Source organism: Pygocentrus nattereri, chromosome 18 (assembly GCF_015220715.1).
Source record: "Pygocentrus nattereri isolate fPygNat1 chromosome 18, fPygNat1.pri, whole genome shotgun sequence".
In the NCBI taxonomy this organism is placed as follows: Eukaryota; Metazoa; Chordata; class Actinopteri; order Characiformes; family Serrasalmidae; genus Pygocentrus; species Pygocentrus nattereri.
The window spans coordinates 18,017,764-18,089,852 of record NC_051228.1 but is presented as its reverse complement, the minus strand read 5'-3'; the positions used below and the strand labels follow the sequence as shown (position 1 = coordinate 18,089,852).

The 72,089-nt window shown below is 38.4% G+C and overlaps 2 protein-coding genes across 3 annotated transcripts in view; both read right to left on the bottom strand.

The window, feature by feature from the left end:
- The window catches only part of LOC108440568 (zinc finger matrin-type protein 4-like), a 38,273-nt gene extending 26,720 nt beyond the window's left edge, over positions 1-11,553 (bottom strand). Inside the window, exon 1 of one of the 2 annotated variants that reach the window (XM_017719493.2) lies at positions 11,473-11,553. The gene's annotated coding sequence lies outside the window, so the exon portion shown is untranslated. Of the gene's footprint in view, positions 1-11,383; positions 11,438-11,472 lie in introns of those variants that run through there. The other variant, XM_017719494.1, reaches the window with a different exon arrangement.
- Positions 11,554-39,189: 27,636 nt separating this feature from the next.
- On the bottom strand, positions 39,190-67,243 carry sfrp1b (secreted frizzled-related protein 1b). The gene is made up of 3 exons (XM_017719476.2): positions 66,534-67,243; positions 53,283-53,363; positions 39,190-40,851 (listed from the first exon to the last, which is right to left on the bottom strand). Exons 1-3 carry the CDS (start codon positions 67,015-67,017, stop codon positions 40,526-40,528), a joined length of 891 nt encoding a protein of 296 aa, XP_017574965.1. The 5' UTR covers positions 67,018-67,243; the 3' UTR covers positions 39,190-40,525.
- Positions 67,244-72,089: the final 4,846 nt, after the last annotated feature.

Sequence of the window (72,089 nt, the reverse complement as noted above, 5' to 3'; positions counted from 1 at the left end):
TCTATCTATCTATCTATCTATCTATCTATCTATCTATCTATCTATCTATCTATCTATCTCTTTGTCTGCCTATCTATCTATCTATCTATCTATCTATCTATCTATCTATCTATCTATCTATCTCTCTATCTCTTTGTCTGCCCATCTATCTATCTATCTATCTATCTATCTATCTATCTATCTATCTATCTATCTATCTATCTATCTATCTCTCTCTCTATCTCTTTGTCTGCCTATCTATCTATCTATCTATCTATCTATCTATCTATCTATCTATCTCTTTGTCTGCCCATCTATCTATCTATCTATCTATCTATCTATCTATCTATCTATCTATCTATCTATCTATCTATCTATCTATCTATCTATCTCTTTGTCTGCCTATCTATCTATCTATCTATCTATCTATCTATCTATCTATCTATCTATCTATCTATCTATCTCTTTGTCTGCCCATCTATCTATCTATCTATCTGCCCATCTATCTATCTATCTATCTATCTATCTATCTATCTATCTATCTATCTATCTATCTATCTATCTATCTATCTATCTCTTTGTCTGCCCATCTATCTATCTATCTATCTATCTATCTATCTATCTATCTATCTATCTATCTATCTATCTCTTTGTCTGCCCATCTATCTATCTATCTATCTATCTATCTATCTATCTATCTATCTATCTATCTATCTATCTCTTTGTCTGCCCATCTATCTATCTATCTATCTATCTATCTGCCCATCTGCCCATCTATCTATCTATCTATCTATCTATCTATCTATCTATCTATCTATCTATCTATCTATCTATCTATCTATCTATCTATCTATCTGCCCATCTATCTATCTATCTATCTATCTATCTATCTATCTATCTATCTATCTATCTATCTATCTATCTATCTATCTATCTGCCCATCTATCTATCTGCCCATCTATCTATCTATCTATCTATCTATCTGCCCATCTATCTATCTATCTATCTATCTATCTATCTATCTATCTGCCCATCTATCTATCTATCTGCCCATCTATCTATCTATCTATCTATCTATCTATCTATCTGCCCATCTATCTATCTATCTATCTATCTATCTATCTATCTATCTGCCCATCTATCTATCTATCTCTTTGTCTGCCCATCTATCTATCTATCTATCTATCTATCTATCTATCTATCTATCTATCTATCTATCTATCTATCTATCTATCTATCTATCTATCTATCTATCTATCTATCTATCTATCTATCTATCTCTTTGTCTGCCCATCTATCTATCTATCTATCTATCTATCTATCTATCTCTTTGTCTGCCCATCTATCTATCTATCTATCTATCTATCTATCTATCTATCTATCTATCTATCTCTTTGTCTGCCCATCTATCTATCTATCTATCTATCTATCTATCTATCTATCTCTTTGTCTGCCCATCTATCTATCTATCTATCTATCTATCTATCTATCTATCTATCTATCTATCTATCTATCTGCCCATCTATCTATCTATCTATCTATCTATCTATCTATCTATCTATCTATCTATCTATCTATCTGCCCATCTATCTATCTATCTATCTATCTATCTATCTATCTATCTATCTATCTATCTGCCCATCTATCTATCTGCCCATCTATCTATCTATCTATCTATCTGCCCATCTATCTATCTGCCCATCTATCTATCTATCTATCTATCTATCTATCTATCTATCTATCTATCTATCTATCTATCTATCTATCTATCTGCCCATCTATCTATCTATCTATCTATCTATCTATCTATCTATCTATCTATCTATCTATCTATCTATCTATCTATCTATCTCTTTGTCTGCCCATCTATCTATCTATCTATCTATCTATCTATCTATCTATCTATCTATCTATCTATCTATCTCTTTGTCTGCCCATCTATCTATCTATCTATCTATCTATCTATCTATCTCTTTGTCTGCCCATCTATCTATCTATCTATCTATCTATCTATCTATCTATCTATCTATCTATCTATCTATCTATCTCTTTGTCTGCCCATCTATCTATCTATCTATCTATCTATCTATCTATCTATCTATCTGCCCATCTATCTATCTATCTGCCCATCTATCTATCTATCTATCTATCTATCTATCTATCTATCTATCTATCTATCTATCTATCTATCTATCTCTTTGTCTGCCCATCTATCTATCTATCTATCTATCTATCTATCTATCTATCTATATATCTATCTATCTATCTATCTATCTATCTACCCATCTATCTATCTATCTATCTATCTATCTATCTATCTATCTGACTATTTATCTATCTGTCTGTGTATCTATCTATCTATCTATCTATCTATCTATCTATCTATCTATCTATCTATCTATCTATCTGTCTGTCTGTCTGTCTGTCTGTGTATCTATCTCTTTGTCTATCTATCTATCTATCTATCTATCTATCTATCTATCTATCTGCCCATCTCTCTATCTATCTATCTATCTATCTATCTATCTATCTCTTTGTCTGCCCATCTATCTATCTATCTATCTATCTATCTATCTATCTATCTATCTATCTATCTATCTGCCCATCTATCTGCCCATCTATCTGCCCATCTATCTGCCCATCTATCTGCCCATCTATCTATCTATCTATCTATCTATCTATCTATCTATCTATCTATCTGCCCATCTATCTGCCCATCTATCTGCCCATCTATCTATCTATCTATCTATCTATCTATCTATCTATCTGCCCATCTATCTGCCCATCTATCTATCTATCTATCTATCTATCTATCTATCTATCTATCTATCTATCTATCTATCTATCTATCTCTTTGTCTGCCCATCTATCTATCTATCTATCTATCTATCTATCTATCTATCTATCTATCTCTTTGTCTGCCCATCTATCTATCTATCTATCTATCTATCTATCTATCTATCTATCTATCTATCTATCTATCTATCTATCTATCTATCTATCTCTTTGTCTGCCCATCTATCTATCTATCTATCTATCTATCTATCTATCTATCTATCTATCTATCTATCTATCTATCTATCTATCTCTTTGTCTGCCCATCTATCTATCTATCTATCTATCTATCTATCTATCTATCTATCTATCTATCTATCTATCTATCTATCTCTTTGTCTGCCCATCTATCTATCTATCTATCTATCTATCTATCTATCTATCTATCTATCTATCTATCTATCTATCTATCTATCTGCCCATCTATCTATCTATCTATCTATCTATCTATCTATCTATCTATCTATCTATCTATCTGCCCATCTATCTATCTATCTATCTATCTATCTATCTATCTATCTATCTATCTATCTATCTATCTATCTATCTATCTGCCCATCTATCTATCTGCCCATCTATCTATCTATCTATCTATCTATCTGCCCATCTATCTATCTGCCCATCTATCTATCTATCTATCTATCTATCTATCTATCTATCTATCTGCCCATCTATCTATCTATCTGCCCATCTATCTATCTATCTATCTATCTATCTATCTATCTATCTATCTATCTATCTATCTATCTCTTTGTCTGCCCATCTATCTATCTATCTATCTATCTATCTATCTATCTCTTTGTCTGCCCATCTATCTATCTATCTATCTATCTATCTATCTATCTATCTCTTTGTCTGCCCATCTATCTATCTATCTATCTATCTATCTATCTATCTATCTATCTATCTATCTATCTATCTATCTATCTATCTATCTATCTCTTTGTCTGCCCATCTATCTATCTATCTATCTATCTATCTATCTATCTATCTATCTATCTATCTATCTATCTATCTGCCCATCTATCTATCTGCCCATCTATCTATCTATCTATCTATCTATCTATCTATCTATCTATCTATCTATCTATCTATCTATCTATCTCTTTGTCTGCCCATCTATCTATCTATCTATCTATCTATCTATCTACCCATCTATCTATCTATCTATCTATCTATCTATCTATCTATCTATCTGTCTGTCTGTCTGTCTGTGTATCTATCTCTTTGTCTATCTATCTATCTACCTATCTATCTATCTATCTATCTATCTATCTATCTATCTATCTGACTATTTATCTATCTGTCTGTGTATCTATCTATCTATCTATCTATCTATCTATCTGTCTGTCTGTCTGTCTGTGTATCTATCTCTTTGTCTATCTATCTATCTATCTATCTATCTATCTATCTATCTATCTATCTATCTATCTATCTATCTGCCCATCTATCTATCTATCTATCTATCTATCTATCTATCTATCTATCTATCTATCTATCTATCTATCTCTTTGTCTGCCCATCTATCTATCTATCTATCTATCTATCTATCTATCTATCTATCTATCTCTTTGTCTGCCCATCTATCTATCTATCTATCTATCTATCTATCTATCTATCTATCTATCTATCTATCTATCTATCTGCCCATCTATCTATCTATCTATCTCTTTGTCTGCCCATCTATCTATCTATCTATCTATCTATCTATCTATCTATCTATCTATCTATCTATCTGCCCATCTATCTGCCCATCTATCTGCCCATCTATCTATCTATCTATCTATCTATCTATCTATCTATCTATCTATCTATCTATCTATCTATCTCTTTGTCTGCCCATCTATCTATCTATCTATCTATCTATCTATCTATCTATCTATCTATCTATCTATCTATCTATCTGCCCATCTATCTATCTATCTATCTATCTATCTATCTATCTATCTATCTATCTATCTATCTATCTATCTATCTATCTATCTATCTCTTTGTCTGCCCATCTATCTATCTATCTATCTATCTATCTATCTATCTATCTATCTATCTATCTATCTATCTATCTATCTGCCCATCTATCTGCCCATCTATCTATCTATCTATCTATCTATCTATCTATCTATCTATCTATCTATCTATCTATCTATCTATCTATCTCTTTGTCTGCCCATCTATCTATCTATCTATCTATCTATCTATCTATCTATCTATCTATCTCTTTGTCTGCCCATCTATCTATCTATCTATCTATCTATCTATCTGCCCATCTATCTATCTATCTATCTATCTATCTATCTATCTGCCCATCTATCTATCTATCTATCTATCTATCTATCTATCTATCTATCTATCTGCCCATCTATCTATCTGCCCATCTATCTATCTATCTATCTATCTGCCCATCTATCTATCTGCCCATCTATCTATCTATCTATCTATCTATCTATCTATCTATCTATCTATCTATCTATCTATCTATCTGCCCATCTATCTATCTATCTGCCCATCTATCTATCTATCTATCTATCTATCTATCTATCTATCTATCTATCTCTTTGTCTGCCCATCTATCTATCTATCTATCTATCTATCTATCTATCTATCTATCTATCTATCTATCTATCTCTTTGTCTGCCCATCTATCTATCTATCTATCTATCTATCTATCTATCTATCTATCTCTTTGTCTGCCCATCTATCTATCTATCTATCTATCTATCTATCTATCTATCTCTTTGTCTGCCCATCTATCTATCTATCTATCTATCTATCTATCTATCTATCTATCTATCTATCTATCTGCCCATCTATCTATCTATCTGCCCATCTATCTATCTATCTATCTATCTATCTATCTATCTATCTATCTATCTATCTATCTCTTTGTCTGCCCATCTATCTATCTATCTATCTATCTATCTATCTATCTATCTACCCATCTATCTATCTATCTATCTATCTATCTATCTATCTATCTATCTATCTATCTATCTATCTATCTATCTGTCTGTCTGTCTGTCTGTCTGTGTATCTATCTCTTTGTCTATCTATCTATCTATCTATCTATCTATCTATCTATCTATCTGACTATTTATCTATCTGTCTGTGTATCTATCTATCTATCTATCTATCTATCTATCTATCTATCTATCTGTCTGTCTGTCTGTCTGTCTGTGTATCTATCTCTTTGTCTATCTATCTATCTATCTATCTATCTATCTATCTATCTATCTATCTATCTATCTATCTATCTATCTGCCCATCTATCTATCTATCTATCTATCTATCTATCTATCTATCTATCTATCTATCTATCTATCTATCTCTTTGTCTGCCCATCTATCTATCTATCTATCTATCTATCTATCTATCTATCTATCTCTTTGTCTGCCCATCTATCTATCTATCTATCTATCTATCTATCTATCTATCTATCTATCTATCTATCTATCTATCTGCCCATCTATCTATCTATCTATCTATCTCTTTGTCTGCCCATCTATCTATCTATCTATCTATCTATCTATCTATCTATCTGCCCATCTATCTGCCCATCTATCTGCCCATCTATCTATCTATCTATCTATCTATCTATCTATCTATCTATCTATCTCTTTGTCTGCCCATCTATCTATCTATCTATCTATCTATCTATCTATCTATCTATCTATCTATCTATCTATCTATCTATCTATCTGCCCATCTATCTATCTATCTATCTATCTATCTATCTATCTATCTATCTATCTATCTATCTATCTATCTATCTATCTCTTTGTCTGCCCATCTATCTATCTATCTATCTATCTATCTATCTATCTATCTATCTATCTGCCCATCTATCTGCCCATCTATCTATCTATCTATCTATCTATCTATCTATCTGCCCATCTATCTATCTATCTCTTTGTCTGCCCATCTATCTATCTATCTATCTATCTATCTATCTATCTATCTATCTATCTCTTTGTCTGCCCATCTATCTATCTATCTATCTATCTATCTATCTATCTATCTATCTATCTATCTATCTGCCCATCTATCTATCTATCTATCTATCTATCTATCTATCTATCTATCTATCTATCTATCTATCTCTTTGTCTGCCCATCTATCTATCTATCTATCTATCTATCTATCTATCTATCTATCTATCTATCTATCTATCTATCTATCTATCTGCCCATCTATCTGCCCATCTATCTATCTATCTATCTGCCCATCTATCTATCTATCTATCTATCTGCCCATCTATCTATCTATCTATCTCTTTGTCTGCCCATCTATCTATCTATCTATCTATCTATCTATCTATCTATCTATCTATCTATCTATCTATCTATCTATCTATCTCTTTGTCTGCCCATCTATCTATCTATCTATCTATCTATCTATCTATCTATCTATCTATCTATCTATCTATCTATCTGCCCATCTATCTATCTATCTATCTATCTATCTATCTATCTATCTATCTATCTATCTCTTTGTCTGCCCATCTATCTATCTATCTATCTATCTATCTATCTATCTATCTATCTATCTATCTATCTATCTATCTATCTATCTATCTATCTAGCTGCCCATCTATCTGCCCATCTATCTATCTATCTATCTATCTATCTATCTATCTATCTATCTATCTATCTATCTATCTATCTATCTATCTCTTTGTCTGCCCATCTATCTATCTATCTATCTATCTATCTATCTATCTATCTATCTATCTATCTCTTTGTCTGCCCATCTATCTGTCTATCTATCTATCTATCTATCTATCTATCTATCTATCTATCTATCTGCCCATCTATCTATCTATCTATCTATCTATCTATCTATCTATCTATCTATCTATCTATCTATCTATCTATCTCTTTGTCTGCCCATCTATCTATCTATCTATCTATCTATCTATCTATCTATCTGCCCATCTATCTATCTATCTATCTATCTATCTATCTATCTATCTATCTATCTCTTTGTCTGCCCATCTATCTATCTATCTATCTATCTATCTATCTATCTATCTATCTATCTTTGTCTGCCCATCTATCTATCTATCTATCTATCTATCTATCTATCTATCTATCTATCTATCTATCTATCTATCTATCTATCTAGCTGCCCATCTATCTGCCCATCTATCTATCTATCTATCTATCTATCTATCTATCTATCTATCTATCTATCTATCTATCTATCTATCTCTTTGTCTGCCCATCTATCTATCTATCTATCTATCTATCTATCTATCTATCTCTTTGTCTGCCCATCTATCTGTCTATCTATCTATCTATCTATCTATCTATCTATCTATCTATCTATCTATCTATCTATCTATCTGCCCATCTATCTATCTATCTATCTATCTATCTATCTATCTATCTATCTATCTATCTATCTCTTTGTCTGCCCATCTATCTATCTATCTATCTATCTATCTATCTATCTATCTATCTATCTGCCCATCTATCTATCTATCTATCTATCTATCTATCTATCTATCTATCTATCTATCTATCTATCTCTTTGTCTGCCCATCTATCTATCTATCTATCTATCTATCTATCTATCTTTGTCTGCCCATCTATCTATCTATCTATCTATCTATCTATCTATCTATCTATCTATCTATCTATCTGCCCATCTATCTGCCCATCTATCTGCCCATCTATCTATCTATCTCTTTGTCTGCCCATCTATCTATCTATCTATCTATCTATCTATCTATCTATCTATCTATCTATCTATCTATCTATCTATCTATCTGCCCATCTATCTATCTATCTATCTATCTATCTATCTATCTATCTATCTATCTATCTATCTATCTATCTATCTCTTTGTCTGCCCATCTATCTATCTATCTATCTATCTATCTATCTATCTATCTATCTATCTATCTATCTATCTATCTCTTTGTCTGCCCATCTATCTATCTATCTATCTATCTATCTATCTATCTATCTATCTATCTCTTTGTCTGCCCATCTATCTATCTATCTATCTATCTATCTATCTATCTATCTATCTATCTATCTATCTATCTATCTGTCTATCTGTCTGTCTGTCTGTCTGTCTGTGTATCTATCTCTTTGTCTATCTATCTATCTATCTATCTATCTATCTATCTGTCTGTCTGTCTGTCTGTCTGTCTGTCTGTGTATCTATCTCTTTGTCTATCTATCTATCTATCTATCTATCTATCTATCTATCTGACTATTTATCTATCTGTCTGTGTATCTATCTATCTATCTATCTATCTATCTGTCTGTCTGTCTGTGTATCTATCTCTTTGTCTATCTATCTATCTATCTATCTATCTATCTATCTATCTATCTCTTTGTCTGCCCATCTATCTATCTATCTATCTATCTATCTATCTATCTATCTATCTATCTATCTATCTATCTGCCCATCTATCTATCTATCTATCTATCTATCTATCTATCTATCTATCTATCTATCTATCTGACTATTTATCTATCTGTCTGTGTATCTATCTATCTGTCTATCTGTCTGTCTGTCTGTCTGTCTGTGTATCTATCTCTTTGTCTATCTATCTATCTATCTATCTATCTATCTATCTATCTATCTATCTATCTATCTATCTATCTATCTATCTATCTGTCTGTCTGTCTGTCTGTCTGTCTGTGTATCTATCTCTTTGTCTATCTATCTATCTATCTATCTATCTATCTATCTATCTATCTATCTGACTATTTATCTATCTGTCTGTGTATCTATCTATCTATCTATCTATCTATCTGTCTGTCTGTCTGTGTATCTATCTCTTTGTCTATCTATCTATCTATCTATCTATCTATCTATCTATCTATCTATCTGACTATTTATCTATCTGTCTGTGTATCTATCTATCTATCTATCTGTCTGTCTGTCTGTCTGTCTGTGTATCTATCTCTTTGTCTATCTATCTATCTATCTATCTATCTATCTATCTATCTGTCTGTCTGTCTGTCTGTCTGTCTGTCTGTCTGTGTATCTATCTCTTTGTCTATCTATCTATCTATCTATCTGTCTGTCTGTCTGTCTGTGTATCTATCTCTTTGTCTATCTATCTATCTATCTATCTATCTATCTATCTATCTATCTATCTATCTATCTATCTATCTATCTGACTATTTATCTATCTGTCTGTGTATCTATCTATCTATCTATCTATCTGTCTGTCTGTCTGTCTGTCTGTGTATCTATCTCTTTGTCTATCTATCTATCTATCTATCTATCTATCTATCTATCTATCTATCTGACTATTTATCTATCTGTCTGTGTATCTATCTCCTTGTCTGTCCATTTATTTATCTATCTATCTGTCTACTCTTCCCTCTGTCTATCCACTTGTCTGTCTATCTATCTAGAATGAAAAGTGGAAAAGTAAACTGCAGTGTGTCATTATGATGAATGTGGGTGATGTGTGCATCCAAACAGAATCCATTCCTCTGTCTGTCCTGTCAGAGCTGATTGGGTCAGTAAGCCTCTGCTCTGCTGCCCATGAAGGTCTCATCTCATGTGGTGATGCCTCAGGCTTTGGCTCAGAAACAGCCTTCCAGTTCTTCTCTTTAGAGGAGACATGCTTTCTGTGAGTTGAGAGTTACAGTGGTAACTCAGTGGAAAAGCATGTTTTTACAGTTCCCCCCCCCAAACCCAGCTGCAGTTGATCAGCCAGGATGCGTTTGGTGTCTAAAGTTTGCTGCTTTTGTTTAGCACTGGAGCTATGAGGCTAATGCAGCTAACAAGTAATGAACACCACCAATACCCCACCAATAAGCACGGTGCTAACTGCAGCCCTAAATCATTACACAGGTCAAATCAGATAATCAGAGTTGGCCAAGCTTATCCTCCAGTAAAAGTGCTCCAACAGAAATAGAGCCCCCCTAAAGTACTTAGTTTGGATCAGATTACTCGTTGTTTGTATGTGAATGGAGGTTTTGAGTAGAGGGAGATATAAACACCTCAGTCCTTATCTCTAATGCAGTGCATTTAATAAGACTGGTAAAAATCTGTGCATGTAAACACAGCCAGTCACTTAGTGTTTTAGCCAAATATCCATAGACAATTAAACTTCTCAGAGCTGTTCTTTCTCCCTCTGAGAAGGCAGTTTAAAGACTTTGCTTTTCCTGATTTGAATGAATTTCTTTTCAAGTTGGCGCAACAACACTGATAAATAACCCACAGGACATTTATCATCACAACAAAATTACGTACCTACATGATTTTAACACACAACAATGTAAACTGTTCTACATGCATTTAAACTACAAACACTAAACAAGCATTAAAATGGTTGTTCAAAAACAATCCTCTACGGTCAGTGGCGCGGTATTTCATGCACAGTAGAGCTAAATAAATAAATGAAATAAAATTTTCTTGGCCTCGAAGTTGTGGGACACCGTTTCCTACCAATTTTTCCTCGTATTATAATGTTATTAATCTGACTATTAACACTAGAAGCAGGGTTAGCAGTACTTAGGATAAAAACACCGAGACAGTGAAACACACCGGAGAGAAAAAACAAAACTGTCTCAGGAACAGCCTGAACGAGACTCACAGAACAGCGTGCAGGCGAAATCACAGTGTTAGCCGAGCCAGGCGTTAATCCCAGTACAGACTGAGTGAACGGGAATAAGTCAGGCTTACCTGTAAAGCAGGTTCATGTGATCCGGACTGATTCGCCGCTCTGAGCGCGCTCACGCCGTCCTCTCCGCGCACGCGCTCTTCTCTGCGCTCACACGCGCTCCAGAGTAGTCCACTGTACGCACGTGACGACTGGGCGGGGCAAAAAAAACTACTTTAAACTGAATTTTAGGCATAAAAATACGAAAGAACGCAAAATGTAAACACATCCATACAGTTTATATATTATATTTTTATAAACATATATATTAGTATTACTTTTATTAGTAGTATTAGTGTTAGGTTAGCCACATTTTGTTGCCAGATAACAAGATTTTGTTGCTATATATTCATTTGATTTATACTACTTACAGCTACTAATTACAGCTATGGATCAGACACATCAGAGTGCTGTTCTTAAACACTGTGTCCACTCACTGTCCACTCTATTAGACACTCCTACCTTATCAGTCCACCTTGTAGCTGTAAAGTCAGAGACGAGAGCTGATCTGCTGCTGCACAGTTCGCGCTGGTCATCCTCTAGTCGTTCATCAGTGGTCACAGGACACTGCTCACAGGACGCTGTTGGCTGGATATTTGTGGTTGGTGGACTATTCTCAGTCCAGCAGTGACCCTGAGGTGTTTAAAAACTCCAGCAGCACTGCTGTGCCTGATCCACTCAGACCACAACACACACTAACACACCACCACCACATCAGTTACTGCAGTGCTGAGAATGATCCACCACCCAAATAACACCTGCTCTGTGAGGGTCCATGGGGGTCCTGACCACTGAAGAACAGGGTAAAAGGGGGCTAACAAAGTATGCAGAGAAACAGATGGACTACAGTCTGTAATTGTAGGACTACAAAGTGCACCTATATAGTAAGTGGAGTCTATTAGGTTTATGCAACTTACAGACCCGTGACCCTAATAGTTCTATCGCACAAACAGGTTTATTTAAATAAACTAATACAAATATTACCAACTTCTGAAAGAAAAAAAGGTCTAACATAAAATGATAAAAAGCTATTGCTGACCCCATGCTAAATTAAAATAACTTACTAAGCTAAGGTACAAAGTGTAACTAAAGGAAGGAAGGAAAAATAAGTACATTGAGCTGTAAATGGAAAATGTCTGATGATAAGTGGAATTTTATCTAATACTCTGCTTAACCACTAATGGGCCACCCAGAAAATACTGAGCAGAAAGCCAGTGGGCTACCAGCTTTACTATCAGCAGGCCAACATTGGCCCACTATCCTCTTGCTGTCAGGGCAGGTCTATGATGGTAACAAGTCTATGCCTCTAATAGGTTTATGGCGCTAACAGATTTATGCCTTTAACAGGTCTATATTGTTAACAAGGCTGCAATGTTAACAGCTCTGTGGCACTAACTGGCCTATAGTATTAACAGGTCTATGGCCCTAACAGGTCAATAGTGTTAAAATGTCTAGGATGCTAACAGGTCTAAAATGTTAACAAGGTCTGTGGTGCTAAAAGGTCTATAGTGTTCAAAGGTCTAGGATGCTAACAGATCTAAAATGTTAACAAGGTCTATGACACTAACAGATCTGTGGCGTTAACTAAGACTAAGTCTATACTTTTAAGAAGCCTATGCTGCTAATAGGCATATGGTGGAAACAGGTCTACAGTGCTAACAGGGCTGTAATAGTAACAGGTCTTTGGTATTAACAGGTCTATGGCGCTAACAGGTCTATGGCACTAACAGGTCTATAGTGTTAACAGATCTACAGGTCTACACTATTAACAGGTCTATGAGGCCTACAAACCTGTGACGCTAGTAGTTCTATGTCGCAAACGAGTCTATAGTGCTATCAGAGCTGTGATGTTAACAGACTTATGTTGCTAACAGGTATGTACAGAGCCAGTGTATGAGGAGCCTGGCCACTTGCTATTCGGCCAGTTACATCAAAATCAGGCCGGCTAAACAGCAGAGGGCGCACTGGAGTAATGCTTCAATGCACTGGAGTAAATGGTGCTCAACGGCTAAAAACGAAAAGTTAAAATAGTTTCTAATCACTCGCCCAGAACTTTCCTTTAATTTTAGAAAGAAGAAGGATGTTCACTCGCCGGCCACTTTATTAGGTGTTCAGTTGCTTGTTAACACAAATAGCTAATCAGCCAATCTCACGTGTCCGCAACTCAATGCATTTAGGCATGTAGAGGTGGTGAAGACAACTTGCTGAAGTGCAAACCGAGCATCCGAATGGGGAAGAAAGGGGATTTAAGTAACTTTGAACGTGGCGTGGTTGTTGGTGCCAGACGGGCTGGTCTGAGTATTTCAGAAACTGCTGATCTACTGGGATTTTCACGCAGAATCATCTCTAGGGTTTACAGAGAACGGTCCGAAAAAGAGAAAATATCCAGTGAGCGGCAGTTGTGTGGACGAAAATGCCTTGTCCAGATGATAGAAAGGCAACAGAAACTCAAATAACCAACCAAAATCTCCGAGGAATGTTTCCAACACCTTGTTGAAAGTGTGCCATGAAGAATTAAGGCAGTTCTGAAGGAAAAAGGGGGTCCAACCTTTTACTAGCAAGGTGTACCTAATAAAGTGGCCAGTGAGTGTATTTCACAAAAAAAAAAAAAAACCCTAAAGAAATCTTGCCTATATATTTACATTTTTCTACAGCAAACAGGTTTTGGGCAGCAGGAAGCGGGCTCTACTGCTAGAGCATGATGATTGATTGGCGAGCAGAGCAGCTCATTGGCTGTTCGCGCTCACTGACGTCATGAACAGACATGAGGCACCATTTTAAACTGCTATAGCTCGAGTTTCAAAGCCATTAAAAATGGCAGTGTTAAAATGTTTTATGCTGTTCTTTTTTTTCAGGAAATGATTGTATCCTTTTACATTACAAATGTTGAAGCATTTATAAACGTGTATCTTGCCTTCCGCCCGAAGACTGCTGGGATAGGCTCCAGCACCCCCCCGCGACCCTGACGGAGAAGCGGCTTAGAAAATGGATGGATGGATGGATGTTGTAGCATTTATAAACTATGATTTTGATCAAATGCTCCATATCAACCCATTCATTTTGGACTCGCTCAGGAGCGCCCTCTAGCGTTTGTCAAACGCTAGACATGGCAGAGAGTGGTAATTCTCCTCTCTACAAGTTCTCTGGTATGCACCTCTAACGGGTCTGTGACTAACAGGGCTGTGATGCTGGCAGAATGCTAGCTGTGGTACGCTGTGGTTCCAGCTGGTCTTCAGTGCTGACAGGTTTGTGGCACTGACTCTTGTTTTAATATGCCACAATGGCATATTGTGCAAAGTATTTTGATACAAAATTTATAAAGATCATTTCCAGCTGTAGGTGAAGTTCACCAAGTGAGTCCACACTCTTCTCCCATATCATACGGGACCAGCTTCACCACAGAAACTAAAAATATGAATTTTTAAGTCTATTTTGTGGAATTGTGTACATTAGCTGTTCTACTGAGTTGCATCATGCTTCCCCCTGCTGGTCATCAGGCCTCAATGCAGCTACTGCAGCTGCTGAATGTTGAGCTTGAAGTTACATTTTTGCCTGCCAAACTGTCTTTTCACAAAACAATGTTTTACATTGTCAGTAAACTAAATTAGATTTGCATATAACAGCTTTAGAAGGAGTGAATTTGAGTATAATATGTGCTGACTGCTCATGAATTTACATCAGCGTTCACTGTATACAAAGAAGTGGAAAATGTCATTGTTGCACTGCTGCATAAATTGACAACGTAAATACGGCTGAGATTCATTCAAAGTCAACAACATTTTGGCACAGACAAATAAAAACAACAACAAAAAAATCTTCTGAGTGGAGTGTTTCCACTCAGCCATCAGAGAACTGAATGTGCCAGAGCTGTAGAAGAGAAAAGAGAGTAAAATAAGTACAAAATGACTAAATCCCTCATCCTAGAATGTGCAGTAGATGTATATATATATATATATATATATATATATATATATATATATATATATACACTGCTCAAAAAAATAAAGGGAACACTTAAACAACACAATATAACTCCAAGTAAATCAAACTTCTGTGAAATCAAACTGTCCACTTAGGAAGCAACACTGATTGACAATCAATTTCACTGCTGTTGTGCAAACGGAATAAAAAACAGGTGGAAATTCTTGGCAATTAGCAAGACACACTCAATAAAGCAGTGGTTCTGCAGGTGGGGACCACAGACCACTTCTCAGTACCTTTCTGCTTTCTGGCTGATGTTTTGGTCACTTTTGAATGGTGGTGGTGCTTTCACACTCGTGGTAGCATGAGATGGACTCTACAACCCACACAAGTGGCTCAGGTAGTGCAGCTCATTCTCAGCACTGCAGTAACACTGATGTGGTGGTGGTGTGTTAGTGTGTGTTGTGCTGGTCTGAGTGGATCAGGCACAGCAGTGCTGCTGGAGTTTTTAAACACCTCAGGGTCACTGCTGGACTGAGAATAGTCCACCAACCACAAATATCCAGCCAACAGCGTCCTGTGACACTGATGAAGGACTACTGGATGACCAGCATGAACTGTGCAGCAGCAGATGAGCTCTCGTCACTGATTTTACATCGACAAGGTGGACTGATAAGGTAGGAGTGTCTAATAGAGTGGACAGTGAGTGGACACAGTGTTTAAAAACTGCAGCAGCTCTGCTGTGTCTGATCCACTTGTACCAGCACAACGCACACTAACACACCACCACCACGTCAGTGTTACTGCAGTGCTGAGAATGATCCACCACCCAAATAACACCTGCTCTGTGAGGGTCCATGGGGGTCCTGACCACTGAAGAACAGGGTAAAAGGGGGCTGACAAAGTATCAGAGAAACAGATGGACTACAGTCTGTAATTGTAGAACTACAAAGTGCACCTATATAGTAAGTGGAGCTGATAAAATGGGCAATGAGCATAGAAACAAGGAGAAACAAGGAGGCTTACATAGTAAAAGACAAAGGCAAGCTTATCCTCGAAGAGCGAAGTAAGCTGATAAGAACTGGCAAAAAAAAACGGGTCTTAAGACAAATGAATAAAGTAAGTGTCAAAATGATGGCCTTGGCCTGGTATCACCAAGCTGGGAAAGTTTAAAAAGAATAGATCCCAGGGATGGTTGGAGATAAAGGTTTCCAAGCAAAGTGTCAAATTACTAAATAACAGGAACCAAAAGTGATTCAAAGTCAGGGAAGTAAGGGATGGGTGGGGTGATGAGCTCTCCCCGAAAGAAAGATGGTTTGTGATGATGCTTTGCATTTGGTTATCCGGGAACCATCTTGCCACCTGAAGTTCAATTAAAGAAGAGGGCCTTTTCCTCCCTTCCACCAGAACTCAGCAGCTGAAGTCTTTTATTTCTATGCTTTCTTTTATTTTTGGTTGAATACGCTTTTTTTGTTTATTTTTTGAAAGTGATTAGACAATAATTAGAACAAAACCACAGTACAGAATAGTCTTAGTATTTAAACCTCATATGTTGTGGATTTGGGCAAGGAGAAAATAACTCTTGGTCATAATCTTATGCCTGATTAGGGTATAAATGTGTGTGTGTGTGTGTGTGTGTGTGTGTGTGTGTGTGTGTGTGTGTGTGTGTGTGTGTGTGTGTGTGTGTGAGTGTGTGTGTGTGTGTGTGTGTGTGTGTGTGTGTGTTTGTGTTTGTGTATGTGTCCAACTCTCTCCACTGGGCCACATCGGTAATGTGAGAACCATGTGTGCAGGGCCATTCTCATCAATCCTCATTACCAAGCCGAGGGAGTTCTGTGGTGCATACAGTAAATCCTCCAGTGCTGCATTAACTGAAATATTTAATTTATTGCTGGTCATTTTACTGATTGCAGAAGACACACACAGCTCAGACTGTATTTCTCCTTGGTGCTTTTAATTACAATCATTGTTTTTAATAATTGTTGGTGTGTCGTGCAGACCACAAGTCCAGCTGCACAATCACAGTAAACATAAAACATCTGGATCTATACTGTCCACTTTATTAAAAACACCTACCTTATATACCCACTTTCTGCTTCCTCTCACTGGCCACTTTATTAGAAACACCTACCTTGTACTTCCACTAACTGGCCACTTTAGTAGAAACCTGCACGTTCTGCTTCCGCTCAGGGCCCACTTTATAAGAAACATCTACTGTGTACTTCCACTAACTGGCCACTATACTAGAAACACCTACTTTGTGCTTCCTCTAACAGACCACTTTATAAGAAACACCTATCAGCTGCTGCAGTGAATTATGCTTCCATTTTTTCAGCTTCAAGCTCCAAACCACAAATAAACAGTGCAAATGTGAAGCACTGCAATAAATCAAAACGTTTTATATTAACATATCAACAAAATTCTGTTCTACGGAGAGTTTAACCCTCTAAACTATTTAAACTATGTGGGTCCATAGTCTCATAACTACATAAGCTTGTCGATATATCTGATAAAGACATATTACATACATTGAGTGGATTTAAAATGACCAATTACCACTTACCAATAAATCATATTCTGCAGCATGGACATTTTCTCTTCCTGCAAAAAAGTCCAACATTTGACCATGTATATTTCAATGGACAGGTTTGAAAACACAGTTTGTTTAGATGGACAAGTTCTTGTCTGGTTCGGTCTTACATGACAGACTGCTTCTTATTTGTCAGTGTAAATGGGGAGTTTTTCGGAGCATAAAAGACTGCAATATGGTGTTCCACAAGGCTCTGTTTTAAGGCCTCAGCATACTTCTTCCAAAGACAATATTTGCAAGGCTTTAGTAAACAATATGATGCAATTGCAGAAAAAATGAACAAGTGCAGACATTGTGCCGAGGCTTTGCTTGTTGTCTTGTGCACATGGCAGCTGGGTGAACAACGTGGACAAAACACTATGCACCACAGCTTGTGATTAGTTGATACAAAAAAGATATGCCATGAAACAAAGATGGAAGACTTTAAGGAGCTGCTCTCAGAGGAGGTATGAAGTTATCAATAGCTTTATGATTCTTCGCTGAGGGACTGCAAAAACAGTTATAAACTCATAGAGAGAAATCAGAAAAACTCTCAAGAGAGATTCAGATGTTTTTGTTCAGATTGTTCAGATTAAAGTATGCTGAGTGCTTTAGGGCCCTAACTGATCTGCTTTATTTACAGCTGCAAACACAATCACCCCATTTACACCAGGTCACTTCATGTGACTTAAGTATCAGGATTATATCCAGATAAGGCCAAGCCACTTAAAAAGTGTGAATGCACCCAACACACCTTGACAACCAAAACTCCTCCCAGCACAAAGGAAACTTCTCCCAGTACACCTGGAATTCCTCCCAATACAACCAAAAGCCTTTCCAGTACAACCAAAATCCTTCCGAGTATAAGCAAAACCCTCCTAGTACAACTGAAACTCTTGCCAGCACAACCCAAACTCCTCCCAATACAACTGAAACCCCTCCCAGTACAACCAAAACCCATCCCAGTACAACCAAAGAAACCCCTCCTAGTACAAACAATACCCTTCTCAGTGCAACTGAAATTCCTCCCAGTACAACAAAAACTCCTCCCAGTACGACCAAAATCCCTCCCAGCACAAGAAAAAGTCCTTCCAGTACAATCGAAATCCCTCCCAGTACAACGGAAACCCCTCCCAGTACAACCAAAACTCCTCCCAGCACAACTGAAACATTTCCCAATTCAACCAAAACCCATCCCAGTACAACCGAAGAAACCCCTCCTAGTGCAAACGAAACTCTTTCCAATACAACCAAAACTCCTCCCAGTACAACCAAAACTTCTCCTAGTTCAACCAAAACCCATCCCAGTACAACTAAAGAAACTCCTCCTAGTGCAAACGAAACTCTTTCCAATACAACCAAAACTCCTCCCAGTACAACCAAAACTTCTCCTAGTTCAACAGAAACACCTCTCAGCACAACCAAAACTCCTCCCAGTACAACCAAAACTTCTCCTAGTTCAACCAAAACCCATCCCAGTACAACTGAAGAAACTCCTCCTAGTGCAAACGAAACTCTTTCCAGTACAACCAAAACTTCTCCTAGTTCAACAGAAACACCTCTCAGCACAACCAAAACTCCTCCCAGTACAACCAAAACTTCTCCTAGTTCAACAGAAACACCTCTCAGCACAACCAAAACTCCTCCCAGTACAACCAAAACTTCTCCTAGTTCAACAGAAACACCTCAGCACAACCAAAACTCCTCCTAGTACAACCAAAACTTCTCCTAGTTCAACAGAAACACCTCTCAGCACAACCAAAACTCCTCCCAGTACAACCAAAACTCCTCCCAGTACAACCAAAACTTCTCCTAGTTCAACAGAAACACCTCTCAGCACAACCAAAACTCCTCCCAGTACAACCAAAACTTCTCCTAGTTCAACAGAAACACCTCAGCACAACCAAAACTCCTCCAAGTACAACCAAAACTTCTCCCAGTTCAACAGAAACACCTCTCAGCACAACCAAAACTCCTCCCCATGCAGTACATCACTGGGCGTGTGATCTGTGTCTGTGAGGAAGATAATCGTGGAAGGACACACATGACCAGACAACACAAAATGCTTAATAGCAACAGACAGACACTACTGTACAAAACACACTGCAGATGAAGAGGCTGAACAGAAAAACTGTTGGTAATTGGTAGCTGATTTGCATATTCCACAACACAGCAATCAAATTTTAGTGCGACTAACCGGAGGCACATTCAACTACCAAGTGTCAATGCATGTGGCTAAACTCTTATCAGGAGACAATCCAGATACTAAACACATGAAGTGTGTAAATGGGGTAACGTTGTCTTTCACTTCTATGCAGATAATTCTGGGTTATACGTGTCTCCTCAGACTTCTGTAGTGTTACTGGCTGGTTGATCTGCTGTCTCTCTAAATCGGCTCCAAATAGGTCAGAGTGCAGCAGCCAGCGTGCTCACCCAGAAAAGAAAGTTTGAACATATTACTCTTAAGTTGCGCACTGACCGAGCTCTGGCACGATCAGTTGAAGCTTTATAGCCAACAGACCGCTTCACTTAGCTGTGGCAGGCTTACTGCATGGAGCTCTTACAGCTCAGCTAGTGGAAGGTTATTGTCTTCTAGATCTCCTAAGCTCTGGAGCAGCACTTCAAAGGACATCAGAAATGCAAGCTCAATGTCCAGATAAAGTACATTTTGTTTACTTTCCTTAAAAAAAATCCTTCCAGGGTTCTTTAAAGGTATATATATAGGTTGTATATAGAACCATGAACACTCAAAAAAGCCTTTGCATGATTAAAGGGTTCTTTGCATCAAGAAAGGGTTTTTCAGACTGGTGGAGAATGTGCTATAGATGCAGACTCTCTCAAGAAGTCCATTTCCCAGAACTCCCTGGTGGCTCCACCATCATCCACCAATCATGTGATCATGCCTAGGAAGGATATAAGCCCAGGCTTTAGACTAGATCTGCATGAGGTATTACTTCTGTCTTTACTGAGCTGCCATTCCTGTTGTCGGTGCTTTACTCTGTATCATATTCCTATTCCTGTTATGTTTTTCCTTTTTTGTATTTTGATATTTTTGGGTTGGACCTCAGGGCAGCAGAGTGGCACAGTGGGTAGCGCTGTGGCCTCACAGCAAGAAGGGCCTGGGTTTGATTCCCCAGCTGGGAGACCAGGGTCCTTTCTGTGTACTTCTGTATATTGTACATCTGTCTGTTAATTATGTATGTTGTCCACGTACCTGCGATGGCCTGGCAACCTGTCCACCTTCTGCCCAGTGACTGCTGGGATAGGCTCCAGCGACACATAATGATAAGCAGCTTACATATTGCGTGTGTGTGGATTTGACCATTGCCTGTTGTGTGATGACAAATTTGCATTGTGCTCAAACTAGTAAAGCCTCGTGCTCTGATTTTAACTTCACACATCCAGCCAGTTCTGTGTCATTACACTTGTATACAGTAGAAGACCCCTTTTTGGTGCTATACAGAACCCTGAAGCACGTTCTCCACCTGCCTGAAGAACCTTTCATAATGCAATGAACCTTTTAATCATGCCCAATGTTTTTTGAGTGTTTGTGGTTCTATATAGAACCCATTTTCCTCACTAAAGAGCCTTTGAAGAACCATCTCTTTAAGAGTGAAAGGCTTTTCAAATCATGAAATACAAAAATAATTCAAATGAACTAATAATAATTCAAAGGAAAGGATGGAATTTACAAACATGATTAAAACAAGTGCTTTTAAATGAGAAGAAATTAAACATTACATTAGATAACAGAGCAATGTTGTTTAAACTGAGCTGAAAGCTGCTCAAATGGGAACGTGTCCAGGCCGGATTTAAATGTGTCTAGCATCTAGCTAGCATATGATGTTCTCTCATGGGTGATAAGATGGGTTCACACAACAATAGTTTTCATCATTTTTAGCTCAGCATAGGCACAATTAATCTATTTTATTGCTCAATGATGAACAGAACAGTCAAATGTATTACGAGAGGCCATTAGAGACTAATGATGAACAAAATAATTCCCCCATAACTTGTTTGTGTTGTCTTCTATGTGTGTGGTGGTGAGGAGGGAGTTCATACAGTGAATAAATCATCCAAAAGTATTTAAAGACCTTGTATTCTGTTTGTTTTCAGTAGGCTATGCCAGGGTTACTAACAGATTGATCCCCCTGAGTATTTTGGAACAAGCTTCAAATATAATCAAGGATCAGGGCAGAGATACATATTACTAAATAAATCAATGCTATAATATTACTGTACAAATAAATAATGTCATATTGTTGTAACGCTGTGCATAACTAGTGAAATTTAACATGTTGCAACCTTCTTTCATCTGTGCTACAGCTGTTTCCTGGATTATTGTCAGCTGCAATATTTGACTACTTCCATGCAAATTAATATTGTGAAATGATATGTCATATGTAATCAATCAATCATAAGTGGTATGTATAATAATAATATGCTTAATATGTAAAAATTAGGTTGGCCTAGTCCACAAAGCATCTGAGCAGCTGAGAGAAATGCAAAAAGTGTTGCAAGATTTCTTACTTAGAATCTTTTTCATTATTAGTACTAATATTATCATGTATTGTTGTTCTTGAAGGTGGTAGTGCTCAATCAAATGCTCTTTAGAGTGCTTAAGATTGTACTTTTGGGGTGTTGCATGCAGCGTTGTTTTTTTTTTCTTCTTTTTTTTTCTCTCTCCTTTTTCTCCCCAACCAGATCAGGTGCAGCTGATTTTATATTGGGGAATGACATAGCTGGAGGGAAGGTTTTGCCGGTTTTAGAAGTTTTGAGTGCTCCCAGTGCTGCTTTTGTGTCGTCTGACATTGGTAAAGATCAGTCCAATATTTTTCCCACCTGCACACTTACTCGTGCTCAGTCGCAAAATTTGGGAAGTGTGGTAGATCTGGCTGGTTCATTTCTTTGTGGTGATAATTCTGAAATTTTATGTCCAGCAGTTACTGTCAGCTCAGGGCAAAGAGCAGGAAAAGACCAGAGTTTCATTGATAAGCAGAGCCTTGAATGGGCTGTTGGTCACAGTCAGCTTGTTGAGGCACAAAAAGCAGACCCTAGCTTGAGTAAATATTTTTCCATGATAAGTAAACCAGAAGATGTAGCTGACAAACTGGTAACATATTTTGTTGACAACAGTGTACTAAGGTGCAAATGGAGTTCATGTACACATTCTGATTTTGACAGTGTTTATCAGATTGTACTTCCTGCAGTGTGTAGGCAGCAGGTGTTGTCTCTAGCTCATGACAATCCTTGGGGTAGGCAGGTTAGATTCGTTTCTTTGGCATCGTTGGCTGTGCTCCTCTCTCCACCAATCTGAATGGCTGATTTCTGCTGAGGGGTGGACCTTGGCAGATAAAAGGATTCACCTGTGGCCAGTTATGAAGAAGAGAGCATTTAATGTGTTTGAGACTCCTAGCATAAAACTGTCCTAGTTTAGTTGTGAAGAGGTAGCCAGTAATCTCTCTCTCTCTCTCTCTCTCTCTCTCTCTCTCTCTCTCTCTCTCTCTCTCTCTCTCTCTCTCTCTGTCTGTCTCTCTCTCTCTCTCTGTCTGTCTCTCTCTCTCTTTATGTCTCTCTGTCTGTCTGTCTGTCTGTCTGTCTCTCTCTCTCTCTCTCTCTCTCTCTCTCTCTCTCTCTCTCTCTCTCTCTCTCTCTCTCCCTCCTACTCTCCCTGTCTCTCAAGGGGTGAGTGCCACCCGCTGTATCTTGGAGAGGATTAGACTTACGACTAGGCAGGTTAGATTCGTTTCTTTGGCATCGCCCACCCTTGTGGTTGGTTGGGCTTCATTAGTTCATGCTTTGTATACTGAATGGTTAGTCTTTCTGTTCTTTTGAATTATATTTAGTTTTTAATATTTATTTATAATATTTAGTTAATTCCACCACCTCTGTGTCCTCATAAGTAATGCTCTTGTATTATACACTATTGCAAGCAAAGTAAAAGTCTTGAATGTAAACACCGCTACTGTATAATTGTGTCCTTCCCTTCCATCTCCCATTAGATGCCATGTAATTTCCCCTCTCCCCCTAGCTACATCTGAGGGGAACGTAACTGGGGTAAATTAGGTTTTTCCTCTGAACTATCGTTTCAACCTCTTACATGGCCAAAGTTTTATTACACACTTCTACAGTCTAAGAAATGCTCAGTTTGCATTTAGGTCTCTGTAGTTACTGAATTATATGGGATTTTAAGGGGTAATAACAGCTTGACCTGTTATTATTCATGATATATCTGGTCTCTGCTCTTCACCTGGTAACATCACATCAGTGGAGAGTCAGCACTGAGCACAGCAGAAGCTTCACCAAGTTCAAAGAAGCAGTGTTCAACAGGGAGAGAGCGCAATACTAAAGTTAACCAGCAGGAGGAGCAGACTGTGCTGTAGTCAGCCATATAAGGAAGTCCAAAAAAGCAAAGAAAAGAAAAATGAAATCATCAGCCTTGTAAAACTGCCCCCATCCATCCCTTTTGCATTCATGGATCTGAAGTATTATTGCTGTCGGTACAAAACCTTGCATCTCCATTTTTGTAGTTTTTTACTTCTTGGTGTCGTTTTGTAGTTTTTTACTTCCAACCGTCGTTTACACTGAGTGTGTTTACATGCACTCAATAATCCGATCATAATCAGATTTCTGCAGTTATCTGATTATTCTAATAGTCATGTAAACAGCACACTACTGATTTCTTAGATCAGAGTAAGGTCTAGAAATCCAATAAAGAGAGCTGGATTTTAACTCAGTAATCAGATTTTTCAGTGCATCTAAACTCTTACTCTGATTTCTTTCGGATTTCTGTCTGCACAAGTGTGAAAGCAGACTACTGTGCTGGAAATAAGCAAACAGCATTGGCGCCAGGCGCAGAAAAACACGTTTGGAGTGATGCTGAAACCAACTGCATGCTGATCGAAATGAAGGATTTAAACGTTTTTCATCTTCTAGATGATGTATGTTCATATTTTCAGATAACGTGGCATGATGTTTTTAAAAAAAAGCTGTGGCAAGAATTTTTATGTTATGTTTATGTCGCCTCTTATTCTGTGAATAGTATCTGATTACCCAAGTGCATGTAAATGGATTGGATTGCTGGCAAAATCTGATTTTCTGCAGTTATCAGATTATTGAGTGCATGTAAACACACTGAACCAGTTACTAACAAAATGACAACTGGACCAATAAAAACTATCCAAAATAACTCATAAAGTCTTCTTCCGCTAACTTACACTGAAAGTTAGCAATGTCTTTTCCTTCTCATTTAAAACTCGTTTTCTGGGTAGTCAAGGTTTTGTTCTCTAAGAGCAATGACATGCTGGGCACGTTGTTCTAGTCTGTCTGTTCTGTGATAAACAAGTGATGGACAAAGTTGGTGCAGGTCTAGTCTTTTTTATAATAAATTTAGAGAAAACAGAACAACTGACATGTCACAGTGTTCTTAACCCTTTGGGGTCTGAGTACATTCTCTCTCTTTATCACTACTTTCCAAAACCGGTGCAGCAGCTTCACCAGCTGTAAACTCTCTGCACACCATTTCACACGTGTCTCTGATGTGGACTGAATGAAGAATAAAGGGTTTCTGGCATGATGGTCAGTGCTTAGTGATGTCCTGAGTGTCCATTGGTCAGTTTCACACAGAAAGTTGACAGACACACAAATCGACCCGTTCCACACAGTGAGAAGCAGATGATGTGCATCTCAGCCCCTCTTCATATCCTCATAACTCCGGACGTGAGTCACGTATGATCTCGTGATAAGATGGAATGGAAAGGACGACTCTACAGATTCAGGAAATGTTTGAATTTAAATGCAGTGAGTGAGTTTACACTGAATAATCTGCAGAAAATCAGACTGTGTTAGTAACTGGTTCATTGTGTTTTCATGGTGATCATCTTGGGTGATCAGATCATGGGGAAACTCCAGGTCTCCATGAGTCAGGCAGTAATTAGATTTCTGCTTTACAACCAGCCAATACACTCACGGAATAAGACAGGTTGTAAACATAAACAGAGTTGCTTTAGCTGAAAATATGAAAAAACATCATCTAGAAAATGAAGAATATTTAAATCCTTTATTCTGTCAAGAATGTAGTTGTCACCACTCCAAAAGTGTTGTGTTGTGTCTCATGGGTGCTGTGTTAAATGCTGTTTGCAGTTTCTGCTCTGTTTTCACACATGTAAAAACAGAGCTGAGAGCTCTGTGTTTTCACAGACTGAGAGAAATGAAAGAAATTAGACTGAGGGTCTACATGCACTGAAAACCCCATTACTGAGCTGAAATCCAGCCTCTTTATCAGATTTCTAGGTCTTAATCTAATCTAAGAAATCAGAGTGAGCTGTTTACATGACCACTTAATAATCACATAACTGCAGAAATCTGATTATGATCAAATTATTAAGCGCATGTAAACACACTCACTGACTATCAGGGAGTCAGCGTCTGTATTGTTTTACTGTGTGGAATATAACCATGCGGAATGATGCCATCTCTGTTTCCTAATCATCTGCTCATGGGCTTGAGGAATTGGGTTGTTTGTCATGCAACATTCCTGAACTCCCACCCACTGAAGCCTCAAGCTGTGTGAGTGTAGGCTTGTGACAGAACACAGAGAGGAGCATGTAGGACAAACTGAGTCATTTCTGAACACAATAAAGAGAACTGCAGCAGATGGTGAGTGATTCACACCAGCGATGTAGAAGAGATTCAACATTAGATTACCTCCACATGCTGCTTCTACTGATTTAAATCAAAGATAATTTACTCTGGCCGTCAGCGGGACACCCAGATTTAAAGACGTTTTTAAAACAAATGATCATGTTTTCTTTGTCGGTTTGCAATAACTGACCTTATAAAACTCTAACCAGCTTCATTTAGAGAAAAAAAACAATGTCAATGTTTGTACCATGATTAGTGACAGCACTAGTCTGGCAGTGAAGCCAAAGGCCATGTCCAATTATCACTGTGTTGTGATGTCAGCAGTCATCAGCACTTTCTTCTTTCAGAACTTTTTGCTACATTCACATGTGTGTGGTAGATGGATGACGACAAACCGGTCTATTGTTTTCCATTGATTCACAAGTGGCAGCACTCCACAGACCGCAGTGGTAAATGGATTGCTCTGGCAAGAGTTCAATTTTCCCAACTTTTGCCATCAACCGCAGCAGTGGATTAAGCCGGATGTTGTTTTTTGTGAGCCACGGACGCCAAACTTGTCACTGTTGAATTCCAGATGAAGCCAGTTATTATATAACACAAAATAAAAGCATACAAAGCATCTTAAATAAACATTCTGCCAAAGATAATCAGCCATTTTCACCAGCACCGCGGTTATTATGACAATGTTTGCGTGGCTTCATGCAGCCGTGGGCCATATACATACAATAAGGTGCGAATTGACGCAAATGTGAGTGCAGAAATTAGACCAAAAAGCATTTCAATACATGCTTTTGATAACAGTTCAGAAAAGTAAACCGTCAAATCATTTAGACAATCTCGGTTCTTCATACCAAGATGATGCTTTGATGAGTATGAAGCTTGAAGCTTGAGTGTTGAAAATAAATACTATGGGTTGCATGAACCAGTTGACTAGTCAGCTTGTTGACATCACTGTCCAGCAATGACCCTTTAGGGTGCCTGCACATTAGACAATGCGAGGACGGAGTAGTAGACGCATGCACATGTAGTCTGTCTATAAGGCGTGTACACGGCTGGAGTGGGGTGAAGTTTGAAAATCCAGCAGGAAACAAAACATTTGGAGCAGAAACAAAGAAATATGGGCCATTGAAAGAAAATCATGGTGATGTCCACATACAGAACCAAGCAGACAACATCCACAAAGGCATAAAACAGGAATATAGAATAGGAAGAGAGTACATTGCATTGCTACTATCCTCCATCCTTCACTGCATACAGGTGTGTTTCTAGTCTGACCCAGTATCCTGACTGAAATACACCAGGGGACTGCATTTCTGACGCTGCATCAGAATCGAGTGTGTAGGCACCCTCAAGCTTGTTGACACTGTATCTGACTTGATCACTAATCACTAATCAAGTAATTATGATACTAACAACATGGACACCTCAAAGAAGACAGCAGGTGAGGAGCCTGGTGATTTTGGGTCCATTTCTCTGGTTACCTGACAGCTAGCAAAGCGATCCAGGGCCTCTTGGAAAGGGCGCTCTGCTGACCTGTGTAGTTGGCTTTGTTCTAAACTGATCTAAGAACTTCAAAGATCAGATACTGAACGTTATGTCCAGTTTCTCAAAGACTTACAGCGCTCTAAATTTTTCAGCTCACTAGACCTCTGCTGTGGGTGAGCGTCTCGGCAAGTCACATACAAATTGAGATTCCAGTGTCCATATCTCTGGTTTCATGAAGGCCAGCAATGTGATTCAGGGCTCACTGGAAATAACTCGTCATGCTCTGCTGATCTGTGGAATTTTTCAAAGTAAGTCAATTGTTGCAAAGCTTTCCCTTCTCTTGTGATTTTATTCATTACGTCATCAGAGATTAATCAATGCTGACTTGACTTTCATCACATAACGTAAATGTTTAACTGTAACTGTTAAGTGTAAAATTAGCTGTAAATGTTTTCCTTTTTAATGAGGATCTGTTATGCTCATTTTCAATGTCCATAATTTTATTTCTGCCCTACTAAAATAAATTTGCAGCTTCAATATTCCAATGCATTATTTTTCTCATACTGTTCATCTCTATTCACAATGTCTGAAACTCTCTGTTAGAGCTCCTGTGTCTTTAAGCCACACCTCCCCATGAGCCCAGCATAGGCAGGCAGTAAGAACTGTGTGATGAGATTGTGTCATCTTGGAACAAAGCAAAAAAAAAAAAAGCAAAGGGGTCTCCGTTGTCGTATTTTGCGCTTCACAATGTGTCACACATTTTCAAAGGGAGACAGGTCTGGACTGCAGGCAGGCCAGTCTAGTACCTGCACTCTTTTACTACGAAGCCACGCTGTTGTAACACGTGCAGAATGTGGCTTGGCATCATCTTGCTGAAAAAGACGTTGCTTGGATGGCAGCATATGTTGCTCCAAAACCTGTATGTACCTTTCAGCATTAATGGTGCCTTCACAGATATGCAAGTTACCCATACCATGGGCACTAACACACCCCCACACCATCAGAGATGCTGGCTTTTGAACTTTGCGCTGACAACAATCCAGACAGTCCTTTAGTCCTTTTCCTCTTTGGCCCGGAGGACAAGACGTCCATGATTTCCAAAAACAATCTGAAATGTGGACTCGTCAGACCACAGGACACTTTTCCACTTTGCGTCAGTCCATCTCAGATGAGCTCGGGCCCAAAGAAGCCGGCGGTGTTTCTGGGTGTTGTTGATATTTGGCTTTCGCTTTGCATGGCAGAGTTTTAACTTGCACTTGTAGATGGAGCGACGAACTGTGTTCACTGACAGTGGTTTTCTGAAGTGTTCCTGAGCCCATGTGGTAATATCCGTTACAGAATGATGTCGGTTTTTAATGCAGTGATCTTTTGATGATATTATGGACTGTAGATGATGAAATCCCTAAATTCCTTACAATTACACATTGAGAAACGTTCTTAAACTGTTGGACTATTTGCTTATGCAGTTGTTCACAAACTGGTGAACCTCGCCCTGCAGGCATCAAATTCAAAATGAGTGAATATTTGCAAAAAACAATAAAGTTTGTCCATTTGAACAGTTCAGTTTAATATAGGTTGAAAAGGATTTGCAAATCATCATATTCTGTTTTTATTTTTGTTTTACACAACGTCCCAACTTCATTGGAATAGGGGTTGTACACAAAAAATACATAGCACACTAAAGGAAAGAGGAAAAGCATGGAATAAGTCGAATAATTTGCTTATTAAGTCAAATAATTGCTCTCTACATACAAAAATTATGATCTTTCAAAGAAAGGCAGTAAAATTGTTCTTCAGATTGATGGAGAATATGGTTCTATCTAGCACCAAAAAAGGGTTCTTCTGTTGTCAAGTTTGTACACAATAGTAGAACCCTTTTGATTCTATATAGAACCATATAGAACACATTCTCCATCAGTCTGAACCATTTCACAATGCAGAGAAACATTTAAGCATTTTAGAGTTCACTCTTTATTAAAGAACCACTGAAGAATGCTCTTTTAAACAGTGCACATGTTCTAGTTTTAACAGAGGCCTTGAGGGTCTCGAGTAACAGTGAGAAGCCTATTAAAGGAGCGAAGACATCCTCAGACTTTTGAAGCAGCTGGTCTCTGGTCAGCCAGATGAACTCAGTAACTCTGCCGCAAAGCCATTGTGTCCCTCAGTGCAGTGAGTCCCTTCTGGAGAGGATCTTGGCAGAGTGAACGCTCTTCATCTGCAGACCCCCAAGTATAGGTGTGTTTACAGCAGGACTACCGTACCTCTCAGAGTGCTGCGTTATTTACAATCATTAGAGTGCTCTCTCTCTCTCTGTCTCTCTCTCTCTCTCTGTCTTTCCTCTCTCTCTTTGTCTTTCCTCTCTCTTTGTCTCTGTCTCTCTCTTTCTCTCTCTCTCTCTGTCTCTCTCTCTCTCTTTGTTTTTCCTCTCGCTCTTTGTCTTTCCTCTCTTTTCGTCTCTCTCTCTCTCTCTCTCTCTCTCTCTCTCTGTCTTTCCTCTCTCTGTCTTTCCTTTCTCTCTCCACTCTCCTCTTTCCTCTCTCTCTCTCTCTCTCTCTCTCTCTATCTCTCTCTCTTTGTTTTTCCTCTCTCTTTGTCTTTCCTCTCTCTTCGTCTGTCCTTTCTCTCTCCACTCTCCTCTTTCCTCTCTCTCTCTCTCTCTCTCTCTCTCTCTGTCTTTCCTCTCTCTCTCTCTCTCTCTCTCTCTCTGTATTTCCTCTCTCTCTCTCTGTTTTTTCTTTCTCCACTCTCTCCGTCCTTCCTCTCTATTTCTCCACTCTGTCTCTCTCGTTCCTCTCTCTCCACTATTTTTTTTTCTTCCTGCTGTCTTTTCTTTCTCTCTGCTGTCTTTCACTCTCCCTCTTGTCTTTCTTTCTCTCTGCTGTCTTTCGCTTTCTCTGCTGTTTCTCTTTCTCTTACCTGTCTTTCTCACTCTCTTTCTTGATCTTTGTCCCTGTTGTCTTTCTCTCTTTCTCCCTGCTGTCTTTCTATCTCCCTGCTGTTTTTCTATTTTCCCTGCTGTCTCTCTCTCCCTTTCTCCCTGTTGTTTCTTTCTCTCTGCTGTCTTTTTATTCCCTTGCTGTCTTTCTCTCTCTTTCTGTATGCTGTTTCTCTTTCTCTTTGCTGTTTCTTTCTCCCTGCTGTCTTTCTTTCTCTTACCTGTCTTTCTCACTCTCTCGATCTTTGTCCCTGTTTTCTTTCTCTCTTTCTCCCTGCTCTTTCTTTTTCCCTGCAGTTTCTCTCTCTCTCTCTCTCGCTCTCTCACTGGGGGCTGAAAACTTATGACTCTTGCGTTCAGCTCAGACGAAGCCAACAGCTGCAACTAATGATCATCCCATTCAGTCTGGTGCTCAGTGACCTCCCACCGAAACACCGCAGCTCAGCCGACCTGGACAAGCTATCAGCTCAGGAACCGCTTAGAGTTACTGTCTTACATAAATTTATGCTTTATTTTATTTTATTTTTTTTTATTTTGTGTCCAGAATGAAGAACAGCGCTGTGGATGGTCCCGCAATAACTGAGAAAGCCGTAAAAATGCATTCAAAAATGTTTATTTGTCCATTTATATATTTTATTTCATTTCATTCATGTCCAAAATGAACTTTTCTGTATATACATGTATAACATTACAATAAATATACAAAAATATATAATAACAGCATGTCATAACATTTTGTCCACAAAACTAAAATATTGACTAAGACTCCTAAAAATATATATTAGTATCTAGTTTAGTCAATTAATTTAAATCTAGTTATTTGATCCAGTTCAGGTTATTACTGAATGCAATAAAAGTTATGAATAAACCAAACCTTTGAACAGTGGATATCATCATTATGGTTACTGAATAATTAATTGCAGACACTGAATTATTCATAATAGATACTAAATAATTCATAATTGATACTAAATAATTCATAATAGATGCTGAATGATTTATAGTGAATACAGAATAATAGTAGATACTGAATAATTAATAGAAAATAGTGAATACTTTATAATAGAAACTGAAAAATTCATAGTGGATACTGAACATTTTTTAGAAGTTGCTGAAACATTTGTTGTACATACTAAATAATATTAAATAATCCATAGTAAATACTGAATAATTCAGTATAGTTTGTGCAGCCCTGGTCAAATTCCATGTTATTGTTGATGTTCTGAAATAAGTTACATATCCTCTACAGAGACACACTTCTTCACATTTTAAACAGAATGACTATTTATTTACTGAATATAATATATTGGAAACAAAATAAAATATAAAATGTGGCCTGCGCAAAAGTTATGGCACGTTTTCACATTCAACATTATGTCAAACTAAATAAACAGCACTTACACTACAACAATCAACAAAAGTTATTTTCACCAGGGGTGTGCATATTTCTGCATACAACTGTGACTTATGCTCACAAGGTATTTAAGGTTTGTTCCAATGTTTCTCTAAAATCTCTCTGAAAAAAAATGTAAAAGTGACTATAAGCACGTCAACAGAGGTTTTGATCCTTTACAGTCTGACACGTGTCCAGAGTGAATTCTCTGGAAATCAAGTTCATCCCACTGTGTTGTCTGCGCATTCTCTCAGTCTTATCAATCTTATCTGCAGGTTTCATGAATCAGAGAACACAAACAGGTAACAGAGCCAAGAGCAGTATGAGATCAAGTGTGTATACAGTGCCCACCCAGCTGCCTCAGTTAGACTGAGAGTAAAATAATGAATAAAATCTTTCATGGAAATGCTTTGAAACCAATACATCACTAATGCTAACCTTGCTAAGTGTTGATGCCAATAAGCTTCCATTACTTGTACAGTGTCTTACTAAAAAAAAAAAAACAACTTAAAAAAAAGCTGATTTTTACTTACACTCTTAAAAATGAAGGGTCCTTTAGAAAAGATAGCAGTCCTATATAGAACCATGAACATTCAAACAACCATTTGCATGCTTATATGGTTCTCTACATGGTGAAACGTTTCTACAGATTGATGGAGAATGTGATGTATATGGTTCAGCACCAAACGGGTTCTGCTGTTGTTACAGTGTCAAGCTTATACAACAGCAAAGCCATTTTTGCTTTTATGTACACCCACAAAAATGTTCTATTTAGTACCATGTTCACAATATTGTCCATCAATCAATTAAACATGCAAAGGGTTTTTTAAGTGTTTATTGTTCTATATAGAACTGTTGTCTTTACTAAAGAACCCTTGAAGAACCATCATTAAGAGTGTAGTTTCCAGTCATAATGAACATTAAGTACAAGCTTTTTCTGGAGATTTGATTTAACATAATCCACCTGCATAATGAAGGAGAAAGTCAAAGTGAAAAAACAGGATTTTCCCAAAACTGGAGTTCAAAAACATTAAAAGCTACAAAGAAAGAAAGCTAGAAATTGGCTCCTAACAACCACCTGGAAGACCTGGTAGACAACAAAACTGCCCCCATCAGATAAACAGCACTTCATCTTTGAGAGAGAGGAGAAAATCAAGCTGCTTCAGATCTGAAAACATCCACAGGTGTTTCTGTTTAATTCCACTGTGAGAAGACAATTCAGCACTATGGGTCTGAAAGGATGTGTCAAGAAGCCTCACTGAGAAGAGGAGATGGACACATCAAACAAAGCAGCTGAACAATGGACTGACCACCCCAGAATCTAGACCTTAACCTCACTGAATGTGTTGTGTTCAGAAAATGATTAACCAGCTTCTAATACTGAACTGTAGAGGTGTGTCTGCAGATTCTGTGAGGAACTGAAAGTGAGTCTCCTGGAAATGGAAGAATGGAATGTAATTTATTGTAATTTGTTTTCTTGGTGCTAAAAATGCTTGTACTTGATGGCCGTTTTGACTGGAAATTAAATAAATAGAGGATGGTGTAACTTCAGTACTGAAATTGAGTAATTAGTTATTATTATTATTATTATTATTACTACTATTATTATTATTATTAGTAGTAGTAGTAAAAAAATATTTAAAATGTGGGGGTTTACCATATAAAAAAGTTTATGTAACTTCAATTACTAAGTTAAATAAACAGAAACCTGTGTTTAATGCGCATTCAAGGTTTGAATAACTCAAACGCTAGCAGCTTTTTCTCCAGAATAGCAAAGCTAAATATTCCACATTCATGCCATTTACATTTGAAAGGCAAGCAAACGGTCAGAATGACGAACTGCTGCTCTGACAATTCATCATGCAGCTTTACAGCCTGAAGATTCACTATATCATCTCCAACTCTACACGTCTCAGGTAAAATAAATATGTGTGCAGAGGGGAGGGTGGGGGGTCAGACCCACATAGCCAGATTGCCGCCAGAAATGCCTGACTTTCAGCAGGTGAGGCGGGAGGGGAATTTCCACTATCCAAAACAAACATTCCCAGTGTCCGTATACAAGATAAACGCGCCGTCTGGACGCTCACTTACACACAGCCAGCACAGGCAGCTCTGACTCATTCCACCATGATTCAGCAGAGCTAGAACACAGCACACAATTCATATTGCAGATGAAAGCACATTTGCATGGCTCCTGCCTTGCTGTAGACCCCCTCTTCTTTAAAGCAACAGTTTGACAAACAGTTTTCTCTGTTAAAGAATCTCTAATAGACCTGATCATGTGGTTTGTGACACCCTTTTACACCAACCAGCTGCTTCATTGAGTCCAACTTCTTGCATATACACTCATATCAGTGTATATATCAGCTCCACTGACCATATAGGAGCATTTTGTAGTTCTACACTTACAGACTGTAGTCCATCCTTTTCTCTGTGTACTTTGTCACCCTGTTCTTCAATGGTCAGGACCCCCACAGGACCCTCACAGAGCAGGTATTATTTGGGCGGTGGGTCATTCTCAGCAATCTCAGTATCACTGACGTGGTGGTGGTGTGTTAATGTGTGTTGCTCTGGTGCAAGTAGATCAAACACAGCAGTGATTTGATCTGTGTCCACTCACTGTCCACTCTGTTAGACACTCCTACCTTGTTGGTCCACCTTGTAGATCAAAAAATCAGAGATGACGGCTTATCTGCTGCTGCACATGTGTGTTGGTTGAATCCAGAATACACTCTTCAAAATGTGTTCAGTAACGTATTCCATTACAATATGTAAAAGGTAATATGTTTAGAAAAAATCTTAGTGGTAATGCACATGGGAAAACTTAGGCTAAGACTAATAACTGATCAGCACATTGGTTTATCAGTCTACTCAGGCTTTAGCAGAGCTTAGTAACACTGAGGTTAATCACTGATCATCATATTGATTTATCAGTCTACTCGGGCTTTAGCAGAGCTCAGTAACACTGAGATTAATCACTGATCATCACATTGATTTATCAGTCTACTCAGGCTTTAGCAGAGCTCAGTAGCACTGAGATTAATCACTGATCATCACATTGATTTATCAGTCTACTCAGGCTTTAGCAGAGCTCAGTAACACTGAGATTAATCACTGATCATCACATTGATTTATCAGTCTACTCAGGCTTTAGCAGAGCTCAGTAACACTGAGATTAATCACTGATCATCATATTGATTTATCAGTCTACTCAGGCTTTAGCAGAACTCAGTAACACTGAGATTAATCACTGATCATCATATTGATTTATCAGTCTACTCCAGGGGTCACCAACATGGTGACAACCACAAGTCGCCCACGGGCCTGTTCTAAAAATAGCTCACTATAGCGCCACTTACCAGTGAGCTGCATCTAATTTTTTTGTTGCTATTCTTTTTTTAAATCACACTTGCATTTGAGTACATTTGAAAATGACAACATTTAAAAAAAAACATTAAAAAATGTTTCATATTAGATTAGAGCTAGCTGGTCTCCACAGCAACGGTTGATCGGCAATCACTGATCATCATATTGATTTATCAGTCTACTCAGTCTTTAGCAGAGCTCAGTAACACTGAGATTAATCACTGATCATCACATTGATTTATCAGTCTACTCAGGCTTTAGCAGAGCTCAGTAACACTGAGATTAATTACTGATCATCATATTGATTTATCAGTCTACTCAGGCTTTAGCAGAGCTCAGTAACACTGAGATTAATCACTGATCATCACATTGATTTATCAGTCTACTCAGGCTTTAGCAGAACTCAGTAACACTGAGATTAATCACTGATCATCACATTGATTTATCAGTCTACTCAGTCTTTAGCAGAGCTCAGTAACACTGAGATTAATCACTGATCATCACAATGATTTATCAGTCTACTCAGTCTTTAGCAGAGCTCAGTAACCCTGAGATTAATCACTGATCATCATATTGATTTATCAGTCTACTCAGGCTTTAGCAGAGCTTAGTAACACTCAGATTAATAACTGATCATCACATTCATTTATCAGTCTACTCAGTCTTTAGCAGAGCTCAGTAACACTGAGATTAATCAGTGATCATCATATTGATTTATCAGTCTACTCAGGCTTTAGCAGAGCTCAGTAACACTGAGATTAATCACTGATCATCATATTGATTTATCAGTCTACTCAGGCTTTAGCAGAACTCAGTAACACTGAGATTAATCACTGATCATCATATTGATTTATCAGTCTACTCCAGGGGTCACCAACATGGTGACAACCACAAGTCGCCCACGGGCCTGTTCTAAAAATAGCTCACTATAGCGCCACTTACCAGTGAGCTGCATCTAATTTTTTTGTTGCTATTCTTTTTTTAAATCACACTTGCATTGGAGTACATTTGAAAATGACAACATTTAAAAAAAAACATTAAAAAATGTTTCATATTAGATTAGAGCTAGCTGGTCTCCACAGCAACGGTTGATCGGCAATCACTGATCATCATATTGATTTATCAGTCTACTCAGTCTTTAGCAGAGCTCAGTAACACTGAGATTAATCACTGATCATCACATTGATTTATCAGTCTACTCAGGCTTTAGCAGAGCTCAGTAACACTGAGATTAATTACTGATCATCATATTGATTTATCAGTCTACTCAGGCTTTAGCAGAGCTCAGTAACACTGAGATTAATCACTGATCATCACATTGATTTATCAGTCTACTCAGGCTTTAGCAGAACTCAGTAACACTGAGATTAATCACTGATCATCACATTGATTTATCAGTCTACTCAGTCTTTAGCAGAGCTCAGTAACACTGAGATTAATCACTGATCATCACAATGATTTATCAGTCTACTCAGTCTTTAGCAGAGCTCAGTAACCCTGAGATTAATCACTGATCATCATATTGATTTATCAGTCTACTCAGGCTTTAGCAGAGCTTAGTAACACTCAGATTAATAACTGATCATCACATTCATTTATCAGTCTACTCAGTCTTTAGCAGAGCTCAGTAACACTGAGATTAATCAGTGATCATCATATTGATTTATCAGTCTACTCAGGCTTTAGCAGAGCTCAGTAACACTGAGGTTAATCACTGATCATCACATTGATTTATCAGTCTACTCAGTCTTTAGCAGAGCTCAGTAACACTGAGATTAATCACTGATCATCACAATGATTTATCAGTCTACTCAGTCTTTAGCAGAGCTCAGTAACCCTGAGATTAATCACTGATCATCATATTGATTTATCAGTCTACTCAGGCTTTAGCAGAGCTTAGTAACACTCAGATTAATAACTGATCATCACATTCATTTATCAGTCTACTCAGTCTTTAGCAGAGCTCAGTAACACTGAGATTAATCAGTGATCATCATATTGATTTATCAGTCTACTCAGGCTTTAGCAGAACTCAGTAACACTGAGGTTAATCACTGATCATCATATTGATTTATCAGTCTACTCAGGCTTTAGCAGAGCTCAGTAACACAGATTAATCACTGATCATCACATTGATTTATCAATCTACTCAGTCTTTAGCAGAGCTCAGTAACACTGAGATTAATCAGTGATCATCATATTGATTTATCAGTCTACTCAGTCTTTAGCAGAGCTCAGTAACACTGAGATTAATCACTGATCATCACATTGATTTATCAGTCTACTCAGGCTTTAGCAGAGCTTAGTAACACTGAGGTTAATCATTGATCATCATATTGATTTATCAGTCTACTCGGGCTTTAGCAGAGCTCAGTAACACTGAGATTAATCACTGATCATCACATTGACTTATCAGTCTACTCAGGCTTTAGCAGAGCTCAGTAACAGTGGCTATGTTTACATGCAAAGATTTACAGATTAGACTGAGGTGTTTATGCTCACTCTGTTCATGGAAATCTTTGTTTACATGCTCGCTACAAATAAGACGAGGCAAAATGACACGCATGCGTGGAGAAACACGTAGAGTAAATGTTACCATGACAGCTACATCAGGTGAGGACCAGTCTGCATGAGAGGAGTTTCCAGTTGGTATGTTTGTGGTTTTAATTGCTTTAAACTGATGTCAGACTCAGAAAAACGTCCCTCACATGTACTTATAAAGGAAGCGGCGAGAGGAAGACGTTGTGCTCAGAGACACATCAGCTGGACGTCCGTCCCACCGCCGTCTTTTAAAGCTCAGAGAATTAAACTTCGTCTCCTCTGCAGGCCAGTTTCTGCTCCGCCGTGTTGAACGGTATAAACTTTTGCCAGAGCCGTTTATGGGTTCTCCGCTTTTGCTTTGACATGAACGCACATGCACAGAACGTACTTACACGCTCCGATTAGAATGTAATTCTAGGCGTTCAGGCGTTTACACGGCTATTATTCTTATATTTAACAGATTATTTAGAGGTTTACCCACCTCGTTCAATCAGAAATTGTATTCCAAAAGGCCTCAATCAGACTAGACTATTCCGAATGCAACTTTTACATGGATTTCTTCTATTCCGATTGAGCTATTAGTTGGATTATTAGGTTGCATGTAAACGTGGCTACTGAGGTTAATATCACAGTGATTTATCAGTCTATTCAAGCAATGTGAATTTCCCCGCTGTGGGACTAATAAAGGATTATCTTATCTTATCTTATTAGTCAAGCTCAGTACACTGAGATTAATAAATGATGACATTAATTTATTTGCTTTAGCAGGATCTTCAGTGTTTATAGAGAAGCCGTTCATTGAGTTCTTCTTTAGAGTAAGTCTTTGCAGACTATGCACTGTTATGAAAATAATTAAAGAACACTCATTGACGGTGTGTCTTTTAAGGAAGGTTTAATTTTTTTTATTTAGTGGGTGAGTATTCTAAAAGTATTCTCCTAAAAATGTAAAAAGTAGCTGTACACTGAACACGGCCTTTAAAAAATGTAACTTGGATGAATACTTCATTTCTATATTCTGAATATGTATTCCCAGTACTTGTATACCATTAATTCCCAACCCTGACAGTGCTGCAATCAAAAAACAGAAGACAAAAAACAGAGCATAACTCATTTGATTTTGACAGAAGATTAAATCAAGGAAAACAAGAATGCAGTCTTTTAAAGGGCCCATATCATGGAATTTCCTCACGTTTTGAAATAAGAGAGTTTAATCTAGTAAATAATACTTGCTAAAATTTGAGTGCATACTTTTCTCTTGCCAGAACATACAGTTCATATCTGTGCACTAAACTGTTTTGAAATAAATTCTTCCATGATGTCACAAAAAGTGATTCATTTACATATATATCCATCTATCAGCAGCCTACAGTAGTTTAGCCCCACCCACTCACACTGAATCTTGGACTACTTTTTAACAGACTACTTAACTAACATTTTTCAGCCCTAAAGGGCAACTCCACCAATTTTAATGTTTACATTTCAACCACCTAATTATGCAGAAAAAATCAGTGGAGTTCCCGTTTAAAGGGACCAAAACGATCCTGTGTAATAACATTATAAGTGGTAATTATAAAATGCAACAAAAATGTATGATATGAGCCCTTTAAAATAAATGATATTATTTTTGGTATGACCTACTAATAAGGTCCATTTTGATTTCAGACTTTAAATATGATACGAATAGAAGTAAATTATTGATGTATTAATCTACTATATGACCAGGTCTTTTCTGAATTAGATGATAATACGGTCCCTTTACATGAAGAGTCATAGAAGATGCAAAGCAAATTATGAATGATGACTCAAGCATTATGACACCAAGTTCACAAATCATAAATCAGATATACAGCTGTGCAAAAATAACATCTTTAAAGCAGGCAACGTAGCTTTGAGATGTGGAATTATGAGTGTTTTTAATTGTTATGGGTGAACGTTTAAAAAGTGTAAGAGAGACAGAGTAATAATGTTATCTTGAAGGCTTTTGGCCCTTATGGTTAGATTCAGCTATTTGTTATTCAAATGCATTCTTGGCACACTTTGAGACTGTAATGTTTTTTTTTTCTCCATCGCTGGAGTGCAGACGAACCACCGCTGCCCCAGCGCTTCATCGTAAACTTCACTACAATGCAAAACGCGACACAAGGCTATATAGTGATGACAAAACAAGAGTACAACTCCAATCTGTATTATTATATTACATGTGTATGGCTATTGAGGGGTCAGTCATTTAAAAGACGTTTCATATATAGGACATTTTTGGCTTTGCAGCCTCTTCAGAGCCTTCTTGACCTCTTTGCTAGATTTGTCCCACTTGTGGATTCCAGTCAGTAGGTACCGCTTCCCCACTTTACGGCCCATGATTAGGTAGTTGCTGCGCAAATTTTCCAGTTGTTGGCAAGGACAGTTTGCTCCGTTCTTCAGATACAGCACCAGCTTCCTCAGCTCCTCTTTCTTTAGAGATCCAGGCTTCATTTGTTTCCTCTTCTTCTGCAGGATCAACTTCTTATCCACGTTCTCTATCTTTGCTTCCTTTATTTTGGTTCTGATAGCTGTAATGGAAAAAGACAGCAGTTAGTCTGATTTATTTGAACTTTGGGACATGACAGCTGTTTAGTTTTATAGATAGAAACTTCAATATTCAGATCATTTTGCCTTTAGTGTCACTTTTATGCACTTTGTTAGCTATTTGTTTACTTTCTTTCTTCATCTAGCAAATGTAAACTGTAACTGTGTAGTTTATTACCATTGTTTGCAAGCCATAAAATATTACTGAGAGGCATTTATCACAATAGTTTCCAGTGTAAGTATTTAGAATATGCAGAAAAACATAAATGTAATGACACTTAAAAACCACAACATCTATAAACAGGAAAATATTAAAATGCAAAAAGCTAATATTAAATTTTATGCCCTTTAAAACACTTCAATTTATGTAAAGACGTTTCTAAAGAATTTCACAATCCCTATTACTTTGCCATTAGTACACTGAAAGGCTGGCTGGTTTTGATAAATGTGCTTTATGTCTGAGCCAAAATCTCACTCTAGTTTATGGCTTTCAGATGCCGTTCCATGTTAATTGTGCGGCGCCGAGTTGTGAGATGCACCATATTTGGCCACCTCAAAGGATTTACGAGGGTAAAATCCTTGGTCGGGAGACAAATTGGGGAATATGCTGGACAAAAGTATTACTTCTTAGTTTAAATACTATGCAACAACAACAAAAAACAATAAACGAATGGAAAACAAATTCAGAGAGGGCTTAATATGGAGCCCTGAGGCATCCCTTGATGCTGTTTCAGGCCATTAAACTATGGTAATATTTCTGATATTTTAAATGATGCCCATAAATAACCAAACACGCAGAAGTAAACATAGTCTAGGAGTCGTCAAAATGATGATATCTTCATAATGAAACACACGGGTCGTGAGTATCGGTATTTTCTTTTAGAACAGTGAAACGAAAAAGGAATCAGAAGGATAGTATGTAAATGCTGCCAAAGTTTCAATATCTACTATTCACTTCCCAGCCATAAAGTCCATACATGGAGCTGCAAAAGAGCCTGGTTTGATTTCATTTATTCACTTCAACTCATTCATTTATGTCACAAAAACAACATATGTATATGTTATACATATACAACTGAAATTATAGGGTGTACATATACAACTGAAGTTATAAGGTGTGTTTGAGTCAAACTGCTTTTTGAATGAGGCACAATGCAGGGCAGCCAATCAGGACAGAGCTAATTTACATAAATCAGTCTTAAAAGCATAAAGGATAAAAGAAAGGATGTCACGGATTGTTTTTGAAACATAATATAACACAAATTAAATAAAAAAAAGAAAAAATGTGGTTTATGGCCCCTTTAACAATCATATGTTTTTTCCCTCAGTTTTTTTTAAAACTCTGAAATATAAGAGAAGTTTTTCAGCCTTTTAGAAATGTGACGTTAGTGTTTTGGTGGTGATTTTTTAGTAATGTTTTGTTCTGCGCTATGCTGCACACTATGCCAGTGTTTTTCTATGACTAATTTTTCATTTCTGTTTTATTTCTGAGTTCGTTATTTTATGTTCTATGAGTTGTGCAGCACTTTGGTTGCTTTTACATGTGCTTTTGAAGTAAATTCGACTTGACTTTGATGTCATGTTGTTGCCACATCGGCCACCCATAGCACAATACGCTAGGCGAGTGTACCAACATCAAGCATGACAGCCAGTTTTGATTTGTTACGGCCGCACAGCATGACACGCAGCTGCAACAAGACACATTCAAAAAAAGGCAGGCTGACAAAATGCTGGAGCTGATATGGAAATGTGTGCTGTGGGGAAACTTGAGGTCACCGAGTCTCAAACTGCAGGACATCGACCCATGTTTTTTTTAATTTTTCATGGATTTTTTCATTCCCCTGGGTTACATCTTAACATTAATGACTGTCATCTGGTATCTTGTCATCACCTTTATGATCCATTGTGATGGGAAAACCATGCACTGCTAAGATGGATGAGGGATAGTAAAAAAATAAAATCACAAAAAAAAAAAAATTACATTTTACCAATATATCTGTTATGCCAGCTCTGCCATTAGAGTATAATAACATTTCATGACTCATTGTTACAACAGATGATCTGGGAACAACACCATCAACAGTTCATTGATGAGACCAGTGCTAACGTTATTCTTGTGGTAACAGTCGTAACTGAGCCATAAAGCAGTTGTGATGGATGGGCATTAAAGGTGTCATATCTTGGAAAATATGTATACACATACACTAAGCTGTAAAATCAGACTGTCTTGTATTCATTGATTTTGTGTTGTCATGAAAAAAAAAATTTACCCATCTTTTATATACTCTTATTCAGCCTACAGCAGTTTAGCCCTGCCCACTCACACTGACATTATAGGGAGTCTTTCATCCCGGACTGACTTTTGAATGAGACGCAGCCACTCCAGTAAATAACACTAGCTGTGTTTGTGGGCAGAGTAAACAAAAGTATGTTGTGATACACCTTGAAATGGAACCTAGAATAGTTGCAGCATTTGTTTTTATCAATCGGCATGTAAAATAAGTACATCCACGTTTCTACTGGATTGCCCATGAAATAATAGCATTATTATTAATTTATATTTCTTATTCTTATAATTGGAATTATAGATGATACTGATAATATTTTTGGTTAGTCAACTGCAATCTAAACTATTGTGCTTAAATGTACATGCACTCCTACCAGATGAGAGTTTAACTGTACAGATACACCAAAGATTAAACTGATGAATAACAAAACTGGTAAAAATTGTGTGCGCTCAGATTTGATCACATAATTTCTTGGTCTTTATAGAAACAAAGGTTACTAACTGAACCTTGATATGTGCACAATGATGAAAGCTGAAGTGTGATGTTTCATATTTGCCACTTTATTGCGAGAAAACCAGCGAGAGCGCCCCCTTCTGGATGTTTGCAGATCTTGACAATCAGCGCCTCCTATCATCTTCAATCTCTAATCATCAACAGCAGATCTATTCAAGCTTTCTTGACATGACAGTCCAAATAACATTTTGTGTAAAGACCTATTAACACCATTCTTATTCTGTTTCTATGGAAATATATGCAAATTAGTCTTTGGCCCAGTGTAAAAATGCTCAGTGTTTAGCTGCACAAGAATTCCTCTGATATAAATTAATTGACTATAAATGAACTCTGAATGAATGACAGTTGCACTTCTGTAGAGAATGTAAAACTCTTGTGTGTATTAACATGTACAGTGAATTTGCTGTATTCCTAAAAATATTTAGCGCATTTTTTCCAGAATGTAACTTACAGTAGCAACACATACAGTTGCTCATAACGTTTACTTACAACGACAGTCTGTACAGACTTACAAACAGCTCGCCCTGTCAACAAGCCAAGAAAGCTATTGTCTGAAGGGAAAGAAAAATGCTCCCTGGGTTTCGTCGCAAAAGGTCCCAGGAAATTGTTGCCGTCAGCAACCGTACTCAAACTTCCTGACACTGACAACGTCTCAAAACCCCTGAAAAAAGAGAGTAGGACAAAGAAATAAAAAAGAAAAAGGCTTAAGCTCCATCCACATCACTGCTCCTTAGTTACTGGAAGTGCAATGAGGGCCGTGGTCGTGCTTTTCGTAAACCAAGAAATACTTGCATTTCTGGTTTCAATCAAATAATCCGCAGTGCATGTCACCGTGACCATGTTGTCCTGTAACGAGAGGGGAAACAAACTTAATCTATTTGTGAAATAAATGAGAAGAAAAAAACAACGCCTTTGAGCTCTGGCCACTTGGGTCGCTTTAAGGAAACCACTGGCAGCGAGACGGCAAAAAACGCACCAATTCAAAAGTAAACAGTGGTGCCGCACGGCCCTGCGTGTTTATTCTCTCTGTACACAGACGCGCTGCTGCGCTGAAGGGCCACATGTCCAATTCACGCACCCTGCACCGCTCCTGCTGGGAGGGACCTCAGCCCCCTCACTGAGGGCTCATCAGACCTCAGTCGAAGCAATTTAAAGAATATTACCAGCGAGCAAAATTATTATTGAAAACAAATGTGCGTGGAGGAAACTCGGCCAGGCACAAAGACTGTACGTGAAGCAGCAGATGGAATTTTTGATATCTCTGACATTTGTCTTCCAGTTTGATCTGTTCTGGATGTTTCCATTAGCAGCAACATGCTGAAAAGTGTTCAGGATGAAGACCATTCTCAGTTCACAAGCTACAGTCTCTCACATTTCTGTATGCATTAAACAATATCAGATTATTATACTTCTATGAGTTGAAATATGGTTTATATATATATTACAGATGTGAGCATTTTATAGTTTTGCTATTGCAATTCTTTGGAATTTCTATGTGCATCACTATGCTCATCATAAACTCTATTCGGGTTTTATGATTATTGCAGCTAAAATAGTTCATAGCCCATGTGTCAAACACAAGGCCCGAGGGCCACATCAGGCCTGTGCCACAATCCTGTCTGGCCCACCCACAAAATTAATTACATTACATTACATTTTTATCAGTTTTAGCCAGTTTTGCAATGCACTGCAGTATGATCCCCAGCATGCACTGCAATGTAATGGGCACTCTTTCAGCCGGAGTGTCCAGATCAAGCAAGGTTTAAAACACTCCCTTGGGACATAAAAAAAATTGATTGAGGTTTTAATGTGGCCCCTTTAGTGGTTGAGTTTAACAACCAGTATATTTGCACTGCTAATGTGTAGCTATTGGTACATTATCACTGCTAAAATATAGTTTATAGTTCATTTCCAGGGCTAAAATATAGTTTATATATTACAGATCGGGAGATCCTCAGTTTCTTTCAGCATCAATGCACCAAATATAAACAGTATTTAATGATTATAATTCTGTTAAAACACAGTTTAGATTTTACCACTGGTTTATGAAATCGTTTCAATTTTTATATGTATCAGATTATTTCATATTAGGGCCCAACCAATATATTAGGTTATTGGTACTGGCTATAATGGCCTGATAACCCACCAATAATTAACAACTTCTTTAGTCTTGACATCACAATTTCATGATGACAGAGCGAAACCTTAAACCAGGGGTCCCAAACTCAAATTACCTGGAGGCTACTATGGGGCTGATGCACAGAAACAAAAATGTCCCATAATTTTTTTCATTTAAGTAAGAATTTTACTTATAATATACACCCATTTAAACATGTTACTTTATGTTACTTATTTAGTTGTTTACATTGTTTATCAGCAAGTTCGTCTTAATACATAGTGTAACATATTTTAGTGTTCAATTAAAGTAGATAAACTTGCACATAATAGTACAGCTATGGGACTCTCGTTTTAAAAGCATTCCCTTCCTTCTGAATGTGATTAAAGTTATTAACAGAGACGTTGTAAATTGGCCATCTCAGTGGATTAGTTTGGTAATTCCATTCATTTCTTAATTCTTGTGCTCAGTATGTCCTGCTGTGTCCTGAATGAATGCACGAAGGCAGGTTTAACTAAATATCGATCTAAACTAGAGTAATAGCTGAGTTAGTCGTAGCTAAACTACAGTCTGTAGAGGCTGTGCGTTACTGTGATTTTATCACAGGGAGGGTGTTCTTAGACATAATGTGAAGCGGAATGAAACTCCTGTGATTTGTACTCCCTGTAATAAAATCACTGTAACATAAGTGGCTTATTGTTTTCCAAAACAGCGGCCAACATAAAATTATAAATTACACGATTTTTCAGATAATAATTTGTTATTTTTAATAATGATCGACATAAACAAGTAATTTGCCAATAACCTTTAGCATATTATATCATTGCCAAGCAACCATGGACTCCTGAATGAGAAGAACGTTCAGTGCCACCACTGTACACTACAGTCATTTCTTGAACTTTTATAACTTTTCTATAATGATAAGATTACCACCATTAGTTTTATTTAGCACTGATCCAGCAGCACCCAACCTTTTGTATTGGAGCTGAATCTCAAACGGCTCCTATTCAGCCTGGGTTTGATGTGACTTCTGACTGAAACACAGACATCTGAAGCACGTAATCCATTTAAGTGACAGTTTTATAGACATTGCAGTTTTACAGTTAATCATATCATAAGTGCTTTAATTTAATTAAAAAGTAATAATGGAGTTGTTAAGGCTGTTGACTATCTTTTAGCCTAGTCTTTAAGAAAATAAGTCGCCAGCCCGACAGTTTAAACGAAAAACGGGTGCTACCTCCATCAGCACACTCGGTAGTCCATACAAGCAGCATGAGAGTCAAATTCCTTTAACAGCACAAGGATTTTTTTGTGACATGGTGGAGAAATAGGAGGCGGTCATAGGAGTGAGTATACTGTGTATTTTACAATAGCTTTGAATGCAGCTCAGCAAATCACATTTTAGGACCGGAGCTATCCATTTTATAAAATATCACTGGGAATGCTTGTAATGCTCAACATGGCATCCATCATATGGAGAAAGTCTCACCTTTCAATAAAAAGAGCCAATCGGATTGTTGGTTAAGCCACTAGCAGGAAGCTCCCCCTTATTTTCTAGATCTGTACAAGCGCAGAAGCCAGACGAACCCAAAAAATGTGATTTTTTTATGTGTTATTTGTGCCAAAGGCTACAAACTGTGTATGTTTTTAACAAATCTTATCAGTGATTTTCAATTATAACAGTCATTTGTCTGTCAGTGTTGACATTTTTTGGTCTCCCCCTTTTAAAAAAACACGATGATGGTAGGTGGTGCTTATAGAAACATTTCAGGAAAAAAAAGCATAATAGCAGCTCCACAACTGCTAAGAGCTCCACTCACCACACATTTAGCTTCACCCATATAGAACAAATGTATATTATTGTTATATTTTGTTATGTAACTAAATGATACTGACTTCTGTGACCTGCATTATTCTTTACATTAACCATGTCCATATGCAGTAAGACTCTCACACACCATGTACTTCAAATAAACAAGATATCAAATCATAACTGCATTTTCACAGCATTGATACCAAATGTATTTGATAAACACATTTACATACATTTATTTCTGCATGGTAAATTCTACATGTAATATATCCCCATACATTTTAAAATAAATGTATTTTTAAAATTTGTTAATATGATAATATATATTTTGAAATATAAAAAAAAATATTTTAGTGTTTGGGATGCATTTCAGCATGGTTTTGAAATCTATTTTAAAAAATAAAAAAAATAGGTGTCTTTTTTTCCCATGTTCTCTAAATTGGAGTCATTTTAGCCTTAGTTAGCTGGAACTAAGCCCCTGCTGTGCTGTGTGGCACGCTTGACCTGCTAACTCTGCACGCTGCAGACCCGAACAAAACAGAACAGGTTCCATTTCTGTTCTCTGTCTATCACTCCACTTTTGCTCTCTGACATTAGTTTTTATCATCTACACTTGTTTCAGCAGAGCAGCAGTCAGTCAGAATCAGAGCTGTACTGTGGTGTGTAGCTCTGCAGCTCACTCACTTTCAACACCAGCTGCTCGACTTCACTCCCTCAGATTTGAGTCTTTATCATCTAAACTTGCTTTAGTTACTCAGCATCCAACATCTTCTGTGGTGAGCGGAGCTGTTATCATGCAAGCTAAGCTTTTGCTAACCAGCTCCTTTCTTCTAGCACTGTTTAACATTCACCAGCTGTTACAGATGGTTTAACACTTATTGAATGATGGGTTGATGTGTTTTCTTATTTGGTGTCCATGTAAGCAAACTAAACATTTAGATTCCTTTTGCTTTTGAAATAACGCAGGACAAGACAGCACCAAAGCAACTCTGCAACAGCTTCTTCCTCTAGGCAGTCTGATTACTGAACACACTGATGCCTCCAACGTCCATCTGAATTAATCTAGACCCTTTCTAACCTCCGCCACAGACTGATCACACGCCGCTTTAGCATCACTTCATGCTTAAACTTCATATTTTTGGACTATTTCAATCTGCTGTGAGATCTCAGGCTTTCTGTACTGTTTACAGTGACAGTGTTTGCACTAGTTCCTCTATCACTAATCTGATGCTTGATGCCAGTCCATGCATGTGTATGTATTATTGTCCTGTCTAGTATTTATTGTTCTGCATGTTTACTGGCTGGTGTGTTTATTGTATATTCCGCATTCTGTTCTGCATTTGCACTCTATGTAGTTCTGTCTAATGTGCTGCTGTTGTGTGTTTGGGGCCTTTCATTCCAATACATACAAATTATACTGAGGAATGACAATAAAGACTGCTTGACTTGACAAAAACACAAAACACGGCATAAACCCCCCCGGTACATCGTGGAGATTTTTCAAAGGTATGAAACAAGTCGATACTACCCAACCACAGTGTAGGCCAATTTTTATTGCCTTTTGGGCAACCAGTCACAGTGTCTGGTGGGCGCAGCCGATCTACCGAGAGATGTAAATATTTAGCTGCAGAAAAACAAACAGAAAAAAAAGATCTGCCATCCAGATTTAAGGATAATTAGGAAATAAGTGACAGGCCCTACGAAGCTGTCATAGTTAACCAGGGGTGATTCGGGGGGTCTGCCTTAGACATCTGTACCACTGAGGCCCCTCTGTTTAACTATGTGGCAATAATACACACTGAACTGTGGAATCCAGACACTAAACACCGTCATGGTTAAAATAACACAAGATGTATCTGAACCTCGTTATGCGCTTTGATATTTATATTACAGTTTCCAAAAAAAGTTGGGACACTGTGTAAAATGTAAATAAAAACAAATTTTAATGATGTGCAAAACATTTATATAGTACAAAGACAACATGTCAAATGCTAAAAAATATATAACCATTTTGAATTTGATAGCAGCAACACATTCACATGTTTACCACTGTGTTGCATCACCTCTTCTTTTAACAACACTGTGAACGTTTGGGAACTGAGGAGACACTGATGTAGTTTTGTAAGTTAAATGTTTTCCCGTTCTTGTTCGATATAGGATTTCGGCTGCTCAACATTTCAGGGTCTCCTTTGTTGTATTTCTCATTTTATACAGTGCCCTATGATTTTAGTGGTGACAGGTCTGGACTGCAGGCAGGCCAGTTTAGCACCCGACTCTTTTAATACAGAGTAATGGTGTTGTAATACATGCAGAACGTGGTTTAACGTTGTCTTACTGAAATAAACAAGGCCTTCCTGAGAAAGTTGTCGTCTGCATGGCAGCATATGTTGCCAAAACATGTATCTATCATCATCTAACATCTAACGTTTTCTATCATTAATGGTGTCTTCACAGATGTGCCACACACCTACACCATGTGCACTAAGGCTCCCCTAGATGTGAGAGTTTTATAGTTTTACGGTCTTAAAACAATCTCATGAGTTCCTGTCAGCATCACTGACCCTAAACAATATCCAACTGCTCCAACTCTCACACTGACATATATATTTATAGATTTGAGAGTTTTACACTTTAGCTTTGGCAAAGGTCCTTTTTTAAATCCACAAACGTCATGTTGATTCATGTCTAACCCATCATATAATTTCATATCAGCGGCCTGTGCACACTGAGAGGAATACGCAGGGCTGCAAACTCGCTGCAGTCTCAGGAATTCCACAGTGAAAACTTCCAGATCTACGCGCTGGAAGTCGTCCTGATGTTGTACACCAACATCTATTCTCTGATAATCGAAAACAGGTTTTAGCCTTTCCTTACTCACAAACACTCGTATCATCTCGCTAGTTTAACCATTAAATGGGTTCTTGCATGGCAAGGCTGCTTTTCACTCCCTTCACCATCTCCAAGAAGAAAAAACTCCACTGGTGAGGTTCTTTAAGCTTCAGGATAATGTGATAAATGATTACAATATATATATCTCATATTGTGATCAATTAGATCACATCACACGTTTTTATGAATATACTACATGCTTAGTCAGTATTTAAAGAGCACAGACAAGCTGTATGTTTCATTAACCCTTTCATGTCCAACAGCTAAACTGAGTATGATAAGAAAAAATAACTGCTTAGCAATCGTCGACTGGCAGACCGCAGTTCCAGTGCGGTGCCAGCAAAGCATTTCATCTGAACCAAATTCTGTAAGTTGTATTGCAGTAACATATGTGAACGTGAATCAGCTTCGCAGCAGTTCTGAATTTATCTAATATATAATTTGTATAATAGCTGAATAGAATTTGAGCAATTTCATGGCTCTGACCATTTAGGCCTTTGCACAAAAAGGTCAGATTTTCTTTTCTTGCGTTTCGTCCTGTGAAATTTTAGTCGACTCTCAGATGGATCCACCAAATATTTAAATCTGTGTTCAAATTTCAAAGATTCTACCCTTCACACAAATTGTTAAGCTGATAATATAATTTGTAATTGAAAAGTTTGTCTTAAATTAGAAGATAATTCAAAACATTTTCACTGGTCTCCGATTTTTGGACCCCACTCTATAAATTACTTTTAACTGAAGGCTTATAACCGAATCCTGAAAACAGAGTGTTAAAAACAAATGAACAGAAAACTTTGGATTTTCTCCCAGATGAGTCTCATGTTTAGAGTCTCTTGTTTAGAGGCCACAGTGCTGGTCAAAAGTGGAAATCGCTTCAAATTAACATACCAACAAAATTCTGTTCTCAAGACAAATAAAATAAACCAAAGGCTCAACATGAAAGAAAATAGCTTTTATTATTGTTTAATTTACTTAAATTTTATTATTCATTCATTTTCTTTCTTCAACTTTTACAAAACATGGACATTTTCCTTGATACATTATAAAAGTGCATATCAAAATATATTTGATTGCCTTAAAATTGTATTTTTTTCAGTCTGCTGGACTAATCATTATTCAGACCTTTGTGAGCAATAAATTTGATGTAGCTGGACTTCCATAATTCCAGCTGTCCTTTGAGTCAGAGAGCGTGTTCTGATTAGTCTGAAGGGTACAGTTATATCTTAGATGAGCACCTTACAGTGCACGTTTGATTTTTTAGACTACATAACATTTATTCTCACAGCTCATAGCAAATTTTTCACTTATTCTGACAGTTAATAACTAGATTACAGTTTATTATCACAGCTAATATCTGGATTACAGTTATTACAATATTGCTCAAAGATAATATCTATCTTACAATTAATTTTTTGCAGATAATATGTAGTTTATAGTTTATTCTTAATAGAGTTTATAGTACTGCATTGTGGGATTACTGGTACATTGTACCTGCATTGTACATTGTAACTCATCAGTCCTCTGAAAACAAATAATATTGTGATATGCACTGTATATTGTAAAAATATCTTCAAGCATTATGATCTGGTTTTGTCAGGCATGTGTAAAACACATGAGATTTGGTAAATAATAAACAAGGAATGGTTCTGTCTGGCTATGGAACAGCCGTAAAACCCCTAAGGAACAAATTTTATGGATATGAATTATTCAGTGCAGTTAAAGGCCAGGGACTTTCACACTCAATCTTCCTTCTTTAGTGTACCGTGAAGGGATTTGACTGCGGCTTTGTGCATGTGCATGCGCGTCTGGCAGAGCTGTTATCATTGTTAATGTTGGCATGCCCGCTCCAAAAACTGCTCAGAGAGCTACAAAACAACTCAGGAGGCAAAAACACTTCTGCAGAGTCTGCATTCAGAATCCTCCGAAACCCCCTTAAGGACGTTTTAACAGCCCCTGCGTTTAATAATAGTAATTAAGGAGTTTTTATAACTCACTATAGAACAAAAGGTCAGAAGCAACACTAACACTGCGTTCACAGTACAGAGAAACAAGGCGATTTCACTCCACCTCTCATTCACTTATAGAGGTACTTTGCATAAGAGCGCAGAGATTATTATCTCTCATATGACCATCTATCAATGACATCTGATATATTATATTTTCATACTTTTATTCACAAAAGCATCCTAGCATTAACATAGCCATCGCATTGATTTCCATCACCTTATTTACTTTAATGAGGCACTAATTAGATAAACCAAGTATTTATTGGATGGTGACTGTAAATACTGGAGAGATCTGGAAATGCTGCTCTCACATGCACCAATCACAATGCTTTGTTTTGATCATAACAATCAAAACAATAGCAGAACCCTTTTTGGTGCTACATAGAACCCTTTTCAAAAAGGTTTTGTAGAGAACCATATACAACGCATTCTCCATCAATCTGAAGAGCCATTTTCACTGAAGAACCATTCAAGCATGCAAATGTTTTTAAATAGAACTATTCCCTTTCTAAAGAACCCATGAAATACTGTCTTCTGTAAGGCTGTTTCTCAGCAATGTATCCACACAGTGCTGTCTGTGAGTTTGCTGCTTTAAGCAATAATGATGATGATAAAGATGAAGCACATTTTACTCATGTGCAGCCAACAGACACATCTGAATTGTGTTAAATTCACAGCTCTGTTTCCGTCCGCTTTGTTTACCTATGCTGTTTCTTTCAGAGTAGCGTTGTTTATAGGCTCTCTGGCAGATCTAAGTGTAATGGTTGTATGAAGGAGGTTCTCTTACCGAATTCACTGGCGCACAAGTGTTCCAGAATGACTTCTGTGCTCATTTCGTTGTCACACGGAGGGCACGTGGGGCTGTTGCCTGCAGGAACATAAACAAACATCACATACTGATCACAGACAGGTTACAGCAGAGGGCTTCTTCTATAGAACTGACTTAAAACTGATATTCAAAAGCACTATTCAGTAGATTTAAATAATACACTGGGTCATTGTTACTGGCCCTGGTCAGGTCTGGCAGGGTTCCTTCAAAAAATATTTTAGTACAGATTACTGACTACCTGCTAAAACATGTAAAAAAAACATGTAAAAACACAACAGAACATTTTTTAGCAAGGCTTTAACTCAACCACAGCGCAGTTTTGTTAAACAGACTGAGAGATTATAGGTGGAGTAGGTGATTAATTTTAGAAACATTTTTGTTAGATTCCTTAAAATACTCTTTAAATCCTAATAGTAATCAATAAAAAGAAACAAATCATTATCTGTGGAGGCCACAGCTGTAAAAAACCCTTCCAGTCATTTCATTCGTCCTACCTGCCTGTTCACCTGCCGACCTCACATGTCTACTCATTTGTGCAAGTGTGGATTCCATCATATACACACAAACACGGGTGAAAGGTTGCGAGTGGAACGTCCCTTGACCTGCCAGCATGTGGCCTCCCAGTGCCCTGCTCAGTTGGCCATGTCACTTAGCCAGCGTCCCAAACCCCTTCTTAACCGGTCTCCAAGTCCCCTGACCTCCCCTGCCGGACTCCAGAGAGCATTGCCGAGGTATCGCTGGGTCCCACAGCAACACCCAGGGCTCCACAGAGCCCTGACAGTGTAGTGCAATGTCCCTCTGCTACTCCCATTGATTCCCGAGCTGCAACTCTTCCAGTGGCCGGTTCCAGTGCTGTCTCCACATCCTCTTTCAGTGTTGGCTTAACAATCTATTTGAGTGCTATATCCATGCCCTGTTCCAGTGTCAGCTCCATGCCCTGTTCCAGTGTTAGCTCCATGCCCTGTTCCAGTGTCAGCTCCATGCCCTGTTCCAGTGTCAGCTCCATGCCCTGTTCCAGTGGCAGCTCCATGCCCTGTTCCAGTGGCAGCTCCATGCTATATTCCAGTGTCAGCTCCATACTCTGTTCCAGTGGCAGCTCCATGCCCTGTTCCAGTGGCAGCTCCATGCCCTGTTCCAGTGGCAGCTCCATGCCCTGTTCCAGTAGCAGCTCCATGCTATGTTCCAGTGGCAGCTCCATGCCCTGTTCCAGTGGCAGCTCCATGCCCTGTTCCAGTGGCAGCTCCATGCCCTGTTCCAGTAGCAGCTCCATGCTATGTTCTAGTGTCAGCTCCATGCTCTGCTCCAGTGTCAGCTCCATGCTCTGTTCTAGTGTTAGCTCCATGCTCTGTTCTGGTGTCAGCACCATGCTCTGTTCTGGTGTCAGCTCCATGCTCTGTTCTGGTGTCAGCTCCATGCTCTGTTCTGGTGTCAGCTCCATGCCCTGTTCCAGTGTCAGCTCCATGCTATGTTCCAGTGTCAGCTCCATGCTCTGTTCTGGTGTCAGCTCCATGCTCTGTTCTTGTGTCAGCTCCATGCTCTGTTCTGGTGTTAGCTCCATGCTCTGTTCTGGTGTTAGCTCCATGCCTTGTTCCAGTGTCAGCTCCATGCTCTGTTCCGGTGTCAGCTCCATGCTCTGTTCTGGTGTCAGCTCCATGCTCTGTTCTTGTGTCAGCTCCATGCTCTGTTCTGGTGTTAGCTCCATGCTCTGTTCTGGTGTTAGCTCCATGCTCTGTTCTGGTGTTAGCTCCATGCTCTGTTCTGGTGTTAGCTCCATGCCCTGTTCCAGTGTCAGCTCCATGCTCTGTTCTGGTGACAGCTCCATGCTCTGTTCTGGTGTCAGCTCCATGCTCTGTTCTTCTGTCAGCTCCATGCTCTGTTCTGGTGTTAGCTCCATGCTCTGTTCTGGTGTTAGCTCCATGCCCTGTTCCAGTGTCAGCTCCATGCTCTGTTCCAGTGTCAGCTCCATGCTCTGTTCTGGTGTCAGCTCCATGCTCTGTTCCAGTGTCAGCTCCACGCTCTGTTCTGGTGTCAGCTCCATGCTCTGTTCTGGTGTCAGCTCCATGCTCTGTTCTGGTGTCAGCTCCATGCTCTGTTCCAGTGCTAAATCCACATCCTCTTCCAGCACTGGCTCCACGTCATGTTTCAGTGTAGGCTCTTTGCTCAGCCATGTGTTCAAAGCCCCTGTCCCATCATCAGTCGCCTGTCCTGACTTTCGTTTTCTTTGTTTGAGTATTTTGATCTTCACTGTTTTTCTTTGTTTCGCTACTTTTGTGGATTCTTTTTGTCATGGATTTTAATAAATTCTGTCTCTTTATCTTCCTCTTCATTACTCACTTGCAAAAGTTTGATTTAGGTCCTGTCAAACAGTTTGTGTAGCAACAAATGAGAATACGAGTTCAGTTTGATGATAAAGAATCAGGTGATATTCACATCTCTCTGGGAAAACTATGCAGTTCTTAATTCTGCCAAAAAATTAAATACTTAATTCTACATGTTTGGCTGAATAAAACACTGTGAACTGCTGCTGTGGAGCGAGATTCTTCAGAAATCTCTCCTGCTAGCAGCACCCTCTTCTCCCTCTTCCTCAAATAAAAAAGCTGTTCTAATTTACATGTGACAAACCAGTGAATCATGACAAAAGGCGTATAATGTATCTGTAATCCATTGCTGTCTTTCTTGTTGTAAATGCAAAGGAATACAGTTGTTTTTCTGTATCCTCATTCCATAACACATTTACATGTATTGACCCTTCCTATTTCTCTCATACATGACCACTACATACCATAGGGTCCTCAATGAATGTGGAAATAAATGGGGCTAAACAAGGAGCATTTATTCCAACACAAAAAACGATGAAAAGGTTAGAGCTACTTATGTTGATAGGCTACTGAGTGCTGATTGATTAGCATTCCTGGTACTGAGCACTGTTTGGTTAGCATTATTGCTAGTGATGCTGATTGTTAGCGTTACTGCTACTGATCAATGTTTGCTATTATTGCTACTATTATTGCTTGATTGTTGACTGGTAGGCATTACTGCTACTGAGTGCTGATTGGTTAGCATTACTGCTACTGAGTGCTGATTGATTAGCATTCCTGGTACTGAGCACTTATTGGTTGGCATTACTGCTACTGAGTGCTGATTGGTTGGCATTACTGCTACTGAGTGCTGATTGGTAGGCATTACTGCTACTGAGCACTGTTTGGTTAGCATTACTGCTACTGAGTGCTGATTGGTTAGCATTACTGCTACTGAGCACTGTTTGGTTAGCATTACTGCTACTGAGTGCTGATTGGTTAGCATTACTGCTACCGAGTGCTGATATGTTAGCATTCCTGGTACTGAGCACTTATTGGTTGGCATTACTGCTACTGAGTGCTGATTGGTTAGCATTACTGCTACCGAGTGCTGATATGTTAGCATTACTGCTACTGAGTGCTGATTGGTTAGCATTACTGCTACTGAGCACTGTTTGGTTAGCATTACTGCTAGTGATGCTGATTGTTAGCGTTACTGCTACTGATCAATGTTTGTTATTATTACTACTATTATTGCTTGATTGTTGACTGGTAGGCATTACTGCTACTGAGTGCTGATTGGTAGGCATTACTGCTACTGAGTGCTGATTGGTAGGCATTACTGCTACTGAGCACTGTTTGGTTAGCATTACTGCTAGTGAGTACTGATTGGTTAGCATTACTGCTACTGAGTGCTGATTGGTTAGCATTACTGCTACTGAGTGCTGATAGATTAGCATTACTGCCACTGAGCACTGTTTTGTTAGCATTACTGCCACTGAGTGCTGAAAGGTTAGCATTACTGCTACTGAGTGCTGATTGATTAGCATTACTGCTACTGAGTGCTGATTAGTTAGCATTACTGCTACTGAATGCTGATGTGTTAGCATTACTGCTACTGAGTACTGATTGGTAGGCATTACTGCTACTGAGTACTGGTTGGTTAGCATTACTGCTGCTGTGTGCTGATAGGTTAGCATTACTGCTACTGAGTGCTGATAGGTTAGCATTACTGCTACTGAGTGCTGATAGGTTAGTATTACTGCTACAAATAGTGCTATGCTGTAAGTAGTGGTTTTGTTTACTACGGGGTGTGATATATGATTTGCATTGATTTGTACTGCATGTTTCAACCATAATATGTAACAACATAATTGTAATCTAATACTTACAGTATTTTAACATTCATTCAACTTACAATATTCAGCATCCTCCAAAGCACAACAACAGCAACACAGAAAGAGCGAAAACAAATCTTACAATTTCAAAACAAAAACAAGTACATTTGCTGTTTTAATGCTATTTAAAATAACACATAGCAATTTCACTGAATATCCTTTAAAATCCATCAATGATTTATCTGTGTGCTTATTCTTTTTAAAAAAATGCATCTATAAGAGTTCCTTAATAAAGACAATGGTTCTATGAAGAACCATGAAAACTCATGGAAACATACATACAAGCTTGACATTTTAACAGTAGCAGAACCCTTTTTGGTGCTACATACAACCATGTACAACACATTCTCCATCACACTGAAGAACCATTTCACCATGTAGATAACCATTTAAGCATGCAAATGGTTCTTTGAATGTCCAGGGTTCCATAAAGAACCATTGTCTTTACTACAGAACCCATGATTTTTATCAGTGCTGGGAGCCTTTGTTCTGAGCCTTTGATCAATAGTGTTTAATTATGTTCAGCCTACAGCACCACCTAAATATCTGAGTGCAGCCTCAGTGAGACCCACAGCGGAGCTGAAAGTTTCCATCAACATTTTCATGTCAGGCTGAAGTGTTTAGTGCAAACAGAACATCAAACACAAAAATAACCTAAATATCAATTTTACATGCATTAGGATTTGATCTCTGCAGCTCTTAACAAAAGGTGCTTTAATATTTTCCACCAGTGAGAGCATCAGGCTGCTTTACTTTATTACTGTTTGATATATGCGTGTTCGTAATTGCTGGCTGAGTAATAAAGTGTTAGTTTATCAGGGGAAGTCTGTAAAAATGTCTTTACACGTCTCCTTGGTGACAAAACTCCATTCAGATTTCAATATTAGATCTATAAATGGGGATTACACTGTTTTATTTTTAAATATCTGCATATTTAAATAATTAAGAGTGAGAAATAGTTCAGATTTCTTTACAGTGGTGGTGATAGGAACCAGGGGTCGCCATGACTACAACACCAATATAGACATTTTATTTACTATGCAAAACCACCCGTGAACCTACACGTGTCTTCTGAGTTTTATATGGAATGTCGATGAAGGGAAAATAGTTTGAAGTAATAAGTGTCTGAAATAATGTTTTCTTTAGGAACTACTTTCCCTCACAGCACCCTGCACATTATGTATCCCTCCACATTGATGGATTTTAACCTTTTCCAAACTTGATTTTATTTTCTATCTCCTTCTGATAGCGCTCTCGCTGGTAGGATATGGAGTCTGTGTTTTACCACCCAGACCAAGGAAACGGTTCAGTCATTCTTCAAAAGCTTCCATTTGTCATTTCCCAATTTGGAATCTGTTTAAGCAATGGTCTCCCATTTGTGCACTAGGAGACCAAATTCGAGAACAATCAGTGGATAAAAATCCTTTTTTTTTCCATTGTGAGGCGATGACTGCCTGGAAAATCACAGAGATGCAAATCTGGACGGAACTACAATGATCAACTACAATGGCCTCTAATGTTCTCAGAGGAGGAGGAGGAGAAAAATACAGACATTACCGATCCGAATGACAATAAAAGTAGCACCTGAAAAAAAGGACATTACCCCATAACTGCATACACATTTACGTCCCATCTGAGTCAGCCTTATAAGGGAATTCCACTGATTTTTCAAAATTCCTCCATAATTTAGTTTGTGAGATGTAAACAAAGTGATTCAGAATGGTTTGGTGTGAAATGGTTCAGATGTCTTTACAGTGGTGGTGATAAGAACCAGGGGTCGCTATGACTACAACACAAATATAGACGTTTTGTTCACTATCCAAAATCACCAATGAACCTACACAGTGTCTTCTGAGTTTTATATGGAATGTTGATGATGGGAACATAGTGGAAATAGTATGTTTTCTTGCATGTATCCCTTCACCATGAACGTATGTTAAAATGGACTTGAAATAAAACTAAATCCTTCTCAAAACTATTATTCAACAATGTCTCAGACATTATATAGTAGGCAGTATATTTTGAAGCATTAAACTCTTCAGGCATCTGGTTCCTATCACCACCGCTATGAACAATTCTTATTGGGTAAGTTTCTCTAGAACAGAGTATTTCACACCAAACCACTCTGAATGACTCTGTTTATATCTCAGCTACATAGTAATGCAGAAATTCTGAGAAAACTGATGGAATTGTCCCCATTCCTAAGAAGAGCCCCCCCACCAGCCTGAATGACTACAGACCAGTAGCACTCACTCCAATCATTATGAAGTGCTTTGAGAGAGTGGTGCTGGCCCACATACAAGACAGTATACCAGACACGCTGGACCCCCTGCAGTACGCCTACCGTCACAACAGATCCACCTCGGACGCAGTCGCTGCTGCCCTTCACTACTCCCTCTCCCACCTGGAAAACAAAGACTCCTACATCAGGATGCTCTTTGTTGACTACAGCTCAGCCTTCAATACGGTCATCCCACACAAACTCACCCACAAACTCTCCACACTCGGCCTGCACCCCACCCTCTGTGACTGGCTTTTGGACTTCCTGACTGGCAGGCCCCAGTCTGTCAGGATCAGCAACAGGACTTCAGCCAGCATCACCACCTACATCGGCACTCCACAGGGCTGCGTCCTCAGCCCTATTCTCTACACCCTGTTCACCCATGACTGTGTCGCCTCCCACAAGGACAACATCATCCTGAAGTTTGCTGACGACACAGCAGTGATAGGACGTATCACTGGTGGAGATGAAGCAGCCTACAGGAGGGAGGTGACCAGACTGGTGTCATGGTGTGATGATAACAACCTCATCCTCAACACGGACAAGACAAAGGAGCTGATAGTGGACATGAGGAAGGAGAGGAGACCTCATCGGCCACTTTTCATCCGGGAGCTCGAGGTGGAGAGGGTGAGCAGCTTTAAATACCTGGGTGTCCACATCAGTGAAGACCTCACATGGTCACTGAACACCAAGCAGCTAGTCAGAAAGGCTCAACAGCGGCTGTACTTCCTGAGGAGGCTAAGGAGGTTTGGGATGTCTCCGGTGATCCTCAGCAACTTCTACAACTGCGTCATTGAGAGCCTCCTGACCAGCTGCATCACCGTGTGGTACGGCAGCTTGACCATGATGGATCGTAAATGCCTACAGAGAGTGGTGAAGACTGCAGAGAAGATCACCAATTCTCCACTGCACTCTCTGCAGAACATTTACAACCACAGAGTCCAAAGGAAAGCTGCCTCCATCATCAAAGACCCCACCCACCCCCAGCACGGTCTGTTCAAACCTCTGCCCTCAGGACGGAGGTATAGGAGTATGATGTGCAAGACCTCCAGGCTAAAGAACTCCTTCTTCCCCACCGCAATCAGAGTTCTGAACCAGAAATAACTATTCACACTTCGGTCTGCCAGACTTGGGTACAGACGTGTGATGTGTACCCCACTGGTAAAGAACTCTTTCCTCAGGAATAACCTGCAACTACTGTCACTTTAACTGTAGCACATGTTTACAATTGCACTATCGCACTTTACTACTCATTTCTGCTGCAGATAATCATGTTCCCGGCAAGGCACAGCACTATTTATCCATACCACTGTAATTTATACATTGCACTATTTCTTGATTAATATATATGGTTGTATATATACTCTTTATATTCTTAATGTTATATATGGCATTCTTAGCGAGGAGCAAAGTAAGCTTTTCATTGTATATAAGGAAACTTGAACTTGAACTTGAACTTGAATTCTCCTTGATTCCACATAAGGGAACCTGGTTTTACATAGTAATATAACATTATTTTACTAGTTCTGTTACAAGGCAATAGAGGTCTTCTCCCTCTCGGTGAAAATCTGCTGCTCCATAACAGGAATTATTTGCGTTATATTAACATATGGATGAGAGAGTAGCTAAGTAGCGGGCCACATTTTGTAGCTAACTACAAATATTAGTAGCTAATAGCTTTAGCCACTACAGTTTTATGAAATGTAATTAGTAGCTGTAGCATCTACAAATTTTTGTGTAGCTATAGCGAAAAGTTTCGCTACAATTTCCCTACAAACTTCAGGCGATCTGCAGAGAATTCGAGCAATAGAATGTAGTCGTTCACTGGGCTTGTGTCGACTGTGCAGTCAGCAAAAATCAAACCACCTTGGGAGGCACGATATTTTTACTCCATTTTACCATCTTGGCTGTAAGTATATCTCAGTATGTGCTGATGTACTAATACAGGCTAAAAATATAACAAACAAAATGTAACAAACACAAACTCAGACTTACTTTGCTCTGCGTTGACCTTTAGCTCAGCTGCAGCCGCTTTTCTCTGCGAGCTTCTTGTAAAATGTCTCTCAATGTTCGAATTTTGCTCCTCGTCCTCCAGCTTCTTGTTCGAATTGTGCCGTTCTACCTTAAATGGTGCCTGAGGCGGCAGATTGTACTGCTGCGCCATTTAAGGTGAAACGAGAAAATTTAATGAGAAGCTGGTGAATGAGAAGTGACTTCAGCTTCAGGGTCACTGATGAGAATTTTGAGACTAAAGTGTTGCTGAAGTTTAATAAAGACTCTGAAAGTCATGTCTGTCCTTTTCATGCTGAAATGTTGAAACTGCCTTGTCACAATTTGTATTGGATTTTGTGTCTTTGTTTGTGTAAGTTTGATTGTTGGTTACACTTGAATTTACTTTTTAGTATATATATTTTCTTTGGTATATTTGCAGCTTTTTAATATTATGTTTCTTTCTGGTACATGAGTAAATGCAGTGTCTTGTTCACACCATCAGTTGGGCTTGTTTGGTGTGTCAGGTGGAAATCCACGAACATTCTGACAGTCACGCTTTGAAAGTGGCTAAAAAGTAGCGCACTACATTTCAAAAAGTGGCTAAAAAGTAGCGCACTACATTTCAAAAAGTAGCTAAAAAGTAGCCACTGCTTTTTCTGGAAAAGTAGGTAAATTGTAGGTAGCTATAACTTTTGGGAAAGTAGCTACAAAGTTGCTAACTACAAATTTTTCAGTAGCTTTCCCAACCCAGATATATATATATATATATATGTGTGTGTGTGTGTGTGTGTGTGTGTGTGTGTGTGTGTGTGTGTGTGTGTGTGTGTGTGTGTGTGTGTATATGTGTGTGTGTGTGTGTGTGTGTGTATTTACATTTTTGAAAATGCCTGTTCCCCTGTACATTGTGTTTACGTTTCATGATGAATGAACTGAAAGAAATAGCCCAAAATTGACTAGAATTACAAATAAAGCAGGTTTTCTCTTTCTCCCGTCAAGTTACCATTTTTTGCCATTAACAGCAATACATAAAATGAAACTAGTAAGTCGAAATGTAGTTATATCCACTTCTCTAAATTAAAGCACCCTGAAAGTCCTCCATCTAGCAAACAGGAAAAGACCATGGTAAGCACTCAGTTCTGTTACAGCCTAGCACTGCACAACATGGCATGTAATATAATGAAGCTTCCTGATAGCACATGTTCCTTACAATGTAAACAGAGTCATTCAGAGAGTATTGGTGTAAAATGCTCTGTTCTAGAGAAGCTTACCAGATTTTTCACAGTGGTGGTGATAGGAACCAGACGTCCACCTCTAAAAGCTCCCCCACATAAAGATATTACATGAAATGGTTATGAATTCACTGCCTGATGTCTGATACACCGTTTTTCAAGTTTGAAAAGATTTTGGCCTTGAAATTCATTCATGGTGGAGGGATACATGCAGGGTACTGTGAGGCAAAATAGCCCCCAAAGAAAACATTTCAGATTTTACCATCATCAATATTCCATATAAAACTCAGAAGACACATGTCGGTTCACTGGTGATTTTGGATAATAAATAAAATGTCTATATTTGTGTTGTCATCATGGTGACTCCGGTCACCACCATTCCAAAGAGGTGAGACTACACATTGAAATAAAATGAATACCTCTCAGCACACAGAAAGATAAGATCATCTCATGATTCAGCTATATGTATAGTCTGAATGCAGCCACTCAATTGACATCTGTTTTTGGGTTTCTGTGTGTTAACTCTACAAAGAACACAGAAAAATATGGCTTTTTCTGCTCATTTTGGAGTTACTTATTTATTTTAGAAATAAAAAAATTAAACATAAAATATTAAATGTGCCATAACTTTTACACAGGCCACATTTTAGATTCTATTTCCCTCCAGTGTGTTAAATTCAGCAAATAACAGTAAGAGTGTATCAAAATGTGCAGAACTGTGTAGAAGATGTGTTCATATTTTTCTCCATTTTATTGAATTATCCTTTTTACAGTGTTTTTGCATTAAATTACATGAATCATGATTCGGAGTGCAGATCTCACATAGCCGAGTTCCTTTTCTCATTTGCATAGTTCCCGGCATTCTTTCCTAGACTGAAAATCTATGCTATAATCTTTCCAAGAGGCATTCAGGGTATGTGTGTGTGGTAATGTCCTGTTTGTGTAGTCTATAATTAAGTGCAGTCTTTTTCTATTGTAAACAACTTTAATATAAAGATGAAGACAAACATGGCATGTTAAAATACGATAGTTTGCATGACACTGTCGTTTCGTGATATTTGATAATATCAGTTAGCAGCCCAAAGCTACCACACATAATGAGATAAAACAGCTAAAATGCTAAGATAAGGCATGGATCAGGATATGACTACCTGGGTGCACACAGTAAGATCAACTGAATGGACATAGAACAGTATGAAATATCACCTTATAGCTCTGAAAATTCTGCTTGTTTCAGCCATTATTTCTTCAATCTGTCAATAAAATGGCTTTTTTCTAGATAGAATTGCTGAAAACAAGTTAAAAGATCTAGACATAGACTGAATAACCTCATAATATTCCTACAACAGTCTCAAAATATTAGACATACTGAATAGATTTAAGATGATTTCACTTACCAAGATAATTTTGCAGTGTAAGTGCACCCAGAAAGACAAGACCCTCGTACTGTGTAATATGATACTGTAAAGACTTGCATCTCTTCAGAGGAAAATATTATTAACTTTAAATGGAATGTGATGGAACAATATTTTTCCTATTTAATTTGGGAAATAAATAATTTCTATTTGTGTATTAGTCAAATAAAACTACATAAGTGTGTATAATAAAATCATCTTCCCTGATTGCACAAGATAAGATGTTAGCACACAACGATAAAGCTACATCATAGCCATGTTAACACAACCCAATTGCACACAATTAGATTACTAGAAGACTACATACAGTCAAATAAAACTACCTGATTGAACATAATAGGATAGGCCAATTTGACTGCATATAGTACATTTTCTCCTTCAGTTCTAAAATATTTAAGCTCAGCAGCTACTTTTTACATTGTTCAAAAATGTCATGATGAATGGACCAACAGAAACCTCTTTACATTAATTTACCTTAAAAGTAAAGAATGTTTTGCCTTCTTGTGTAAAGTCACCGTGTTAGACATACTCGTTTTTCTTTAGACTGCAGTGATTTACTATATGTGAATGTAAATCTACCTGACTGCACATAAAAACTCTCATTTTTCTCTTTCATATGATCTCTTTTAAGTGCCCTACTGTTGTATATCTTTACTGAATTTTAACTATTGCATTTATTTTTTTTCTTCATTTTAACTCTTCAGGTCTAAGACAGGCACTGCATAAATACAATGTGGTAAAATAAAACATGTAACACATATGTGCTTATGGTGCATATATTCTCCCTGATTGCATAAACATACATTAGGTTATCTGACTGCACATAGTAAAATAATAACTACCTCACAGCACATAGAGATAAACCTAAAGCATTGACTGCATACAGTAAGGGTAACATCATTGTTTATACTACATCCTCGATGTCAAAGCAAAGCCTCATATCTCCAAAGTGGTAACTTTTAATGTAAGTTAATTTAATGGGATTTTTAAAAAGGCATTTTGGACCGTTTCTGTTGGTCCATGATATTTTGGCACAATGTAAAATGAAGTTGGTGTTTTTAAATCATTCTAAAAAATTAAGAAAAAGGACAAAAATGGAGACACAAGGTTTTGTTTCGACAGTGAAGATACACTTCAGTGATACTAGTGATATACACACAGTGACCTGATTACACTTAGTAAGATAATTTGATGCATATGTTAAGATTACACTCCCTGATAATGTGTGTTTGTATATATATATATATATATATATATATATATATATATATATATATAATATACCTCCTGTCATATTGTGTTAAAATATGATGATGAATGTGCAAACAAAAATTTGACAAACAAAATTACTTAGAAAAAAAATTGTTCAATTAAACTCCATTGAAAGTTTTTTTTTCTACTACAGCACTACCATTTGGGAGAGTTCAGAATTTGCATCTGCATTTTTGCCAATCGTTTACTTTTTTGCATAATTTAAAAACTCTCAATCCTGCTTCGTGCATTGTGTTAAAATTTCATGATGAACAAATAAAAAGAAATAGCCCAGAATTATTGGGGATGTTCTTTTTATTGTGCTTTCATTACAAGTTACGAAGGCTTTTCTCTTCTCCTGTAAAGTTACCATTTTGGAGACACAAGACCTTTTTTTCTGTAGTACACTCTTTTAAAAAATGGCTCTTCAAAGATCTCATAGTAAAAACAATGCTTCTTTATAGAACCATGAACACTCAAAAAACCCTTTGCATGCATAAATAGTTCTTTGCATGGTGAAATTGCTCTTCAGAGCTTTGTGCTATGCTTGTAACAATAGAAGAACTCTTTTTGGTGTGTATATAAGACATTACTCTTGGTGTACACTAAGATAATGTGATTGCATGCAGTAGCATGGATCTGTCTGCCTGCACACAGCACGACACTGCCTAAATGCGTTATTTTAGTCATCTGATTGCACACAGTAAAATCTTACTAAAATTAAGACAAAGCTTGCTTAATATACCATAACCTGCATGCACAGTAAAATAAAGCACAGAATGTCATAACACTTTTTTGAGGTCATTCTGGCTACACTAGTGTGATTATTTCTTCCGGCTGACCCACCTGGTGACTGAGCCACGTCCGTGACATTGGCGGCGATGCACATATCGTCCTGTGGGAACTTGCTGCAGTTGAGCATCTCTGGCCAGGGGAAGCCGAATGCCTCCATGATGGGGGTGCAGCTGTCCCGCACTGACTCGCAGAGATTCCGGCAGGGGTAGATGGGCCTGTCCAGGCACACAGGGGCGAAGAGGGAGCAGAGGAAGACCTGCGTACCTGAGTGGCACCTTTTGTGCACAAGGGGCACCCAGCTGCCCGCCTGCTGCTTCACTTCTGCCATGGTCTCGTGCTCCAGCAGGTTGGGCAGCAGCATGCGGTGGTAGCCCACGGTGTAGCAGAGCCTCAGGTCCTCTGGGATGTCAACGCACTGGGGACTTTTACCATAGCTGTCCCCCAGGTCCTTCCAGCTGACGTACTCGTACTCGGATGTGACCAGAATGGGCATTAGCATGGCCAGCACCAGCCTGGGGGGCCAAAAGATGCACATGGCACGTGCAGAGTGGGGCTCACACAGCGTTATAAAAGCCACAGGCTCGTGCTAAGTCTCTGAATCTCTCTCCCTCTGAGCTGCCTGCCTGCCTGTCCCTCCTTCCCCTTCTGCTGACTGTTTGTTGAAAAAGCAGCAAAGCAGCAGGGCTCCAGCTTCTGCAATCTGGAGCAACCAATGGCAATGCAACTGGCACACTAGCACACAATTGCTCAATCAGTTTGAAAATTGCCCAATCCTGCTTTTTTCCCCTTCTTCTTCTCCTCCTTTTCTCTTTTTTTCTCTCTTAGCTGCCTTCTGCTGCTTCTCCTTTTCTTCTTGGCAGGGAACAGGAAAGATTTTGAGCTGCATAAAACATTATCTGAGAAAAAAAACAATGTGATGCCAAGAGGATAGAGGACATAAGATGGGGGGAAGCACATTCAAAGCTGCAGGAACTTCAGTGGCTTTTTCTTGAATTTCTTCCAAATCTGAGATGAGGTAATGCCAACAGGAAAGCATGTTGGCTGATTTGAGCTAAATCTTAACATCTAGTTTTGAGTTCATTCTGTACTTCATTTTTCTTGTACTTCTTTGCCAGTCTTTTTTACTGGGCTTTAAGGCTGATATATGTAAATGAATTCTGTTCTAATTGGCTGCTTTCATTCAAAAAGCAGGCTGAAACACTCCTTATAATTTCAGCGTGACTGATGGAGCTGATGTTGAATGCTGAAGAAGTACATTTATATTAGATAATCTTGCAACATCACAAAAACAGTGAATTCAAACCAGCATTTTGCAGCATAGTTTCCATATATGGACTGTATGGACTGGGGGTTTGTTTTGAAGCTTTACATACTACTATTAAAGTATTTTATTCAAGAAAAAGTGAGGAAGGTAAATGGATGATATAGGCACTTTAATTTGGATGAAAACGGGCTATTTACAGTCTACAGTTACAGTAGTGATTAGTTCATATGAATAGTGTTAAAAAAAGAACACCTTCATTGTTGTATTAACATTCAGAGTGCTGAACTGATGTTGTCTTACAGGACCAGTTTCCCAGACCCAAATAAAAGGCATATTACACCAATTTTTGTACATTTCTGCATAATTAAGTGGTTAAGATGTAAACAGACTCACTCAGGGTGGTTTGGTGTGAAACACTCTGTTCTAGGGACACTTACAGTGTCAGAATTGTTCACAGTGGTGGTGAAAGATCCAGACGTCCAGCTCTAAAAGCCCCCTCACAGAAAGTTATTACATGCAATGGATATGAATTCACTGCCTGATGACTGAGACACTGTTTTACAATAGTTTAGAGATATGATTTTGGCCTGAAAGCTGTTTTTTTAAAGTAAATTCATGGCATCAGGATACAAGCAGGGTGTTGAGAGGCAAAATAGTCCCTAAAGAAAACATTACTTCAGATTTTCCACTCTTTTCCCATCATCAACGTTACATATAAACTCAGAAGACAAGTGTAGGTTCACTGCTCGTTTTGAATAGTAAATAAAATGTGTATATTTGTGTTGTAGTCATGGCGACCCCTGGTTAGTATCACCACCACTGTAAAGAAGGCCAATATCTTTTCAAAACAGTGTCTCAGGCATCAGGCAGTGAATTCATAACCACTTCATGTAATAACTTTCTGTGAGGGAGCTTTTAAAGGCGGATGTCTGGTTCCTATCACTGCTGCTGTGAACAGTTATGACTCACTAAGTTTCTTTAGAACTGATCATTTCACACCAAACCACTCTGAATGACTCTGTTTACATGTTAACCATATAATTTTGCAGGAATTGTGAAAAATCAGTGCCAGTCCTTTTTAAAAATCCCATGAAGTCTTTATAAAGGCTTACTCTGGGTGAGAAAAATTGGCCAACACACTGTTATACGTATATCTCTGTGTAGTAACATAATGAATAGATGATATTTGTTTGGCATTTAACAAATAAAGCCTTAGTAAATAAGAGTCTAAAGGTGTGCAGTAAATGTAGCACATTTGTATCAGATATAATGATCTATGCAGTGCTCCACATCTCCAGTCTGTATTGCATTTCTTCTCACAGCTCCATCCTCGAGGGAATCTTCACAGCGAATTCTTCATTACTATAACTCAATTTGTCAGAGAGGCAGATTTATTACCCAGCTCTTGTGATTATGATGCAGAAATGACATGGAATGAAGTCTGAATACAATTTCAGCACGAATGGCGAAACCCGCCAAACCAAAACCAAACTCCCAGAACACTCACTGATGGCCTGTCGGGTGTGAGTTCACCACTGCAGCGGAGGTGAGAGTGATAGGAACATAAACACATTAGTGTCAGCCAAGGGAGGACCGTGAGGCTTTGGGCCCAAAGCAGACCTTGTGCACTGATCCTGAAGGATGTTTTAATGTTATTTCAATTTAACAAGAGGAAAAGAGTGAAGGAGGTCAAGAGGTCAACCACTCAACTCTTCAGAAAGCCTTGGTTTAATACAGTACTAAAAGAGCTGCACTGAATTTACTTGCTTCAAATTGTAGGCGAGAGAATAAAATGTAACAATCATTTCATGAGAGGCGCTAATGGTCATCTTCTCGTGTTTCCTAGCAACATCATTTGTGAATTTTCACAACAATCCCACTTCTTGGTGTGTGTAATATAGCAGCATTTGGAAGCAGATAAAAAGCTCACAGTGAGAGCCAGCCAGGCTAAAGTACAGCCTCCACATGGGGCGGGGGGGGGGGTTGTTTCTACACTCATGGTTCATTTTATCAGCTCCACTGACTGCATAAGAGCACTTTACAGTTCTATAGTTACAGAGTGTAGTCCATCCGTTTCCCTGCAAACTTTGTCACCCTGCTTTTTAATGGTCGGGACCCCCACAGGACCCCCATAGAGCAGGTATTATTTGGGTGGTGGGTCATTCTCTGATGTGGTAGTGGTGTGTTAGTGTGTGCTGCACTGGTCTGAGTGAGTCAGACACAGCAGTGCTGCTGGAATTTTTAAACACTCCACTCACTGTCCACTCTATTAGACATTCCTACCTTATCAGTCCACTTTGTAGATGTAATGTCAGAGATGATAGCTCATCTGCTGCTGCACAGTTTGTGTTGGTCATCCTCTAGTCCTTTATCAGTCACAGGATACTGTCCACTGGATGCTGTTGGCTGGATGTTTTTGGTTGGTGGACTATGCTCACACATTACCTGAGGACTTAAACATCTTTTCTTCAGTCTTTAGTTTGGAAATCCACAAAATTTTGATTTTGAGACATTTAGGGGATCCAAGAGGTTATTAGGGGGGTCTCAGACCTCATCAGGACCCCCTGTAATTCGCACCTTGGTCCCACTTCTGACTTGGAGCTTTAATATTTTATTTTCTACCAGAAGAATCCCAAAAAGAGAAAAAAGAGCTGCACAAACATAATTTCCTGTGTTAATGGATGCTAAAGTTCCACTGCAGTTCTATGACTTACTCAGCACTGAAGTCATTTTTTGAACTGCTACTTTCATACTTCTTTCCTCCTTTGTACACAGGTAGTTTTACTTCTGCTTGAAACTCAAAATAGTTTCAACCCTTTTAGGTCCTCCTACCCACCTCTGTTCAATACACAGCTAACAGGGGCATTTTTGGCCTAGCAGTTTACTAACAGACCCATAAAGAAGTGAAAATGACTATTTCTGAACTGTGTCAGTAGAAAAACTGCAGAAGTGATTTCACTCGACTTCCTCAGATAGATTTACAGCACTGTTTGTCACACTTATGTTACAAACATACGTTACTGAGGATTTATAACAGAGCATTTGTGATCGTGTCGTGGCGTGCAGCGCAGATGCCGGATGATGTTGGGCTGAAAGTTGAAGCCTACCCAGCTAAATGCTAATGTTAATGTCTAAATGATGGAACAGTTAGACAGGTCTTGGATCGGTATAAAAGAGGTTTCGCCGCAAATGGAATCTCCTCCCCAGCCATACGCCACAGCAGAACAAAGCTGTTTCACAACGTGTGCGTTTTCAGCAAGCGCACATTGAGAGCACAAGTAAATTCAGCAAAGTGTTTTTTTTGGGGGTTTTTTTTGTGAAGCCGCTCCTATGAAGATCAAAGCTTTCTTTAAATCATGCACTTCAAAAAAAGTAAATGATACTGAAAACAAAATTATACCTGACGTTGTGTCATCTGCTTTCTATTTGAACAAATTAATACTGTCTTGGAATGTAATTTCTGCTCTTATATTCTTAAAATAGCATGTCATAAAAAATCAGTTTTTTGCTGGACCGCCCAGTAAGACAGCCTACGAGAGCTGATGGCGCTTACAGATCACTGACTGATAACTATTGTTGAAATGTGCAAGCGTTTACCAAGACAAGCAACAGGAGGTGCCATACATTTAAATGTCATCAACATACCCTCCTAACGTTACCACAGTCCCAGAACTTTACTTTAATTAGAAGTATTTCACTAATTCCTTTTTGCAGGACGTTAGCATCACTGCTACTGTGCTGATTGGTAAACATTACTGCTATGAGTACTGACTGGTTAGCATCACTGCTAGTGCATACTAACTGGTTAGCATCGCTGCTACTGCGTACTGACTGGTTAGCATCACTGCTAGTGCGTACTGACTGGTTAGCATCACTGCTAGTGCGTACTCACTGGTTAGGATCACTGCTACTGTGTATTGACTGGTTAGCATCGCTGCTACTGCGTACCGACTGGTTAGCATCACTGCTACTGTGTACTGACTGGTTAGCATCGCTACAACTGAGTACTGACTGGTTTGCATCGCTACTACTGAGTACTGACTGGTTAGCATCACTGCTACTGTGTACTGACTGGTTAGCATCACTGCTACTGAGTACTGACTGGTTAGCATCACTGCTACTGTGTACTGACTGGTTAGCATCACTGCTACTGCGTACTGATTCGTTAGCATCACTGCGACTAAGTGCTAACTGGTTGGCTAGCGGAGCATCTCATTGGCTGTTCGTAAGGCTAAACTCACCAAGCATTGGTACATGATCAATAAGTTCACCAGAATGTAAACAGTTCCATGATGTGTTGATCACCTTTTTAAGAATGATCACTTGGTAAATTGACATTTATT

Excerpts from the sequence above, each read along its gene's own strand:
- sfrp1b (XM_017719476.2), bottom strand. The coding sequence starts at position 67,017 with ATGTGCATCTTTTGGCCCCCCAGGCTGGTGCTGGCCATGCTAATGCCC. Across the intron at positions 53,364-66,533 it reads GGACGTGGCTCAGTCACCAG|GCAACAGCCCCACGTGCCCT; the intron begins GTGGGTCAGCCG and ends ATGTTCCTGCAG. Across the intron at positions 40,852-53,282 it reads CTTGTGCGCCAGTGAATTCG|CTATCAGAACCAAAATAAAG; the intron begins GTAAGAGAACCT and ends TTTCCATTACAG.